The sequence below is a fragment of the Papaver somniferum genome, chromosome 2 (genome assembly GCF_003573695.1).
Source record: "Papaver somniferum cultivar HN1 chromosome 2, ASM357369v1, whole genome shotgun sequence".
Classification (NCBI taxonomy): Eukaryota; Viridiplantae; Streptophyta; class Magnoliopsida; order Ranunculales; family Papaveraceae; genus Papaver; species Papaver somniferum.
The window spans coordinates 105,065,273-105,137,361 of NC_039359.1; the positions used below are offsets into that span (position 1 = coordinate 105,065,273).

The 72,089-nt window shown below is 39.4% G+C and overlaps 1 long non-coding RNA gene and 5 other non-coding genes across 6 annotated transcripts; 1 reads left to right on the forward strand and 5 right to left on the reverse strand.

Moving 5' to 3' along the window:
• Positions 1 to 19,213: 19,213 nt before the first annotated feature.
• Positions 19,214 to 20,713, forward strand: LOC113348666. Its single transcript, XR_003359756.1, has 2 exons — positions 19,214 to 19,358; positions 20,434 to 20,713. It is a non-coding gene; the product is annotated as an uncharacterized LOC113348666 (long non-coding RNA).
• Positions 20,714 to 22,652: 1,939 nt separating this feature from the next.
• Positions 22,653 to 22,759, reverse strand: LOC113354856. The gene has a single exon (XR_003362062.1). It is a non-coding gene; the product is annotated as a small nucleolar RNA snoR97 (small nucleolar RNA).
• A 312-nt stretch (positions 22,760 to 23,071) lies between these two features.
• LOC113354860 lies at positions 23,072 to 23,181 on the reverse strand. The gene has a single exon (XR_003362064.1). It is a non-coding gene; the product is annotated as a small nucleolar RNA snoR97 (small nucleolar RNA).
• A 303-nt stretch (positions 23,182 to 23,484) lies between these two features.
• On the reverse strand, positions 23,485 to 23,571 carry LOC113354778. The gene has a single exon (XR_003361996.1). It is a non-coding gene; the product is annotated as a small nucleolar RNA Z223 (small nucleolar RNA).
• Positions 23,572 to 23,642: 71 nt separating this feature from the next.
• Positions 23,643 to 23,728, reverse strand: LOC113354887. Its single transcript, XR_003362089.1, has one exon. It is a non-coding gene; the product is annotated as a small nucleolar RNA U36a (small nucleolar RNA).
• Positions 23,729 to 23,969: 241 nt separating this feature from the next.
• LOC113354896 lies at positions 23,970 to 24,111 on the reverse strand. The gene has a single exon (XR_003362095.1). It is a non-coding gene; the product is annotated as a small nucleolar RNA snoR134 (small nucleolar RNA).
• Positions 24,112 to 72,089: the final 47,978 nt, after the last annotated feature.

Consider the following 72,089-nt stretch of genomic DNA (forward strand, 5'->3'; position numbering starts at 1 on the left):
AGACCTAGACCCTAAATGACCTGTGATTGCCTATGCTTTAATCAGATAGACAATGCTAGGGTTTATCCAAGGACTTTAGGTAGTTAACTAACCACATGACAGGGATGCAACCAAGGTGAACTAGCTAGGTGAAGGAGAATTCTCATCCATCTTCATACACCTCCATCTTCAACTGTTTTGCTTGTTTTCTGTTTTCTTTCATTTATTTTACCTTCATTGCTCACTGTTTGTTTTCCCTCATGCTCACAGTGGTGTCTTAACACCACAATCTTTACTTGTTTCACTCACTGTTTACTGCCTCCATTCAACTCCATGTTAGCTTAGGAAGCATCTAGAGAAGCTAGAAAACAACATTTGCTCCCCCTTGTCCCTGTGGACTTTCCCTTTCTTCCCATTCTAGCTACAATTGACCCTGTATACTTGCAGGTCAATTTGTAGGTTGTTTATAAAACCCACCAAGTTTTTGGCGCCGCTGCCGGGGACTCGGTTGCGGTGCATATGTTGTTTTTCTTTCCTTGCTCATTTGCTTGCTGCTGCTTTTAACTTGCAGCTGCACTTGCATCATTTGCTGTTTACAGGGCATTCTTGTTGTTTACATCTTCATCTAGTTGTTGGCTTGTTGTTCTTGCACAACATCAGAGCATCTTCTTGCCTGTTGCTTTAGTGCACTGCTGTGAACTGCTTAGCCCATTTGCACTGCCTCTGATGTTGCTGGTGAACTGGTGGAACTGAGGCTGTTACTCTCCTTGTTGCTCTGCTGCTGAACTGAACTGCTGATGTTGCTGTGCTGTGGTGCTGCTCCTGCTGGTGCCAGGCCAAAGCTGCTGCTACCCCCTGCTGGTCCTGCTGTTGTTATGATCCAAAGCCCAACTGGGCTGATTCCAAGCAGCTGAAAAAGAACAAAGCCCAACTGGGCTTTGCAACTGAAATACCCAACTGGGCCTCAGAAAAACCAAAGCTTAGGATGATCCAAAGCCCAACTGGGCTTTTGCAACCTAACTGAGCAGCTGGGCTGTGCTTAAGCAAGTAAGCCTAAACCCATTAAGAGAACCCAACCTGTGGGCTTCCATTTTTAATTTGTGGGCTTGTAATAATTTTTTCCATTTTTCTGTTGGGTTTGTAATTAATTTCTTGTGGGCTTGTTTGTTTAATTGCTTGTGGGCTTGTGGTGTTAGATTGATTTGGGCCTGTAGTTTTAAATTAGAAAAACTGAACTTTTAAAAGCCCAACTGGGCCTCAGACCAAACAAGCAACAGTTGGGCTATTTCAAAAGCTACATTGGGCTTCAGTTTGCATACACATTGTGGGCTTAGTTCACCTTCCCTTGGCAACGCAATTTCTCCCACCAATGTGGGCTTGCTCCCAACACTAAAACCAAAATTCTTGCTCCCAACACTAAAACCAAAATTCTTGCTCCCAATACTAAAACCAAAATTTTTGCTCCCAATTAAAAACCAAATTTTTCTACCTCTTTAAAACCAAATTTGCTCCCATCAAAACCAAAAGCTCCCAAATGGGCTTTGTCTTCAAAGTCTAAAACCAAAGTTTTTAAAACCCAATAAACCAAAGTGTTTTCTTTTCCCATTAGGTCCAAATTTTCTAAAACCCATTAAAAACCAAATTTCTTTTCAAACCCGACAAAACCAAATGTTACCCAAAAAACCAAATTTTTCCCAAAAATCCAAACCCATTAAAAACCAAATTTTGGGCTTTGTAACATAGTTACTTAGCTTTTGAGCCCAATCATGTCTAGATCTTGGTCTACAGTTGGGGAATACAACAAATCCCTTAGAGAACTTGCGTATGGACATACTCCACGTTATGAACCTCCCATAGACCATGATGTCAATAGTCATAGGAATTATGGACATTTTCAGAGTCCCGAGCCTCAATACATGAACCCTAATGACTATTCACACATGCCATTCATCACAACGTGAAAATGAACATTTTTAGTGCCTCACTCACACAATCATCACTGATCGATCAATTAGAAGCTCGAATCGCAGCTTTAGAAATGCAATCACATGAGGAATCTGTCACATCTAATTTTCTTAGGCAACCTGAAATCTATGCATGTCCCGCATGTGGTAGTTTAGACCACCCTGTTGAGAATTGTCATATTTTGTATAATTTTAGGCAATCTAGAGAAAATCCAAGGTATGAAATGCCCATAAATTGTGAGAATGGTAGTCATTGGGACCATAATCAATCCTTTGAGGGTTGCGATCAATCTTTTATAAACCCTAATGACCATGCACACATGTACCAATCACCACAATTTGAACATGAAGAATTTTGTACTCCCATGAATTTAGACTCCACCACAGAAGCTTTCAGACTCAGTGAGCAAAACTTCGATAGATCTACATCACGAATTCAGGCATATTTAGATCAGATTTTGCTTCACCTACAAAAGGAGGAAATTCATGAGGAAATGTATGTTGTCCCTAATGAAGTGTCTAGTCCCATTCATGTAAATGATGTTGAATATGAACCTAATTTAGAGGAACATGAATCGACTAATGACACCACCACTTTTAATGAGGACCAATATGCATGCTACCATGATGATGATTATGATGATTATGATGATGTTAGAAGAACATGAAAATATTGTGGAACCTGTTGGTTCAATAACATATGGCTTCTCGCCCTCGACCTTCATGAATGTTGTTTTTTCTAATACTCATTGTAATTCATATGATTTTGATATTGACATGGGATTCGTACATTATTCTGTGAAGATGAGCATGACATAGGAATAGTTGAATCTTCTGTAGACACTAATGTTATTATGCATGAAAATATAAGTGATGTGTCTGATTCTCTACCTAGGTCACATTGTGATATTTCTCCTGATTTGCCGATGCATGAGAATGAATTGATGATGTTGATGACTCTGATTGTGATCTTGCCAATTTGTTTGATGATTGTAGCATGATGTGATATGTGTAGATGATTTCGGAGATTTTGATTTGATTAATAATGATGTGCCTATCGTCCTACATAAGTCACAATCTGATGGCCTTCCACCCAACCTAGATTTGGTTTGTACCCATATTGTCAAACCGACTTTTCTGAGAGTCCCTAATCTAGGTTTGGAACTGTGTGCTTCCCAAGTCCTCTTGGACTATTTTGCTTCTAAGTATAATACATTTGAGGAACCACAGTTGGAATTAGCATGTTTGCCCGTCCCTAGCAAAGTTCATTTCGAGCTAGACCTTTTGCATGATGAACCCCCAAACTGCGCGATTTTGTTTTCAAAATTATCTTCTGTAAAATCCAGGTTTGGGGGTAGCTCATTTTGTTTCACAGCTTCACTTGCATGCCTATCATATTATTATTGTGTGAAGCTGTTGAAACCTCTACACTTTGTCTTTTGGGTTGATCCTCAACTCTTTAGATTGTTAGTGTATGGTGAATTTTTGTATATAATCCAGTAGATAAAATTTCTTAAAAACCTTTTGTTCCTTTTGTATATATTTTGCTAATCCAATATGATCTCGGCTGAATATGTTGGATTTTTCCTTGAATAACGGAGTTTAATTTGCTTTCGCCGAAATCGGGTATTCTCTTCCTTTTTCTCTACTCAACATGATCCCTTCATATGTTGCATTTAATTCTTTCCATATTTTGAAACATTGAGGACAATGTTTAGTTTAGGTTTGGGGGTAGAGTAGATACCATGATAATTGCCATAATTGAAAACGAACTCCTTCTTTTTGAAAAAATTGAAAAATTCCAAAAAAATTGAAAAATCAAAATAAAAAATTAAAAAATTAAAAAATCATAAAAATGGAGCTCATTTACCTTGAAATGTTGACTCTTGTGCAAATATGTATTTTTATTAGGAGTCTTAGTCTAGATATTTAGGCACCCTGATTCTAGCACAATTCACATAGTGATAAGAAATTTGCACGCGCACGATCTACCAATACATGTATGGCCTCGATCTTCAAGGTGTTTGATAGGAAGTTACGATTGCCAATCACTTTAGAATACTGAACGAAACTTGACTAGCTTGTTCTTTGGTTGGTTGGGATAGAAGGTGGAGGTTACATTAAGAAAGACAACCATCGAATTTAACTGGGTGCATCAAAAAGGGCTACCTCTTGCAAAGTGTCATGTAATCTTTTGTTTCCTTTTGTATATGTATCAAAAGTGTTTCCTTTTCAAAAAAAAAAAAAAAAATCAGAAAAATACAAAAAAATCAAGTATTTATCAATTCCATCATCTCTTGTTCCAAAAATAAAAGAGAGTAGTCAATGTAAATAAGAGTCATGTAAAGAGTCATCTTTTGTGTTTTATTGTAATAAGCAAGGAAGGGTGTATGCCATTGATGTACAACGCGTGTAATTGTGAAATACCTCCAACTCATTCACAATTCTCGTAAAGTCCGGACAGCTAGCTAGATTTCGACCTTGGTTCTTAGCCTGAGAAACTATCTCTTGGTGATTAGTAGTCATAACTTCAGATCTTTCTTTACACATGTGTAGATACACCTTACACTCTTATCACATGTCTTTATTTGTTATCAGTGCTAGGATTGTGCCTTCGATAGCTAGATTGACATCTCCATTTTGCTGTGAGCTTAACTGACTTGCACATGTCACATTTGATGGAATCTGAGCTCATATTTTGTCCTAGGTTTGTAGGTACACCTCTGGTAAACCTTCACGAGACTTCAACTCGTCCACTAGGGACACTTAGTGGTTTAAAAGGCTTAGTGCATACGCTAAATGCATTCGAGAGACCAGCGACAGTGGTATAGGTAGGATTTCCTTAGTTTTGTTTTACTTGAGGACAAGTAAAATTCAGGTTTGGGGGTATTTGATGAGTGCCAAATAATGTATATATTTATCCCTTTTTGTTGGCATTTAACTCATCTTTTGTGCATTAATTCTACATTTTATCCCATATTCTGTATTTTCATTGTTTTCAAGAATAAATATTTTTCTTACTTAATTTTGCATTTTTAGGTAATAAATAAAGTTTGGATGAATAGCAGAGCGGAAAAGAGCAGAAAAGTAGTGAAAAGCCGGGAGGAATTACACAAGGAAGCCGCGAAGAATGGAGCGCACGTCCAAAAAGCTAGGAATGGGCTCAAGAAGGAAGAATTGTTCTTAAAGAAGATATGGGCTTGGCATACCCAAGGCCCAAAACCCTTACCCAAACCCATTTTCTATATCCATACCCGCCTCCATTCTCAGCCGTTAGATCGGATCCATCTCATCATCCAATGGTCGCTTCTTCATCGTTCATCAAAATCTGAAGTCACTGCAAAACACCATAGTACCTAAATTCCAAGCCTTCAGATTAGATCACATTTAGATCCTACGGTCGATTTTTTGCCTGCGCATCAAACCTCGATACTTCCGCTTAACACTACAACACCTAACTCCATCTGGTGTCGTCAATTTTGTTGTATCTCATAATCCAACGGTCGACACATACCTCTCCATCGTAGCCGTTCGATTCAATCTATATGGGATCATCCAACGCTCTTTACTTGCTGTTCATCAAAACTCGCTACACCCGCTCAACACCCTAGCAACCGAACCCTTATACCCCAAAACAAACAACCCCTAACCCATTCTTCTCTCGAGCTCTTCTTCCCCTTCTTCCCAAAATTTGCAGAGCCTGCAAATTCCTTTCCCCGACCATGGCAGAGCTGCTCTCTCGAGCTTCACCACTTCCACCTTCACCCGACATCCCAGAAACCAAAACCCATCACTCTAAACTCTATCTCTCTCACCTCTATCTCATTCACCCTATGAGATAAATCTAAGAGAGCTAGGGTTTGAGTATCAGTCGACAGGAGCATCAGAGAGTATGGGAAAAGAAGGAGAGGACGAAAAGGAAGCATGGGTCGAGCACAGGGGAGACAAATTCAGAAATCAGTGAGTTTAATTTGGAATTTAAAAATTAGGGTTTGCAAAATTGGGGATTTTCAATTTAGGGTTTTGTTGTAAACTATAAATAGGAACTGATGTAGGATGTTAAAAGGTGTTCTTGGTTAGCCGAGATACCCCCTAATTGGGTTAATTTCAGTTTAATTCCAATGTCAATTTACTGTTAATTTAGGGTTCTTTAATCTTTAATTTGCAATTTCAATGTCCTGTTATGTTATGCTTTTTGCAATTCTATTTTGCACTGTTATGTTCATGTTCTTGTGTATGTTAATGTTCATGTAAATCACCATGTTTGTTAAGTTATAATTCACCACTAGGGTGAGAAGTCAACTGAACTTTGTTGGTTAGCCATTTGGGTTAGACCCTGTTAAGCTCAAAACATTTAGGTTAGTAACATTCCAAAGGTTCACTGGCTTGTGATTAGTGGTGCTTTAAACAGACCATTAATGCTAGGAGTTAGTCATAATCTAAGGGATTCACAAAGCCATATTAGTTAGAGACCTAGACCCTAAATGACATGTGATTGCCTATGCTTTAATCAGATAGACAATGCTAGGGGTTATCCAAGGACTTTAGGTAGTTAACTAACCACATGACAGGGATGCAACCAAGGTGAACTAGCTAGGTGAAGGAGAATTCTCATCCATCTTCATACACCTCCATCTTCAACTGTTTTGCTTGTTTTCTGTTTTCTTTCATTTATTTTACCTTCATTGCTCACTGTTTGTTTTCCCTCATGCTCACAGTGGTGTCTTAACACCACAATCTTTACTTGTTTCACTCACTGTTTACTGCCTCCATTCAGCTCCATGTTAGCTTAGGAAGCATCTAGAGAAGCTAGAAAACAACATTTGCTCCCCCTTGTCCCTGTGGACTTTCCCTTTCTTCCCATTCTAGCTACAATTGACCCTGTATACTTGCAGGTCAATTTGTAGGTTGTTTATAAAACCCACCAGGCAGTGAAATACCATTAAACACGAAGAAACATAAAGGATTTCCAACTTTTCGTTTTAATATATAAAAGAAGGACATTTACTGCACACATATAAACTTTTTGAAGTTGTAAACAATATGAATGCGCGAAATATTCCTTCATAAATTGAAACTTTACACTGCAACGAAACAATAGTTACTGCACACATACAAATCTTCAAGTGCCATATTGCAACGCAACTGCAAATACTGCACAGATATAAAAATTTTAAGTTGTAAACAATATAAATGCACGAAACATTACTTCATAAATTGAAACTTTACATTGTAACACAACTGCAGTTACTGCACACATACAAATCTTTTACCCTAACAATTACATGTATACTAGAAAATATAATAAAGAATCCTGTTATAGGGGTTGAGAAATCCATTAGAGGGGCTGATATAATAGGACACAATCGGTCATTAGATGGTAATTTAAAAGTCCCTTATCAAAAAAAAATTAGTAATGACTAATCAACCCTTCTATAGTTACGGTTGAAAAATATTTTTGACGAGTCCAACCGTAAAAGAGTTATGGTTGCTTTTTTTTCCGAAGCCAACCATAACTCACTAAAGCCAACCATAACTCACTGAAACCAGTCGCAACTCATTATATCCAACCGTAACTCATTAAATCCAACTGTAACTCATACTTTTGGTTTTTCGAAACCAACTGTAACGAGTTACGATTGACTTCTGAAAACTGAAAAGCCAACCGCAACTCATATTTTTGGTTTTTCAAAATCAACCGTAACTCACTAAATCCAACTGTAACGAGTTATGGTTGGCTTTTGAAAACCAAAAAGCCAGCCGTAACTGTTCTAAAATCGTTTTTTACGAACGTGATTGAGAAAAATAACATACTTCGATCTCATTTGCAATCGATTGATTTTGGGTCGTCGATTAGAATTAGAGAATTGGGTTTGTTTTTCTTTTTTAGGTTTGATTGATGGAAGGGTTATTGATGATGATTGATTTTGAATTGTTATTGATGATGATTAATTTTGGGTTATTGTTGAGACGTTGTTAATGATGATTGATTTTGGGTTGTTGTTGTTGATGATTAGAATTAAAGAGTTTCTTTTTGATTTAATTGATGAAAGGATAACCTAGACATTACAATACTTTTAGGAGACCCCCTAACTAGACATTAGGATCATGGTAAAGCCCCTCTAATGGATTCAACAGCCCTTATAATAGGTTTCATAATAAAAGGTCCAAGATTTATTTGTTTTTTAATAAGGATGGTTATATTAAAAGAAAAAATGTGTACCCGCCTAGGAACAATTCAACACTGAATTTCATGGGTATCATTGTATCTCACTGAAATAAAATCTGACTTACAGAAACACCAGAAAAAACATCTCTATCCAAGAAGCATAAAGAAATCGTTTGCTTAATAAGTATAATAACTTCTTCAGCCACCATAGCCATACCACCAAAAGTTCTTCTATTTCGTTCATTCCACAAACATAATGATAGGCGCACTTATGTGCCTAAATTGTCCTCAATGTTTCGTATTGTTGGTACCCGTTTTCGTCCTTATTATGGTGTTTTGTGTATTTTTAGGTATTTTTAGAAAATAAATATTGTTGGAAAAATCGGCTCGAAAAATCACTCGGAACACCCCGGAGGACACTTGCTATAAGGAGCCCAGATTTGGTTAAGGGGCGCCTCAATTACTAAGGGGCACCCCAGGTCACCCCCAAAACAGGCAGCTGCTATTCGCACCCCACATCTGGTTAGGGGGACATCACCTTCTTCGTTTGAACTTAAAAATTGGCGGGAAAAAAGAGCAGCTCTCTGGTGAATTTTTCGATCGAAATTTGAAGGATTTCTGGGTAGACTAAAGGGATGAAACTTAATGGTTAGTTGTGATATGTCCTAACAAAGCTGGTATGGTGTTTGTTTCGATCAAAATTGGCTGGAAAATCCGTGACAAGAAAACAGGGCAGCCCGTGCATGAGAAGAATAATTCACGAGTTTTTGAAGATTTATGCGTGTTCTGCTCGTGTATGATGACTCTAGCAACACTCTGGACCGTGTAGAAGGAAAATAAGGAAGGTTGGACAACTGCAGATGCTCGGATGAAGAAAAAATATCCGAAAAATATTTTCTTTAACTGCCGAGTTTAATGAAGAATTTTGAGAATTTTGGCATAATTAAATGGGCTAAGGAGTTTAAATATGTTGAGGGGATCATAGAGAATGGGGGGGAGAGATTGGGAGAAGTTTAGAGGACCACAGAGTAAAAAAATCGAATTTGCAGAGAGACCACCTGCTGCTGCTGCCATTGAAGAACACTGAAGAACACGAAGAACGGACCTGCACCAGCAGTCGTTTTTGAACAGTGACAGCGACCCATACTGTGGGTCGCAGATCAGAGACAGACTTAAAAAACGCAACAGTACAGTAACGGCTCTTTGTAACGGCTTTTGCAACAGTTTTAAGCATTGCAACCCGATTTTTATTATAATTCTCCCTTATTCATCATTTGTAACCCTTTGAGCATAAATGAAATCAACTTTTGAGCGTGTTTCCAACATGATGAGCGGCTAATTCTCTTGTAACCAAGGCAATGGATGAAGCTATTCACACATGAACAATGGGTAACTATTTCATTTTCTCTAGTATTTAATTATAATTCACTCAATCACTGCTTTTGCAGAGTTCTTAAAAGTTTACATAATTTTCTTCATTAGTTGTGATTCAATTAGATAGGTTATGCTTTGGTTAGATAATCTATGCTTAAGGGATACAATTAATTTTTGAGAATATGTTTGATTATTTGTGGATTAAGAAATAAAGGATTAAAAGGATAATTAGAGTTATGAAATATTTGACATCATTCATGTGTAATAGTGGATTATAGTGTCTTGGTTACCTCTCACCCACTTTGTTAATATTTTTGCATATAATTTTATTAAATCTTTAAATTTAATCTTCACAAGTCCGAGAGTTTGAACCTCATTACTACAACAACAATGAAAAATTATAACCACATAACTGCATAAATAACTTTCCACCAAATCTTCTTACACCTGCCAGTGAGGTTATTAAGCTTTCAAGTCTCAAAAAACTTCTTCATTGTATTAGGAGCTACCCAACAAACTCTAAACGCACTAAGAAAGTGAGACCAATCTTCAAAGGAAAATTGACAACATACAAAAATGTGATCCGCAGTTTCTACCCCTTTTTTACAAAATAAACACTTATCGTCTTGCACATCCACACCCCTGCGTTTCAACATACTCAAGGTAGGCAAAGAATTATGAAATTTCGCTCAAAGCATAAACTGATCTTTGATGAAATAGTTATCTACCAAACTTACTTATCAAAATCCTATTTCGCCTCTTCAGTTAATTGCATCTCATAAAATTTCTTAACTGAAAAACCATCAAGGATGTTTATATTATCATCTGCAACATTCAAGCTATGTATAGGCCCTACTCGTTCCACGATAAACCCTATTGAAGTTGATTGAAGTTGTTCTTCCGAGGTCAATCCCCTCCTAATATGATACTGCAATCTCCCATTCACTACCATTTCCAGCGACTGACGCTTGTTTGCTCCTGCACACCTTGAAAACAGCCGGAAATCTATCTTTTAAAGGGTCACGGCTTGGGGTGAAATCAGGGCAGTCCACTACCAAGGTGAAAGTAAAAGAAGCAAATAAATATCCACGTCAGAGTAAATTCTCAGAGATTGGATTTAGGTCTCACCTATATAAACTCTTAAACCCACTGTCTCTCTCGGTGTTTCTTGGAAGAGATAGATAGATCTTGCTGTTTTGGATATCTTCTGTAAGTTGCTTTTTCATTTCCAGTTTTTTTGTTCGATTTCATTCATGTTTTTGATATCCTTAACGATATTGCATTTAGTTTCAAAGGGTGGGATAAGAATTTTTGGGACTTGGATTTGATCAACTGTAGCCATGTCAACACAGTAAAATTCATCATCACCATTTTTGATTTTGTGATTGAAACCCTTTAGAACAAGGGCTATGGGGGTTGAGAATAGAGATGGAAAACGGGCGGGGCGGGGCTGGCTTGTTACGGGTTACACGGGTTCGGGTTAACACGGGTCAAAACCCGCGGGTTGATATTCTTCACGGGTGGTCATTTCATCAACCCGCACCCGTAACGGGTTAAACCTGCGGGTTCACGGGTTAGCTGGTTTCTGCTTAGTTTCCTCTGATTTCTGGATCATTTCCGATTCCGACCACATTCAGGCCATCAAAAACTCCTGCTCCTGCAACCTAACATTCATCTAATTCATTTGACATTTCCATTCAATTCAATTTCAATCAACAGATTACAGAATACAGATTCAACAGTCAGTGACTCGGTGTCGCACCGAAATTAAAAAACTTAATGAAAGAATCAAGAAAATTGCAAAACTTCATAATAATTTGACACTAGTTTTGCATCATGAGAGGAACACAGAGTCACAGAACACAGATACACAGTATGCTAAATACAGTATGCTAATCATTGTAGTTTAGTACTCATCAGTCAGTTCATGATATCTTCAAAAAAGAAAAAAAAAACCTTCGAAACCGTAGTAATACCATTGTTTGTAACTTTGTACTTTGTATCACCAAGTGCAACAATAAAGATATTAATAACCACTTCCTGCACAAAATGTATATTGTGGTTAATCAAAAAAAAAGTGATAACTGTCCAAAAAAACATCTCCAACATCTTTTTTATACAAAATTTGGAGACACTGCGATAACTGTCTGTCCAAAAAAATTCTCATTTTCCATGTCTATCTTTGAGTAGCTCCAACTATTCAATATGAATCTGTAATTTCAAGCAAAAATAAATCAAACAAAAGAAAATATTCAAGTAAAAAACATGGAATTTGCATAATTACCCCGCTTTATATTGAAGAAGTACGCATACTAATTAGACGCATAAGAACTTACTTCCCCATTCTCATATGTCCTATCCTCCACTGCACCAAGTTCAAATCCTAATACATCTTCTCCAATAATCCCATTGTCTTCATCCATATCTTCTTTTCCTACATGGACAAAAACAATCAAAATTATATATGAAATTTACACATTCAACTAAATGAAGTATTACTGAATTACGCGGTGCCACTTAGGCACACTTACCAACTCTATGTTTCCAATCACGAGTTGTTATCAACGCCTCAGCATTTTCAGGTAATAAAGAACTGCGAAACCGATCAATTACTCTTCCACCAATGCTGAATGCAGATTCCGAAGCGACGGTTGAAATAGGAATTGACAAAATATCCCCTGCCATTCTTGAAAGTACTGGAAATCGTTGTTCCTGGGCTTTCCAATACATTAGGATATCGAGCGGTTGATTAACAAATCCATATTTCTCGCTAAGATATTGATCCAACTCTGACAAGTCAGATTGCAGATCACCACCACTTTCCTGTGCTGCAACATATTCCTGCATGAAACAAGTAATAAGTGAGTGCAAGGAGTAAGGACCAGTTATCTTCTATAATGAGGAGGACATATAATATAACTTCATAAAGTTTGCACCAGTTTGAATACCAAAATTACCTGGATCCACTCACTTCCTTGATGGGAAGAATTTGCACCAGTTTGAATACCAAAATTCTGAGTTCCACTACCAGAAGCTCTTGACAAGGTGTAATACTCATTATAAAGTTTTTTCATATCTTCACGCATATCAGAAACTTTACTTTCTAATTGTCTTACATCAGGATACAACTTGGAATAAGCAAAGTTTAGATACTTCAGTTTCAATCTAGGATCTAACACAAGTGCCATAGCTAATATAGGACTTAAGTTCTCCCAATAACTGTTAAACTTTTCTTGCATCTCTTTCACCATGTCCCTAATGAATTCAATTTCATTTGTGCTTTCTTTTTTTAATAACACCTGAACTTGACAAACTCCTTCAAAATATAGATTGGAGGTAGGATACTTACTACCAGAAAACAAAGTTGTGAGATCATAAAACGTCTTGAGGAACTTTGTGACCACTTCAATTTGATCCCATTCTTCGTCAGTTGGGCAGTTTGTATAGTCTGAATCCACCTCCTTCAAGTGAGCGAAAACACTTCTATACACAAGACAACTGTCTAACATAAGATAAGTTGAATTCCATCTGTATAAAAAAAAGTAACAAACATTCAATGAGTATATTATAAACAATAATACCATTCTTTAACTGTATAACAAAATAAAAGTGGAAACCCACCTTGTCTTAACATCTTGACGAACACCCCTTCTTACTGCAGACATTCCTAAAGTATCAACAATGTCCAAGAATTTTTGTTTTCTTACTTGGGACTTTTTAAGCGACTTCACTGACTTTCTTAACTTAAGCACAACTGGATCAATCTTCACAAGTCCATCTTTTACAATAAGAGCTAAGATGTGAGCACAACAACGCACATGAAAGTATTTTCCCTTGTTAAACATGATCTTCTTTGCAACAAGTCTACTCTGCATAATTCTAGCACAAGCTCCGTTATTTGCAGCATTATCCAAGGTGATGTTGGATACTTTTTCTTCAATTCCCCAATCTTCTATCATTGCAAATAGCTTGGCAGAAAGGTTTTCACCTGTATGAGGTAGTGGAACACAAAAGTTAAACTCCCAGTCCCAATTAAGTACTTCAGTTCACAATTTCACATGTATGAGGTGGTGGAAGATCTCAAGAGTCAAGACTCAAGACTGAGGTAAAATATCACATGCACATAAAATAAAAGATCTGAACACTCAAGTAAGTGCTTCACCTGTATGAGGTGGTGGAAGTTCACAAAAATTCAGTAGATACTTCTTTAGTTCCCAATTTTGATTAACAAAGTGGACAGTTAAGCTTATATACCCTGTAGTCGTAACAGAGGTCCACATGTCTGATGTTAGACACATCATACCTGTAAGGATTACACATACATATCATCAAATCTTATTATAATTAATTACGATGCGATAAATTAGATTCAGATGAGTCAAAATATTCCTAGCTATATGATCCAATACAAAATGTCTACTTTTTCCTTGTGCACGAGTGATAAACACCTGATGAGTAGTTTCATCTATTCTACACAGATATTAATGAATGTAAAGAACCACACAAGTGTGGAGAAGATGTTATATGCAGCAACACGCTGGAAGCTATAACTGTAGTTGTCCACCAGATGAAAAATAAGAGATTAACGAGCTCATAAACTATTGTACACCGGACGAACAAATACTTCCAGCTGATCAAGAAAACAAACGAAGACTCGTATCGTTGTGATTGAATCATCAGGTAATATATAGAGTATATGATAATGATTTTTCATTTAGATACAGTTTCTAACGCGATGTACATTTACAAATGAAACTGAAGCAAATGAAACTGAAGCAAAAGCATTTCGAGAGAAATGGGATCAAAACTGAAGCAAAAGCATTTTGAATCGTACCTGGAGCAAGTTTCAATATGTTTCGAATAACTTCTTTTTGTGCATTATGTTTTTTGACGATATCGGCTTTCCCAGTATTCCTTGATATTGGTTTAGCATCCTCATTTAGATAAGCACATATGTCCCTAAATTCTTTCCACTCCACCAAAGCCAATGGGACATTTCTTGCAATGAGTAATTCTGAAATAAGATCCCGAAAATTCATCTGATCAATTTTGCGTAAGTGGGAAGACAACTGGACATTCTTTGAAGATAAAATCATTTGCCCTATGTCCTGAGAATGACGCTCACGGCACTTATGCCTTTTCATAGATGAGGTTCCAACTTTCTGGCTATCATATTTATATCCCACTTTACAAGCCTTGCACACTCCCTTCTTTGATCCATCTTTATATTTAATGAGATCAAAATATTCCCAAACATCAGATCTAAGTTTATGTTCCTTTTCACCTGAAACTGGTGCAGGTGCACAATCAACAGTTGTAGAGCCATCCAAAGGATCTACCATCTCAACATCATCATCCTCACCGTCACTACTCATAACATCGTTATAATGAGTTTGTTCTTGTACACTTGACATCCTGGAATCTGGATGGAGCCACAAAGAATAGGTCAAAGACACAAAAATCAGTACATTACTTACTAGTTACTATCATGGTTAAATAACAAAACACTCACAGAATTCAAACCAATAAAGGAAAATAACTTGGACAAGAAAAGAAAACAAAATCCATCAGATTGTTACTACTGTCTACTATCATGGTTCATGGACTAACATCAGCAATTGACCTGCAAAATGACTTGCTGAAAACCATAAATCGTAAGTGCCATTTAAAAATCAGAGTCAGAAAGTGCTGGTAATATAGATAAGTTCATAAAGTCTAACGAAACTCCTTGGATACTACAACATATAGATAAGTGTTTTTCAGGTGTGCTCAAATAATATGGATCACTATATCTATAAGGCTTCAATTGCACAGCACAAACAATATGGATCACTATAGTACCTCTAACTCCTGCACTAACTATGACCTCACCACAACAACATCATCACCAAATGTAGTTTAACTTATCCATTCCTGCACCACTAGATCACTCAAAATACACACAGAACAAGTAAATTCTTCATCAACATCTTCTCAGTCACTATACAACAACCCAACAGCCACACTAAAGCTATCACCATTACCATTTACTTGTCCAGTTCACTACAACAAACAAAGTTTTGTGTAATTGATGTCAATACCACTTCTAAAACTCAGTTTCTGTTTCATTCTTAATAAGTACCAACCTATGTAAATCAAAATAAACCTAAACCCCAATCAATACAGCTCCATTTTATATCGACATAATTCTTAACCTCATAAGCATTCACATAATCTTAATAATGAACTGAAGGCTATACTAATTTACTTACATAAATATTTACCTTGCAAAATGACTCAATCATCAACTTTGGTCATTGATTGAGCAGTGAAAGTTTGAAACATAACCAATCTAAAGAAATTATCAGACATTACATGAATTACATAAACATAACCAATCTAGGATTAGAACTTAGAAGATTACCTGTCCTCAACTCTGAATCTTCCACAACAAGATGAAGAATTAGCAGAGATTATTAACAAAACCCCAATTCGAAAATCTGAAAAAACTCAAACTAATCGAATCACTATTTGCAGAAGTTAAGATGGAGAAGAAGACTCGTTGTTTTGAAGATTAAAATCAATTAGAAATCACATTTAGTTGTTATGGTTGGGAACTTGGGATCCATGTTTCCCCCGCCTATTTTCTTCTACAACCAATATACAAACAACATAATTTTGGATACCATGAATCAAAATATATGAATAACAATCACATCCTAAGAAATTAAACAAAATAGAGGAGTTGACAGTAATTTCAGGTTGAAGCTAAAGGTCAAAACCAAAATCATCAGATCTATGAAGACAAACATGTAGTATCCATGTAATTTAAACATGTTTCTGTTGAATGATCTTCAATTCATACATATAAACATTGAAAGCAAAATCGTTCGAAAAATTAAAATGATGAAATTAAAAAAAATCAGAGATTCAGAATCTCTAAAATTGTTCTTCTAATGATCAGTTGATTCAGTTTACATAATAAAGATGAAGACCAAAAGATAAAGAGATGAAGAAGATACCTGTAGAGTGTAGATTCAGAGAAGAAGAAAGAAATCAAGCAGACTAGCAGAGATTCAGAGAAGATAACGCTGCTACTGCTAGGGATCTTCTCTTCTCTTTTTCTCTTATGTTTTATTTATGCTCAGGCTCAGACTCAGACACGTATAGAAACTGATAGGGACACGCGGCATAAATGGACTACGGGTATACGGGTTATATCCGCGGATTTACGGGACGGGCCGGGTTTATCCGTTCTCACACAAGCCGGCGTTTCTCCAACCCTAACCCGGCTTGTTAATACAACCAGCCAAGCCGGGTACGGGTTTTCACGGGCCGGGTCGGATTTATCCGCGGGTTTTGGCTGGTTTGCCAGCTCTAGTTGAGAACCTCTTTCAAAATGGAAGAGTTAATCAAATTTGACCAAATTAGGTCCTACTATGGGTAGAGGAAAATCCTCTTTCAACCCAAACTCAATGAGCGTCTCTTTCAATTGGACGAGTGCATGAAAGTCCTCCCTATACGGCCAATAATTTGTTGTTTGGAATAATTAGTAGAAATACGGCAGACAGTTTCCCGTGAGAAAGAAAAATGAAAAAAGAAGGCAAACTGTTTGTCGTTTATAGTGATTACTATCCAAACAGCTTTTGATTTGCCGTGAAAAAATTGATCATCATCTAAACACGAAATTGAAGTTCCAGTTGAATGAAAACTACTGCAAGTCTTGTTAGTAGTTCAAATCAGTCATACGAAATTCAGGAAGAGAAGAGTTAGGGTTTTGATTTCCTTTCTTCTTCTTTCTTTCTTCAAGGATCTCCAACAGTAGATTATGAGAGTTAGGGTTTCAGAAATAGTGTTTGAAAGAAGAGGAAGCAAAGAGTTTCATCTTAAAAGTTTGAAAAGAGAAGAGGAAATGGAAATTTCAGGAAGAATGAAGTTAAAAACTCAGACTGTCAGATCTCTAATTCTCTTATTGTACGGCACACAGTCTAGCGTTTTTTTTTCTAAAAATAAAAAACGGCTAATAGTTTGCAGTACATATTTGGTTCTTTTGAAAATACGGACAATGGTTTGCCTTGTAATCTCTTGTCACTCTATCCCACGGGCGTTTTTTCACTCGATCGGATAAAGACTCACCCATTTTAAAAGTGATAGACTCTTTTAAAGTCTATCCCGTAGCCCTTGCTACTAGTAATTATATGATTTGCTCAAGGTAGTCTTGCTCGATGCATACCTTGCCAGCTAGCTGGTACTCACTCAGTAATTTATTAAAAAGAAAAAATCACCTAGCCGGTGTTGTCTCAGTAATTTACTTAATGTAGTCTTTTGGGTCAGACTGTTTTGATGGTGTTGTAGGTCTGACTCATCTGACTAAGTCCGTCTTCAGTATCTCACAGCTCTTGGATTAGAGTTTGATTGATTTACATTTTAGCATGTCTTTTGGATACTATTTTTAATTATGGGTTGTTATGCATTGCAGTCGTGTAACCAGAGCAAACAAGGATTTGAAAATTCATGATTCCCATATCCATGTCCCTGCTGCAACTGCCAATTTTTCTATGTGCCCGCCCAAATCTAAACAATAAATTGAAGAAAAAGAAGATGATGACTTCTCTGATAGCTCTTTATCTGATTATCACCCAGAGGAGTATCCTATTGTTGCCACTGAATCTGAAGATAGTGACTCTGAATCTGAAGACATTGAAGAAGGCGTTGACAGAACAACAACCCAGACAGTCTTTTATCCAAACAAGAGGATGAAGGGTGACACAAATATCCGTTCAGTGGGTAGTACAAATGAATCATATTTTCCTTTTCAATTTCATGGAACCGTTTGTTATTATTTTCTCATTCTAACTGTGCCTGTATCACCAAATATGAGTATGTACCATGGTCGAGCAAGTCATCCGGTTGTGAGTAGAGCCGCACAAGACCCGGTCTGGAACCAGTGTACCGGTCTGGAATCGGAAAAACCGAACCGGAACCGAAGTAGACGGTACATGTACCGATTCCAAAAATTGAGAACAGGAGTAGGCCGGTACAGGTATTGGTTCGTAGGGCTGTCAATGGATAAAAATCCGTCGGATATTGGCAATACCGATAAGGTTAAGGTTAAGGGTTATCGGATATCCGGTATCCGATAATATCCGTCGGAATTCAAAAATTCAATATCGATAAGGTTAAGGATAAGCTATCGGATATCGGATATTATTCCGTTAATTTGCGTTATCTACTCATGATACAAAAAACTTTCAATAATTTCCGATAATTTCCGTTAATATTCAATAATTTCCGATAATTTCTGTTAATATTCGATAATTTCTGATATTTACTTAGGAAAGACGTAATCAAATGGCTAAAGAGTAAACCTAAAGGGTATTAGGTATCGAAAATTTCCGAAAATTTTATGATATAGTTATACACTAACGGTATCGGATATTAACCTAACGGAAACTCCCTTAACCGGTACCGTTATGTTAATAAACGAATATCCGTTACGTTAAGGTTATCGGATATCGGATAGCCGTTATGTCGGATATTAACCTAACGGAATCGGAATGTTCGAAAACGGATACCGGATATCGAATATCCATCGACAGCCCTAGTTCTGGGGAGTACCGGCGTGTCCTGGACCATATGTCCCGGTTAATTATAGCCGTGGATATCTTTGTCAATTTTTCATCCTGACCGTCCCTCCAGGGTATAGGAATTCCTATCTATCTCTAATTCTCTATCGAGAACTTTCATTTCTGTTTTCTTTTCTTTTTTTTTCTCTGAAGAGCTCAAGAGCAGCAGTCGCTCTATCACCACCATCATCATACAGCCGTTCGATTTGTTAAGGAATAAGGATTCACTTCTTCTTCTTCACCATCTCTGAACTTTGATTGAGTCCGGTAATTCTTCTTCATCTTCTTCTTCTTCTTCTTAGATTTGTAAGTTGTAACTCTCGTGGATTAAATTAGGGTTTGAATCGTCTGATACTGGGATTTGAAATTGATTTATAATTTTTACCTTTTAGGGTTTGATTGTTCTGTTACTATTAAGATTGAATTAGGGTTTGATTTGAGATTGAATTAGGGTTTTTAGTTGGGTACAGAATGAGGAATCTATCTAATGGGTTCTGTTTAATCTAGTCTGTATCTTCCTTGTGTAGAATCTCTTACTTTCCTGTTGCTCTGTATAAAATCTCTTATTTTAATTGATCTTATAAGAGATTTAATAAGAGATCTGATATGGTTTCATGTTATTGGTGTTGGGCTTGTGATCTTTGTGTTGTTGAGTTATTGTAAAAGCATTTTTGGTAATAATAGATAGAATACTGTGTTGTAAGTGCTGGAAATTGATGGGATTCTTTCTAAGGTTTTTGAGTCAGGATAGTCATTTTGTTGCGAATGCAAACTGGGTAGATTGAGTACTGTAATGTAAGTGTTGAGAATTTGTCTATATGTAGGGTTGTGCAGGAATATAGTCTTAATTCTATTTATGATGATTTACGTAGTTAGTTATCTTTTGAAATTGACTGTTCAATGAGGTTAATTTCGATAACACTGTCTGGAATCTTGTTCATCATTATGTACGTACTTAAACTAGTATACTACTGCTTGAAGTCTTGAAGAGATGAAAATCTGTAAACTGCAGATTATATTCATCATAGACGGAGACTAATGTGCAGTGCAGATGTTGTTGTGAAATGTCTTCTGCCTTTAGATTAGATTATGGAATCATGGTATTGTCAATGGCTATGTATATGTATCCCTCTAGCTCCTCTGTACTGGTTTATGTAAAACCATTTCCTTTCTCTTCTTTTTTTAAATTATCTCTTGTTGCTTGTGTAAATTTCATTTCCTTTGGGTCATAGTTTCTTTCTTCTGTTTTCTGAATGCCGTGTAGTATTTTGCTATGACCAATTGTCTTTCTTTCTATAATATAATACCTCCATTGATTTTACTTTTTTGTTGCGTGTTACAGCCTTATGGGATTCTCTCCTAAAAAAAGCTTGAAGTAAACTCCATGTCGGTGCAGCCAGTGCCATGGTTTGAGAAGTCCCCCACCCTTTGCAAGGATTGCATTTCATTTCTTGTCGCAGACTTATGAAAATGTGGTTTTTAGTACTATTTTGTAATGTTGAACTTAGAACTTAAGTGTGTGATGTTGTTTTAAACCTTTGTATTTTGAACTCAAGTTGTAACGTTGAACTTTGAATAGTCAGTTTTTATATGTTGGGTTTGTTGTTAGCGACTTAGTCTTAGCCTGTTACTGTCATACTGTATTACTGTGTGTTTCAAAATTGAGGTAATAAACCGGTACCGGAGTGGAACCGGACCGTTCTTACAGATACAGGTACCTGCAAAACCGGTCTTACTCTACCGGCTCATGTGCAGCTGTAGTTGTGAGGTTGTGAGAATGACACCCTACAAAAGGGGAGTTGGATCGATTCTTGGTCTTCGGAACCTGGGAAGGATCGAAAAGGGTATCACTATCTAAACATATACGGTTTTTTTACAACAAGAAGGAAACAGGAGTGGTGATCCATGTTGAAAGCCAGTAGTTGCCTCTGCTTTTGTGCAACAAAAAATGCAAAATCTTATTTCTATCATGTGTTGGATGGGTCCAGGAAGGCCTTGCACTTGCTTTGCAACATAAAAAATATGATCTTAAACTGCTTTGCAACTCCAGAACACTTGCTGGCTGCCTTGCCATATTTTTCAGCAAGCTGATGATGGTTTGAGTAAGACTGTACCCATCATCGACAGGCTCCTTATCAGTGTGGTGCTTGCAACACGTGTTTGAGTTGGGCCATCCCTCTCGATGACGAGATTAAAGACTTTGTTTCCCCTTCTCAAAGAGATAATAGACAGGCGCTTTAAGATAATGTCCAAATCTCGTTATTTTTTTTGTTAATTATGAGAGCACAGGTGTTAATCAAGCTGCATATCATCTGGCAAAACAGCTTTCAAAGACGAGACTGCGGGGAAACCGAGATCATAAGGCCAATCAACTTGGGGAGGAGCTAAAAACAATTCTTTTTGAGGATGCTCGTGAAGTAGACTGATCTGCTGCCTCAGGTGGGTTCATCTTTACACATTTCAAATGGGGTTCATCTTTACACATTAGGTGATTCATAATCTAAATTCATTTGAAAATTCTGAGATGTATGATTTGTCTTGTCAATTTCAATTTGATGTTTTAGGCGATTCATAATCTAAATTCTGAGTCCACTAGAATCCAAAGTTAGACATTGGCTTGAGGCTCTCTACTTTGCTGTAATGGACTGTTGTAAAATGGATGTCGTTTTACAATAAAATAACCCAGAAAGTTAGAAACAATGTTGAGTCCAACTTTCTGCACCCCCTCAAAACCGGGGTGCACATTACGGCTCTTCTTACATTCGGCGAGAACCAAAGTTTTTTTATTTCTAACAAAAAAACATTTCCCTCGATATACAAGTGTTTTCTCTCTTTAATGTCTCATATCTTTCTTTCGTTAATATCCTAATATACATATAACTGTTACCCGAAATCAGCATCAGTTTTTCACGAGAGTTTGATTTGATCAATCAAACAAAATCATCTGAAACAAAGAGAAAGATGATCGACTCATCAATCACAACTCTAAAGAGAAGATCTGTATATATAAATCAGACTTCATGTTATCGATTCTATCTTCTTCTTCCACTTAAAAAATTAACAGGGTGAGTTTTAGATTAATACCCAACACTCATCTCACTGTAAGAAAGTGATTTGTTTGAGAAAAATTTCACTTTTTTTTCTTTTTTCTAACATAGGTTGTGATTAAAATCAGTACCCATTACATATCTCATAGAAAGAAATAGTTGTTTCAGACAAAAATTCAAAAACACAGTAGAAAACCCACTTCCAACATAATCCTTAAGACCCACTTTTATTATTTCGTTTTGATGATGAATTCCATATTTAATGATGCGAATTCTTTGTCAATGGTGAAATTTCCAATTAAACTATTAGCTGATGATGTTGATGATTCGAAAATATATTATGGATGATGATGATGATGATTTGAAGAAGAAGAAGAACCATGGATGAAGAATCATTGTTTCTGTGCATATTAATTTTCATTTTAATTTTTTTGAAAAAAAGAAAAACAAGGTTAGAAGAATAATACCAAACCAAATAGCACTCAAATAAGAAGAGCGGTAATGTTGCATTAGAAAATGTAGTGCTATTATTTAACTCCCATCTCGTTGGTTACGAAAGAAGAAGCTGATAGACAACACACGCTCTACGAGTTTTTTCAGTCTTCATGTCCACCAGTTAACAGGACATAAAGAATAGTTAAAACTCAAGACATGATACATGAGTATATAGATATAATTGTCATCACTCGAATAAACAGGGATCACAAGCAACCAAAAGGGTTCAGGAACAAATTTAGATACTTGACAGCATCAAAACTCCTCTATGAGCAATTGCATCATTCTCATTCCTTGTAGTAAGTGCGCCAAGATTCTAGAAGCATACAAATAAACATACAACATATGCTGACAACAATAATACATCTAAGTGAAACAATAAAGTGAAATTAAAAATTTTAGTCAGATTTTTTACTTAGTCAGGTTTTTTTACTTAGAAAATGTAGTGCTGATATTAAAGCTCAGATCTCATCAAATACAAGAGAAGAAGCTACATCAGACAACACACACTATATGAGCTGTTACAGTCTTCATGTCCACAAGTTACCCGAACACACCAGTTAACAGGACATAAGTTGAGCCAACGCTCAAAACAGATACCACACAAACTGAACAATTACAAGTAAAAAAAAAAAAAATCCGAATCAGTATGAAAAATGACATAATGCCTTAGATCCATATGAATATAGTTTCCCCAAGGGGTTCTCCCTGTAAACAGGGTCTCAGTTCCACTACATCTCAACTGATTGGATGACATCATCACAGGCTTCACAATTAACACACTGATTCAACTCATTAATCTTTATATTAATTTAATACACACATCTAGAATCTATAAAAAGATAAATAAAACTAGGCTCAGATATTTCAGCTTCTCTATCAAGTATTTTCTGAAGCAGAACTGGCATAAAGCTGTGTAATAATCATCACTGCCGAATTTCACAATTAATTCAATCACATAACCGAATAAAATATCTAACCCCAAATCGTTTAGTCTATCAAGAAATAATGGCTCATATCAAGAAATTCAACCATTTTACCTTTTTAGCTTCATAGATTACTCTCAGAAGCGCGGGTATTTTGTAATCATAGCCAATTTTATGATCGAAGACTAAGACATAAACATTTACTCAAAATCTAAAACAAATTCATATTCAATAGATGTAGCCAGAGTTTTTAGAGGTAAAACCATCGAAATAAGTAAACCCCCACGTGTAACCAGACCGATTTTCATATTTGCCTCTATGACTGAGCAAATCTAAGTAGATTATTTGATTAGTAAGCTCAAAGGTGTGGAGAGGCAACAATAGTCAAAGAATTGCAATAAAAATATATGAGATTTAGCCACTATTTTGACACAAATAAGCTGTTTAAATCAAAGCAAACCTGCAACACTAAATGGCGCAGCTTTAGCACGAGCATTGGGGCTTTCTTCGTCATTGAAATATTTTCAGAGAAGCCCGGGGTGCGACGTGCAGATCTTAAATTCAAACATATCTAACTAAAAACAAAGAAATATTTAACAAAAATCAAAGAGATGTGATGAAGAAGATGCTGAATCAGAAACCCTAACCATGGATAAGTAAGAAAGCAATGCAGATCCAGAACATAATGGTTTGAGAGAGGAGAGGCGCCTCTTTTTATATAGGTTTAGGTTAACACTTTCCCAAACCCTAATGGGCTAATGTTTCGTTTGATGAGATCGCACGAATGAGATTCTGATATACACGGCCCAACATAATGTGTGTATTAAGCGGGGGAGCATGGTCTAATTGGTGCGGTTTTACCCCCTTCCGCATGACCGCATCCATTTCAACACATAACCGATTTTAGTTTTGGCATCCAAATCAGCATATATAGTGAATTTTAGTATTCGCATCCGCATCCAAATCAACAAATAATAAATATATGAGAATGGAAGATGTCCTCCATGGTTCTAACTTACTCCATCGCTAAGTAAATATAATTTTCCTTTTCATTTAATAATATAAATAATTTATATAATTTTAATATTAAAATCAGTCAAAAACTCATAAGGGAAAAAGATGAGTAAAAAGGAGAAAAATGGAAAATGGAAACGATAATATATCTAGGTTTTATGAGAACTTTTTTATGTGTATAAAATGAGAAGAAAATAGAGTAAAAACCAAAATAAGTAGTCGGTCAAAAACTGAAAAACAAATGTTTGTTTAACGAAAACATTGGGTGGGGTCAAGTCCACCAACTACACCCATTAGAAAGCCAATTTCTATGGAGTGGGAAAGTTCACATTCTACCAATTTCGACCCATAATAGGGTGGCAAAGTGGCAAACCATATGGGCAAGCCTATTTGCCCATCTAGGTCAAGTCTCTACTGAGCGGTACATACTAGACCGCTCGACTAATTTTTTATCGCCGTCGACTTAGACTATGCATCTCGGCCATACATCGACCATTTAATGGATACATCATCTAACTGTCAAAAATTAATCTTCAACATATATTCTATATCAAATTTTAAACTCATTGCAATTACACTTTTGTTAGAGCATTGCTCGGTTGAACCCGCCAAGCATTGGTATGTCAAGGTTGGTTGTCATATTTTAGTTTCAAAACTCAAAGTCGCTTGACTAGATTATTAGAGTCAACTTCATTAGGTTATACTAAGAAGTCTATAAATGTTAAGATATACAAGTATTATTCTCAAGGCCTGAAGAATCTGAAGACGTATCGGTATCAACAAACACATCATCTCGATTTGAGGCTAGTAATACAAGACTTGATTTGTTTTCATTTTTATATATGCTTCTTTCAAGTCATTTGTATTGAAAACATAACATGCGAAGTTATATATATGAAACTCTAGTATCAGAGACTTGATCATCTTATTATGATCAAAGTGTCAAGGAAAAATAAACAAGTTGTTTCACAGCTTATGTATATTGAATTATGAAGTATAACGCTTATCTTTTGAGCTTAGTAATTGCGACATAAGACACTGTCTTTGTAACTTGTTACTAGATTGTGTAATGAATTTAGGATTGATCTCATGCCTAGAAAACTATGTTTGATTACATGAGTTTATGAAGTATACACATGAAACTTTTTTTGTAGTTAAAAGAAATCAATTGGATTGGTGGTCTGGTTCCTATTATGGATTTATAACAGAATCGATTATACGTTGAGTTGTATTCTAAGAGGATTTCGGTATTACGGTTGGATATTGGTTGAAATTAGACAAAACCGAAAATGGGAATATATTGCAAAACTTTAGATATTTTCGGCTATACAAATTCCTTAGTAATCTGGTATATAAATAGTGAAGTTTGTTCTTCTTACAAACTTATCCTGAGGCAGGCACTTTATTTTGTAGTCACTGTTATAGCGGACTAATAGTATTACTTGTAATACTATATTGGAGATAAGAGTAACGTAATGAGAGGGTACCAAGTACACCAACAACTTTTTCGTTAGGCCACCTATATGGACAAAACCTAACACAATTGCAAGTAAACCTACATAATGATCCTTGACAATGTGTATGTAGAGTTTATATCTCTATCTCTATCTCTTCTCAATCGAAATGTATAGACTATGAAGTCCGTTAACCTGATTGTTAAGAAGAGTACTTGGACGATCTCAAAAATATATATCCAAGATCGATCTAGTCGTATCAAAATAACGCAATCGGAACTGCCAAGTATTAAACTTATTATTTATCTTTCACAAATACGAATTATACAAGAAAAAAGTCACGTAGTCGATCACAGGTATATGGACATATATACTAAAATTGAATATGTAATACTTGTGTAAATCCTATTATAAAGATAAACAATATAATACATAAAGGGAAAAACACAAGACACGAGAAGTTTTGCTAACGAGGAAACTGCAATTGCAGAAAAAACCAGGGACCTCATCCATATTTGAACACCAAACTGTATTAAGCCGCTACAGACACTAGCCTACTACCAGACTTCAGACTGAAATGCATTTGAGATCTAATATACCCTTCAAGCGATCCAGTTACACTCACACTCCTTACGTCTCTTGAACCTCATAAGGCTCTACACAATTTATTCCCTTAATTGGCGTTCTTTACAGCCTAAGAGTTGTTACAACCTAAGTGAAGATGTTTTATATCAATCTGCCTCTATTCGCAGGGACGGAGCCACTAGTGAGGTAGGTGTATCCCTGACACCACCCAAACTTTTTTATTTTTTATTTATTAATACGCAATTTGTAACAGATATATGAGTTGTTCAATTGTTTTCTCACATAAATCTTGTTACAAATGTTGTGAAAATATATATGTTACAAATATTATATAACAAACATAAGTGTTAGAAAAATTTTACTATCAAAATTGTTAATCAATTTGGGATTATATTTTGCTACCAACTAATACTAATATTGCTCCACCTAATCCAAACTTCTGGCTCTGTCACTGTTTAACAGATAAGCCTATTTGATTTCCTTTTAGATCACAGATCAAGGATTAGAAATATGTTTGCAATAGACAAATCTAGCATACCTCACAAATCTAGAACACTTACACTCACTTAGATGAGAATCCTGGATTCTTTGCCACCTCTTAAGAATAATATTTAATTTATCAATTAAGAATACTTTTTAGATATTTATCTTGAAGAATCACAAAGTCTGAGACAAAGGGAACGTTATGACTACTATCTATCTTGCGTGAAAGAGATTACGAGAACCTCGATAACGAAACAACAAGATCAGGATACACGAACTATTAAGATAAAAATAGTCGGTCCTGGATTCACGAATCCCCGAGCAAAGATTTTTAGTCGTTAACCTAAAAAGGTCTACCGAGGATGACTCTAGCTATCAACTAGGACACAAAGTGTCAAGGATTGAATTTTCCATTTGAAATAGCATTTTTATTTATAGTTTTTCAAAACTAAGGGTTGATAATTAGAATTCAAGCTCATATAACTTGAGATTCAAGAAAATAATTTCTCTGTTAATATGAAACTCTAATATGGGTTTCATGTAAGCATGTAAGAATTAGTCTAGAAATCACACAAAAGAATATACATAGTGGTCCGGTCCAGGAACCGTGTATAATGACCGTTCTTTGGAAAAATGCTTTATGAACTATAAGCAATTTGATGTTCATTTAAACACTTAAGAATTTAACCATGATACACATACACAAGTTTTTTGGTGATCAATGATGTCTTAGAGATGTTTACAAGAGTCGTAGCAATGCTAAACATAATTCAAAAATAAGTCTTTGAGTATCTGTTAAATTTTACTGGGACCGTTGGTAAAATGGTTTGTGAATCGTAAGGCAAATAGTTCACGAGACAGGTGTTAGGTTTGTGAACCGGGTTCGCCAACCCTACTCGGCTCGTGAACTCATATGGACACGGTTCGTGAACCGTGTTTGCCAACTACTAGCCTTTGTATACCAACTTGAAAATTTCGGATCACCACGGTCCATGAACCGTTCCCAACTGAACTTGAAGTTTGCAAATTGGTTCGCCAACCAGAAACTCAGATATCCATGATTTGCGAACTGGTTCGCCAACCTACCATAAGACGAAATATCAGAAGTTCTCAGTTTATCTCTTTTGATGTTTGAAACACTCCTAAATGATAAAATCATTTGCTTGAGCAATTTTCAATTGATCGACAAATTAATTCTTGAACAATAAGTTGTTTTGAACTAATATTGTTAAAGACCTTTGAACATCTAATGCTTGAATCATATTTAGATATGTTTAACAAGACAAACTTGACTTGAAACTTATTCTTTACAATAAATCTGCTACAAGTCATACGACATAGTATCATAAGATATAATGGTGAGATAATGAGTAAATAGAATGGTTCAGTCTTCACGTGTGTTGGCCATATTGGTTGTAGGTACAGGGATACTGAGAAACTTTGTAACTAGGGGTAAATTACTTAGTCACAACTATACGAAGTTGGTAGTCGTTTTTGTATATCGACTCAATTATGAGAGTAATCAAAACTGAACTCGGTCCCTAGGTTTTTCTGCATTTGCGGTTTCCTCTTTAACAACATCTTATTGTGTGCTTTTACTTTACTTCTCATATTTTAATTATTATTTAGTTATAATTAACGTAATTGCACTTGTACGTTAATCTAAACACTTGGGTTGATTGCTATACTTAGGTTCTGTTATGGATTTTTACAATATACTAAGTGTATACCTTGTGGTTGCTATCTTCTTGACAGGCTCTGTCTATATTAGATCATGCAAGGTATCAGTCATATAGGTTGATATCGAAAAGATTGTGTTGTACTTAGAACCCTCGGCATTTTAACCTTCTCTGCACCTCTCCCATATTTATTCTAATCCCAAAGAAAACTCTTCTAATTTTATGCAACATGACTTATGGTTCCCAACCTCCACAAGGTAACATCAAAATTCAGATTCCAAAACAAAGTACGCAAAAATGGATGCATAAGTATTATGTTTATTTTACCCTTTGAGATAACATATTTCAAAAATTTTACGAAGAAACAATGAACCTCGATAAACGCGATTCATGAGGGTTGCTATTTATATAGGGATCGCATTACAACTTCAGCATTGGTATCACATTGTTTGTGGGTGAAAATTGTTTCTGCTGGTTTTGGTAAATTCGTGTGTGTGGATGAGAAACGAGTCTAGACTTTAAACAATGTACTGCACGGGAGTACTTTTTGATTCGAGAGATCAATCTGTACAAATCTGGCCTAAACCAAAAAATGGTCGTTCCAGACTTGCTTCGGTCACAAAGTGAAGGAGAAGAGTTGGTTTTAGGGAGGGAAGCGAAGAAAGTGTTGAGACCAGAACAATTGATTCTGAAGGTGTGGTTATTTATGACTTGTATCTGAAAGTAGAACTGGCTAGCAGGATGGAAATCTACCAGGTGATTTCTAGATACTGTGTTTGTGAATACCAATATTATGCGGAGCACGTGTCACGATCTTAGTGGCCGCATACAAACTTAACTGTGTAGCCTTCGCTATACAGAGAAGCCTGAGTAACAAAGGATACCTTCGCAGATCTACTTTATCTGTCCCAAGGAATGATGCCTCGACGGTTGAGATAAGAAGAGTAAAATCCTAGTCTACAAGGAGACAGTTGGCGAAGGGACAGAGTTAGATGACGCATCTAATCAGCATTAAATGCGCAAATCTCTTATATACACGCATAATTAAAGAACGTGAAGAGAGAAGGCGTGGCAGAACCCGATTGGCAGAAGCCGGCGGTGAACGAAGGTACAACCTGTACTAAGGTTGGGAAGTTCTCGAATGAACGTGGGTCAGCTGAGGTGGCAGAGTGCGATTGGAAAAAGCATGCGGTGAACGAAGGTACCATTGGTACAAAAGGTATGTCAGCGAACGATGGACCCAGAGGAAGAAAATATATACCTGGAGCAGAAGGGGCTATAAATACCAAGCCTCACCAACAAACTAAAGGCATTCAATATCTAGGAGAGAAGATCTAGTCTTAATCTTATACCTCTTTAATGTTTGGAACTTAAGTATCCTTGAACTTGAGTTATCTCTATTACTTTGGAAAGCATTTAAGATATCTGTAAACACCATTAAGATCTTTGTAACCACCATACTCAATACAAAACAATCACTCATTACCCCGTGGATGTAGACGAAAGTCGAACCACGTAATCTCTCGTGTCTCGTGATAACTTAGAAGCTTTTACGTTATGTTTGTGTTCTTCGTTATTATTGCGATCGTGAATACCATTTATTACTTAGCGTCATCAGATCAACAGAGGTATCAATACTACTTAATATATGATCCTCTTAGTTGTATACATCATGTAGACTACGGGAAAACGAGTAGTCACAGTTTGGCATCCACCGTGTTTTTCTCACGAGCTTGAGTTTAGACATCGTTTTACCTTTAACTTATGTATTTTCTGAAACGAAGGGATCTGTGTTCCAAAACGATGAATCTCACTCTCTAGTGATTTGTTCATCCGTTATTTGTGTATGTTTTTGAGTTCATAGCCTATAAAGGCGTACCTTGTTACAGATCTACAAAAATTTCACAAAAGCGTACTCACAAAACGCCAAAATCTTTGTTTATACTAAAACATCCTTTTTTAACAAGAGCATATTCTAGATCTGAGAACCTTTGACTGACAGAGGACTCTTAGTGAGATTTAAGGAAGAAAGATCTTCTAAAGCATTTAATAACCTTGTTTTTTGCAAGATCTGACACCCTTTTTTATTGGTTTTCAACGTTTTAAGGTTGTCTTTTCCAAGGGTGTCATAAACATTTAATACCTGTCTTTCAAAGACATTATTTCAGTATTTTTTCTGAAAAAGCTGCTTAGCCGTCTTCTGTGTCAGAGCTTTAATCGCTACTTTTGACGAAGTCACCCAAGCACCAGATTTCTTCGACTTTCTGTGACCGCAGGATAACAAAAGTCGAAGGCATGCAGAAACCAAATGATGTACCAACAAGCTCGCGCCCATCACTTACCAGAGGGAGATCCGAAAAGCCGTCTCAAGCGAATCAAAGGAATGAAGCATAGGATGGACAAAGCGAAATATCAAGAAGAACAATTGCTAACAAATCACCTATTCCTGCTGAAGGGATGGGGCAAACATCGGGAGCTCAACCACTTTACGGCATGCCGTTACCGGAGCATCCCACCACTACAAAGCCACCTACGACCAATACAGGTTTACCCAGAACCTTAGTTCCCACGGGACGAGGGTTGGGGAATTTAACTACAATCCAGATAGATCCAAACGCACCAATTGTAGAAGAAGGAGCGGAGAACTCTGAAGATCCAGCCGACAACACTCCTAAGGGTGGTGGAATCCACAACGAAGATCAAATGGCAGCACAAGTAGCAGCTTTGCTCCTCCGCAACAAGGAAAACGAGGATGCCATGCACGAAATGGACCAAGAGAACCAGAACCTAAAAGATATGTTAGACATACAAATCAAAGGTTATCAAACTCACCCTCCGCTAAAGAGGCATGAGAATGTAGCTACCCAGGAAGACGAAGGGTGGATCCAAACCCACCAAAGGCTAACCCAGCGGGGAAAGCTAGGAGAACACGACACGATCCAGACGATATGGATTCAACATACAAACCCTCTCAATCATACTACGATGAGGCATTCTCCAAAGATACTCACAATGTGAACATGGTCATAGAGCAGATGGAGAAAATGCGGAAGGAGATACAAAGCCTAAAAACTGGCCACGCAGGCGCAAGATTGTAAAAACTGGGACGAGGGTTGGGGAATTTAACTACAATCCAGATAGATCCAAACGCACCAATTGTAGAAGAAGGAGCGGAGAACTCTGAAGATCCAGTCGACAACACTCCTAAGGGTGGTGGAATCCACAACGAAGATCAAATGGCAGCACAAGTAGCAGCTTTGCTCCTCCGCAACAAGGAAAACGAGGATGCCATGCACGAAATGGACCAAGAGAACCAGAACCTAAAAGATATGTTAGACATACAAATCAAAGGTTATCAAACTCACCCTCCGCTAAAGAGGCATGAGAATGTAGCTACCCCAGGAAGACGAAGGGTGGATCCAAACCCACCAAAGGCTAACCCAGCAGGGAAAGCTAGGAGAACACGACACGATCCAGACGATATGGATTCAACATACAAACCCTCTCAATCATACTACGATGAGGCATTCTCCAAAGATACTCACAATGTGAACATGGTCATAGAGCAGATGGAGAAAATGCGGAAGGAGATACAAAGCCTGAAAACTGGCCACGCAGGCGCAAGATTAGAAGAAGTACTTCAAGAGTCAACCACGTCCCCATTATCTTTTCGCATTTTAAGGAGCCTATCCCCACGAAATTCTCGGTACCTACGTTCCAAGCATACAACGGTACCTCAGATCCCGCAGCCCACTTACGGTATTACACTCGTGTCCTTGCCCATTGGGAAAGAGATGAGGTAGTACTTTGTAGTTACTTCCCTGCAAGCTTGACAGGATCAACACTAGCCTGGTATGACAACTTGCCAGCAAACTCAATTGACTCCTTCGAGCAATTGTCTACGGTGTTTTTGGAGACATACATGTACAAAAAATCAACAAAGGCAGGGATAGATAGGCTATTTTCTTTAGCTATCGGACCTCGGGAAACATTGATGCAATACACAGACAGGTGACAAAAGACGTGCCAGGCAATCGGAAAAGTTAATCCAGAAATTAACATTAACTGCTATAAGTATGGGCTTGATAGAACCTCAGCCATCTTCGTGGAGCTTCACAACAGAGCCCTCGATTCCGAAGGCGAGCTCAGGGTTGTCCAAGAGCGCTACATCAGACTCGAAGAAATCCAGAAGGATAAACCCCAGGGAATAAGCAAAGACGACAACAGCTCCGCAGCGAACCAACTCTCTGGAGCCAATTCCGGAGATACCTAAGTGATAAAACGAAGCCGGGGGCAGAACTAACTCTTGAGACAAACGATCCAAATACGAAGATGGCAAAAGAGACAAAGGAATAGAAGAATTCATGGATAAAATCTACACCAAGCTAAATACAATTTTATCTCACATCCTAAGCAAGGAGGGAGCAAAGCTAGGATTTCCTTACCCTAATACTAGGGGAAAGCATCCAGACAAAATGAAGGAGGCCAAGGAGTACTGTGCGTACCACCAATACTACAGGCATACAACTGATGCGTGCTACCACTTACGAAACGTGATCCAAAGATTCATCGACGAAAGAAAATTGATGGAATACGTACAGCCATAGCCAACGGAAACTAAGGAGGCCCCAAAGAAAAGGGTAGAATTACCTCAGGATGGCAAATACACCAACATGATCACCTTCTCCAACGGAGGTCAAGAAGAAACGCTCAAAGACATCCTCGAGTTAGATCGAAACAGAAAGAAGTTAGATCCCATGAGGTGTTCAAGCTAAGTGGCCACCTACTAGCACTTGGGAAGAATGGATGGCCACACCATTAACTTTCTCAACAAAGGACGTGAATCAGGAGGTTGAAATGCATAACAATCCACTAGTGATCACTCTTCCAATATATGGATAGAATGTTACGAAAGTCCTCGTGGATGAGGGCAGTTCGTTAAATGTGTTATTTTACGAGCCCTACCTGCGCATGGGTTTGACAGCAGAGCAAATGGATTCTTCCACTTGCACAATATATGGTTTAATGGAGCAATCTCTAGACAAAAATGAGAAATTGTCTTGCAGGTACATGCAGGACCCTTAGTAACCAATACACGGTTCTGTGTGGTGGAAGCACCTTCGCTCTACAATGTAATCATGGGCAGGCTATGGGTTCATAGATTGCGAGGAACAACTTCGACATATCACCAATACCTACGCTTTCCTACGCCTATGGGGAAATGGAAATCAAAGGCGATCAACAAGATGCAAGGCTATGCAATATAGCGGAAGTCAGACTCAACGAAGAAAGAAATGCTTCCCAACAACACGAAAGAAAAAGACGTAAGGCAAACATTGGGTAAGTGCAGGACGGAGCCTCCTTAGTACCCGAAGCCATCTCAGCTCCGGAGACAAGCACCTCTGCCATCCCAGGGGAAGACGTCTCTGCCAAATGACAATTACAGAAAAGCACTCCTCAACGACCTCAGCAACAAACCTGTTCAACGGTGGAACCAACAAAGAAAATCAACATCGTGACGGAGACGGAACCAAAAATGCTCAACATCGGAACATTACTTGAAGAGGAAGAGGAGATGCAACTACAAAGGTTACTAAGGGAATACATATGTCTTTGCATGGTCAATGGAAGACATGCCAGGAATTGACCTGAATTTGGTCTCACACCACCTTCGGCTCAAACCGGAGATACCACGGTTTAAGCAACGCATTCGTAAAGTGGAAGATATCTACCACGAAGGGGTAAAAAAAGAGTTGCAAAAGCTACTCGCAGCTGGATTCATACAAAAAGTCAAATATCCCACGTGGATATCCAACATGGTCATCGTACCTAAGAAGAACGGAGGCGTGCGCATTTGCGTTGATTTTAGCAACCTCAATAAAGCGTTCCCCAGAGTTGTTTTACCCACTGCCAAATATCGACCAGCTGGTCAACACAACCAAAGGCCAACAAAGACTATCCTTCATGGATGGATACTCAGGCTACAACCAAATAGCCCTTGCAGCAGAAGATCAGGAGCATACTGCGTTCTTTACCCCACGAGTGTTGTATTGCTATACAAGGATGCCTTTTGGTTTAAAGAATGCGGGGGCAACATACCAACGATTAGTAGACAAAATCTTTAATCCATGGATAAGCAAAATACTATAGGTCTACGTAGACGATATGCTCGTCAAAATCAAAGAAGCAAAAAACCATCTCTCGGACCTAAGGGAGATATTCGAAGCCATGAGAAACTTCCACATGAAGGTGAACCTGGAGAAATGCATGTTCGGAGTTACCTCGGGAAAATTCTTGGGATACTTGGTGACTAAGAGATGAATAGAAGTAGACCCCTAAAGGGTCAGAGCAATAATGGAGATGCCATCTCCACAAACTCTAAAAGGAGTACAAAAGCTAAATGGAATTTTAGCTTCCATGGGAAGATTCATAGCAAGGTCGTCGGATAAATGCAAAGCATTTTTCGATACGGTAAGAAAAGGAAACAGGTTTACATGGACCGCAGAATGCGAACAAGCCTTTCACAAAATCAAAGAGTACTTAGCATCAATACTCATCCTACAGAAACCAGAGCCAGGTGAGATACTCACCCTATACCTAGCAGCAACAAGCTACGCCGTGAGCGCAATATTGGTACGAGACCAAAGGAAAATAGAAAAGCCTGTATACTACATCAGCAAGACACTCAGTTCAGCGGAGCGCAATTATACCAAGGTGGAACAACTCATATATGCCTTAGTAGTGGCGACACATAAACTAAGGATATATTTCTATGCACACACCATCCAAGTTTTCACAATGGCTCAGATAAGTCAAATCCTCGACATCACGGAGAAAATTGGAAGACTGGAAAAATGTAACGCCATGATCGAACAGTTTCACATAATCTTCGAAATAAGGAAAGCTGAGAAATCACAAATCCTAACAGACTTCCTAGCGGACCTACCTCTCAACGACGAAGCAGAGATAGATGACATCCCAGGAATGGAGGAAGACAAGCCGGAACCAGAAGACCTCTTGGAACCGCAAAATTCACGAAGGTGGGAGATATTCGTAGATGGCTCCTCCAACGCAGAAGGTGGAGGTATAAGGATTGTAATAACAACCCCTACTGGAGTCCTACTCATTTATGAATTCAGGTTAGAATTCAAATAATACACTAACAACATCATGGAGTATGAGGCGGTCATACATGGCCTACGCTTGGCACAGGATCTAGGCTTATCACATGTTCGTTTCACTAGCGACTCACAATTGGTCATTAGACAAATCGAGCTCAAATATCAAACTATGGATCCAATACTGTCTTCGTACCTAAAGTTAATACTGGAGCATGCATCAAAGATCAGCAAGGTCACGTTCATACATGTAAGTCGGAAAGACAACAGACATGCAGATGCCTTAGCATTCATATCGTCAATGCTTAGGGACAGAAACGCCACCTCCGTCCAAATCGGAAGAATATATGAACCTTTGATAGAAGGGCTAACCTCAGGAGTTGAGGAAACCTTGGTCGTCCAAACTAGGGCCATTAAAAAGAAAAAGAAAACGAAGGCATAGAAGAACCAGATAACGAAATCGACGAGTCCGACAAAGATTAGTCCATGTCAGACGGAAGCAACGCAGACGAAGCGGAATATGATTGGAGAATCCCAATTCAACAGTACCTTGACAAAGGTACCTTACCCGCAGATGTCAAAGAAGCTCGAAAACTCGAATCAAAGGCAACAATGTACAGCCTACGAGATAGAGTACTGTATAAAAGGTCATTTCTTGGACCTCTGATGCGGTGCCTCTCACAAGCCGAAGGTAGAAGAATACTGCATGATATACACAGCGGAGAAGCTGGCAATCATAGCGGAAGAAGGTCCTTGGCGATCAAAGCCAAGATGCAAGGATACTATTAGCTAAGCATGGACGAAGATGCAAAGAACGTGGCAAGGCGTTGCGAAATATGTCAACGCTTTGCCAGGAAAATTAAAGCACCAACAACGGAGCTGAACTCAGTCATCAGCCCATGGCCATTCGTCAAATGGGGGGTTGATATTGTTGGACCCTTGATAGAGGGAACATCGAAAAGAAAATACCTTATCTTGGCTACAGATTACTTCACCAAGTGAGTGGAAGCAAGGGCTTTGGAAAGAATTAGGGACACAAATGTCTTTGAATTCTTGTTTGAGCAAATCATTTGCAGGTTCGGAATACCACCATAGTCTCTGACAATGGCAAACAGTTGGAAGGAAAGATGTTATTCAACACGTTCAAAATTCAGAAAAACAAGTCTACTCCAATATATACTATGAGCAATGGACAAGCGGAGGCCACTAACAAGAAGATAGAAATGAACTTAAAAAAGTAGTTGGGGGCATACAAGAAAAGATGGTGTGAGCAGCTACACAACGTCCTATGAGCCTACCAAACTACGAGAAGGGAGGCCACGGGAGAAACTCTGTTCTTTCCAACCTACGGAGCCGAAGCAGTCATCCCGATGGAGATAATACTGCCAACGACAAAAATAGAGGCATGGGAAAAGAACCTGACAACGGATCTTATGATAGAAAAGCTTGATGATCTTGAAGAAATGCGAGAAGTGGCTTTGCAAAGGACGGTGAACTACCAACGAGGGCTAGATCGCGAATACAACAAATGGGTAATCCCTAGAAACTTTGTGGTTATAGAATACGTACTACGTCAAATACCACCATATCAAAAGAAGAATAAATGGGGAAAACTAGCTCCGACATGGGACGGACCCTACATACACGATATTGCTGGGAAAGGATCATACTACCTAAGAAATATTAAAGGTGAAGTATTGCAACATCCTTGGAACGCAATGTACCTAAAGAAGTACTACCCGTAAGCGAATGGTTATTACTCAGGAGAAGAAGGGAAGGGGCGATAGCCCACCATGTTCTATCCCTGATCAAATATATTATAAACCTAACTAATCAATGAAAGAAACTTTTTGCTAAGAAAAAGTATATTTTGATTAAATACAAACTGGGTTAAAATAAACACCCTCCGTCAGAACTGGCGATGAGACAAGGCAAGGCACAACTGCGCATGTGTCAATACTTGGATCCTCGGGGTGATAATTCATTCATGAGGCAGTAAGAAAAAGTAAGATATCCCCTATAGAGATACCTTGTCGAAGTAAAGCAACCACGCTGAACGCGTAGGTTTACAGGAAAATTATTGTCCGCGTAGGAGCCCTCGCCACCACGGTACCTTCTGGCCAAAGGATACTTGGGTAGGATGATGAATATTCCACCAAAGGTTAAACATACCTTAGCACCTTGTGATAACTCGAATGTGCAAATAATTAGACACAACACGTGTACATATATTCATGCAATAATAAAGGTACCATAATAGTGTTACCAAAATATGACTAACGCGTCTTAAAAGTTGCATATGACAAAGTATCAGAACATGACAAAGAGTTGTTTCAAGGAAAGGAGACAGCAAAGACACCTCAGCTGGGGGAATGATACAACAAAGAAGTTCAGTTGGAAACAAAGTGAACATAACATGATCATGGGTAAGGAAGACGAGGGAAGACAACTCCTTCAGCCTGGAGCTCAGCCTCCGCAAAGGCCTCGTTGATGCAAACAATGGAAGAACGCTCGAATTGCACCTTCATCTGAGAAGATTTAGCCTCCAAATCCGAAGCCGATTTCTGAGGAAGCTTCGTCATCTGAGCACTAAGCTGGTCATTAGCCTGCTGAAGCGCCTCAGCCTTAAACTTAGCAGCGGCATCAAACTGGTGAGATATCTCCAACGAAGATATTTGACCCTCAAGATGGCTAATCTTGGCGTTTGCACCCACCAGCTGCTCCTGGAGACCTGCGGATACAAAGAGTATCAACAACAAGAAAAAACAGTTAAAGACACAAAGGATGCTACGGAAAAATAAGTATCCTAAGCTACCTATGGCATGGCTAAGGGATTCTTCTAAACTATGTTGAGCCTCTGCAAGATCCACCTCAGATGCGTCAAGATCTTCCATGAGGATATCCATTTCCGTCCGGAGATCATCAACATCAATCCGGAGCGAAGCATTCTCGGAGGATAAAACTTGGTAAACACTCTTTAACTCTTCTAACCTTCTTACTAAAGATGCTTGAGACATGGAAGAAGGCACGAAGCCGACATCTACAAGTTTGTTCTTAAGGGAACAGACCTCAGAAGTTAAGACATTTCGTTCTGCAGTAACCTCAGCTAAGGAAGCGCAGGCATCTTCAAAATCTGCATGATACTTCTTGCGGATAATTTTTTAGGCTGAGAGACATTTCTCGACTAAGGCAATATCCTCCTTTTGCTTTGAAATAAGACTCTCCTTCCAGTTAAGGGCTTCGTCACATTCCTTACGAAGCAAAGCCATCTGCTTCACTAAGTCCGCGTTATAAGCAGACTCAAGGTAAAGTTGGGCCTCATTATGGACGTTTACGTTCATCAGCCTATCAGATTTCTTTTGATAATACCAGACATCGGAGGTTAACTTGGATACTTGATCCCGGAGACATCTAAGTTCACTAGAGCTACCGGCTGGCAGACGAAGGTTGTCTTAGGACTATGCAGCCAAACAAGAACGAAGAAAAATCTAAGGTAAAGAAGGAAAAAACCTATGACTTTAGAAGACTCAGCGGCCAAGACAAAATCAGCAGTTTTGCACCCATCTTCAGCAACCTTGGTAGCATCATTCGCTCTCTCAAGAGTCAACAATCAAGCTTCTAGGGATCTCTGAGTTTTCCTCAGATCACCCTCCAATGAAGATATCTTAGCAACAGATGCAACATCACTCGACGAAGGCTGTTGTGCAATGGCAAGCGCATGTTCTTGACGAGCCGGTTCCAACAGAGCACTCAAATAAGTACACTTAGCTCTATAGACCTTGAATAAGGTATGGCCAACATCGATCTGCTTACAAAGCTGCTCACAAAGAAGTATAAGAGCAGAGTAAAGGACTACGAGAAGAAACAAAACGATAAAGCAACAATTAATTACTGAGAATGATGAGAGACGAGGAAGAAAATCGGCGAAGGTATCCATGAAAGCCTCCATCTCCTGGATACTACCCCTAGGATCTCACCAAAGCTCTGACTTGAGCGAAGACAGTCCGGGTCGAAGAACAGATCCTTAGCCGCACGATATTGAGCGGATAGTACATCTAACTGAGAAGCTATCTCAAGGGAACTGTCCATACAATGATGATCAACCCCAACTGAAAAAGGACCCTTAGAGTCCCACAAAACGGCTTCGAGGATAGCGTCGTCAGAACTACCGAGACCCAGGTTCCCAGGCAGCTTACCGTGACTAGGCTCAGCAGCAATTCCCTTCATCACTTGATAACGAACGCGGGGTACCAATGTTGAACCCTCACCACGACGAAGAGACGGCATGGTGGATGAGCTAGGAACTGAACGAAAAGCTTGAATACCACCTAGGTCCATGTCACCGGCAGAAGGAAGATTATCCAATCTGGTCCAATCCGGTGACGAATGCGGAGGACCAACAGCTTTGCTAACAGGGGCGATAGACACAGACTGAACGCTCCCTAACGAGGTTGGCGTAGCATTGAAGGAGAAGCTAGGAAGCGAAATCACAACCCTCTTCTTCGACGAAGAGTCTAAACTGCTAACCCTCACCACTGGGGTAAAAACCTTAGCAAATGAACCACTTGATTGAAGCGAGGTGGCAGGAGACGAAGGAAGACTCTTAGAAGCTAGGATAACAGCCTCAGTAACAGCAGAAACGACAGGTAATGCTCCGCCAGGAGCAGAAAGCGAAGATACCTTTGGAGACAAAGAAAGAGCCGGGGCTTGGAAACTAATAGGCTCGACCAACTGAGCACCAGTACCAACAAGAATATTCTCACCCTCGACTGAGGAAGCTCGGACGGGACTAGGGATGTCTTTGGAAAAATTCTCCTCAATATCATCCAAATGAGGACTGAGGCCAGTATCCTCGATATCCTCCATATCTTCATCATCCGGTACCTCTCCAACAACCTTAGGAGTTAGGATCCTCATCCAAAGCCTCAAGATCAATAACAATCTTCGGTTTACCCTTCCTCTTGGAGTACTACAAAGGAATACATGCGTCAGCTAAGAATCAGGGGCAAGGTACTAAGGAACTTACAAACACAAAGGTATGATAATGATCCTTACCTACGCATGTGTTGGTGTTTCAACCGAAGCTTTCCTCTTCCTGGTCCTGGTAGCCACGGAATTACCAGCAGAGCCCGGACCAGCTCCAGCAGACGAAGCAGGGGAAGTCTACAAAAGAAATCCATCAGAGTACCAAACAAAGACGTTAAAGCAAAGATAATTAAAGCAAAGAACCTTCAAGGAAAAACGAATGTTACCTCATGAGAAGCTGCGGGGCTGAAAACCCAAGGATGGTATCCATCATACTTCTCAGGTAAAGAAAAAGTTGTGCGAGGAACATGAAGATCAGCGGTGGTAAAGTCATCGGCCCAAGGACCTACCACACGAAGAGGAGTACGAGCCCAACGATCATCATGGTCAAGGCGGATGCGATCATACTTTGGCAAAGGTAGCCTAGCAAAATAAGGAATAACATTCAAACCAGTCTTATCGATCTCCTCCAACAGACGAAGGCTATTGCCCTCCCTGATTTTCTTGGCAGTAACATGGATACGACGAGGACCAAAACTCCAAGGAAGAAGGTTACTCTTCTGAATAGCATCAGCATACATGGCATTGAAGTTGGCGGGGGTATAATCCTCTCGCTTAGATCTCCCCTCAGCAAAGGTATTATAAGACTCCAGAGTTATTTTACCCTTGATACGGTACCATCTCTCACGAAGGGCACGCCAGAAATTACCAGTATACTGCATAACTCCTATGTTTGCCAGGTCGTCCCTCGTAGACAAAACGTCATAGTAGAAGGGATCCTTTCTACTAAAAAAATGGAGGAGCATACATGCAGACAACTGGCCAACGTTAATCAGGAGGTTATTCTCATCATAAGGAAAATCCCGGATGAGAGACTCGGTGAGAACATCAGGGCCATTGATGAAGGAAATATCGAACTTATGAAGATGAAAAGACTTGGTAATCTCAGCAATGGATAGATGAGCAAAGCTATCCTTGTCACGCAGTTGAAGCCTCTGAAGCTCATAGTGAGGAGGAGGAGGTGGAAGATCTTCAACATCAACTTCTTCAACCTCAGGGTCCGCAACCTCCTCAGGGACCGTGGCCACCTTAGTCCCTGCGGGAACCTCCGGGTCCTCAGGGGAAGGGGATGGCGTAGCATCATGATGATCCATTCGCGGAGGAGGGTCAGTCGACGAGGATATCCTAGGGTCCTTACGCGTAGTCTTCTTCGGAAGTCTCATAATTCCTAACACCAACAGGAGAAACATCCCAATCAACAATGGCGGACGAAAAATCACAGTCCATTATAAAAAACAGATCAGGGGCAAAAATCAACATACTCTGGGAATGGGTTTTATTAAACCAACCAAAAAGAATAGTTTAAACTCATCACAGGGAAAAACAAGGGTCATTCATCACATGATCGGAGTTGCAGACGAATAACAACCATGGCAAGATCATCATCAAAATGCAAAATAGGATGAAACCTAAGCCCCCATACAACGAGAATGGGAAAAAAAGAATTATAATTCTTACATGCAAGCACCACAACAATATCCAACAATCTAAAGAGGAGATGCAGAACTAATCATAAAGAAGTATGAAAGCAACAACAACGAGTAAGAACCACTTACTTGCACAATCAGACGCTGGTCAGAACTTCGAAGGAGTAAAAGGAAAATAGAGCAGTTAGCAACAGGAGAAAAAATCTATGAGAAAGGGATGGAGAGCGACAGTTCGAGGAAGGGAAAAGGAGTTAATGAAAAATCCTTCTCTTTATTCCCATCTTATAGGCGGCTGGAGAATCCAAAAAAATTGGATGTCCCGATATTCAAGGGGAAGTTATTGCGTGAAAGTACATGTAGGGACCACTCAATCGGTACGTGCAAAAATGGCGGCATAACGGAAGTTTTCTTCCAATTATACCAAACGGTAGAATATGAAAGAAAAAGGGCAAACTGTGAATACCAATATTCTGCGGAGCACGTGTCACGATCTTAATGGCCGCATATAAACTTAACTGTGTATCCTTCACTATACAGAGAAGCCTGAGTAACAAAGGATACCTTCGCAGATCTACTTTATCTCGTCCCAATGAAGGATGCCTCGACGGTTGAGATAAAAAGAGTAAAAGCCTATTCTACCAGGAGGCAGCTGGCGAAGGGACAGAGTTAGATGATGCATCTAATCAGCATTAAATGCACAAATCTCTTATCTACACGCATAATCAAAGCACGTGAAGAGAGAAGGCATGGAAGAACCCGATTGACAGAATCTGGCAGTGAACGAAGGTACAACCTGTACTAAGGTTGGGAAGTTCCCGAATGAACGTGGGTCATCTGAGGTAGCAGAGTATGATTGGAGAAAGCATGCGGTGAACGAAGGTACCATTAGTACGAAAGGTGTATCAGCGAACGATGGACCCAGAGGCAGCAAAGATATACCTGGTGCAGAAGGGGCTATAAATACCAAGCCTCACCAACAAACTAAATGCATTCAATATCTAGGAGAGAAGATCTAGTCTTAAGCTTATACCTCTTTAATGTTTGGAACTTAAGTATCCTTGAACTTGAGTTCTCTCTATTACTTTGGGAAGCATTTAAGATCTCTGTAAACACCATTAAGATCTTTGTAACCACCATACTCAATACAAAACAATCACTCATTATCCCGTGGACGTAGACGAAAGTCGAACCACGTAATCTCTCGTGTCTCATGATAACTTAGAATCTTTTACATTATATTTGTGTTCTTTGTTATTATTGCGATCGTGAATACCATTTAGCATCATCAGTTCAACAGAAGCATCAATACTACTTAGTATATGATCCTCTGAGCTGTATACATTACGTAGACTAAGGGAAAACGAGTAGTCACAGTTTGTTGCCGACCAAAAACTTGTTCTTGGTGAAAATAGGTGAAGCCTATTTATACAAGCCATATTGAAACGTACCCTGGTCTCGTAGGAAGTGGAAACGATTGAGTGGTGAAGAATAGGGTAACGTATAACTGTCAGACGTTATGCTTCCATGACGAAGGAAGTAAATTGTTTACACCATTACTTTTACCATCACTAATTGTCCCACTTCATGACACTTTCTTGTAACGAGTGCATTGAACGCCACACACTGTAAAACACCAGACCAATGCCATGATGAGCATCCCCCAGTTTGTGACATGTTTGATGTCTCGAGTGTTTTCGTGGAAAACATGCAGCACTTTGCTACGTGTGGTAAGTCAAAGTCAAAGGACTTACCGCAGGGTAATAACATGTAAGGCTATTAGGCTCGTTTTGGCTAGTCGCCTAAAACTTGCCACAAGCTTGTCAGTTCGGTGGCTGAGATCGCATCTCATGAAGGAGGGTAGCTGTTGATTATGGCTACCTTGTATTGGCGCCTGATAATCTCGCAATGGAAATGTGGCGTGGCTGGCATGGCTCGTGCATGCCAGTGGCACGCGGCACATGTGGTGCCTGGCGTAGCCATGAAAACTAGATTTAGGCAGTTGGTCGCCTGAAATTTACCACAAGTCTATCAGTTCGGTGGCGAACTTGAATGGTTGATATTACATCTCATGAGGAAGGATGGCCATTGATTATGGCCTCATATTGTTGTATAATGGAGTGGCGCTATTGGCATCGTAGCGCCTGGTGGGGCCATGGCGTAGCCGGGGCATAACGGCATGCCAATGGCGTTGTAACATGACCAAAGCTAAATTTGGCTCCGTGGTAAGAATTAGGGCTTGGCGGCATGGCCAAGGCTAGGTTTTGGCATCGTGGTAAGAATTAGGGAGGGCCAAGGCTAAAGTGGTTCGTGGCACGTTACTGCGACATAGTGGCATGCTGGCACATTACTGCGGCAGAGTGGCATGTTGGCACGTTACTGCGGCATAGTGACATGTTGGCATGCTGATTAATATGTTGTTTGTGGCAGGGCATGTTTGGCTTGCCGGTTAGTATGGTGACGCGGCAGGGTGTGTTTGGCCTTTAATGCATGGTAGAAAGTTTTGAGCGATTTGATTGGCCAAGAAAAGAGGTCGGCCAAACATAAGGCGCGACTACACTTCTGGCGAGAATGTGGCGGCTTTTGAGCGACCTGATTGGTCGATGGGAAGTGGGGTCGGCAAGTATGGGACCATCCATAACTTATGTGCACGTGGCTAATTCGAGGCGACATGATTGGTCGAGTGAATAGGGCCGGTTTAGGAAGGGGCGTGTCCAATGGAAAGTGGCGCCAAGTTGGCCTAAGGCATGGCCACGCCTCCCTTTGCTGTTGCGGATCCCTGTTTTCTGATTCTGGGCAAAGGTTTTGCACCTCCTAGTCCATGGAGGATTAATTTCATAGTTTTCCTAGGTTTACTTTCGACAAGTAAGATCTGGTATATTGCGCAAGGCGCAAAAGTAATTGATTGAATTCTATGTATTGACACAGAGTTCTTTAAGTTCATTTCCAGATAGCATCATGCTTTCTGATTGAATGCATTATGCAAAGACCTTAACTTTGATATTTGGAAATTCGTGCTACTCTGCTGCGAGTGAAAATAAATTGTCATGCCATACCAACATTAAGGGTTCAGCCGGGGAAAATAGCATAGAAAGCATTCAAAGGAACTTATATTAAGTGAATATAGGTGAGGCGCCGAAATTTACAGAGCATCTGGTATGGTTGTTACGTTCGCTAGTATGGATAAATTTCACATAAGTATATTGAACGGCTCGATGAATATGCCAGCGGAGAGGTTAACACTTATGGATCCGTTTCCTTGCAGAGTGACGTCACATCAGATGCAAGGTTTTACGATTTTAACCCTAAGCTAAAAAACCACCATCAACATTAAGTCACCTGCTTAGCACGCAACAGTGGCATTACTGCGGGGTAAGCATGAAATGGTGACAGACAAGAGTAGAATCGAAAGGGCAAGATGTGAATATATTTCCAGGGAAACTCAACTAACCTTTAGCGGAAGGCATGAGGAATTCGTGATCCTTGTGTTGGCGGCTCTGCGTAAATCTGACTTGGCCATAGGGTGTTGACGTCAGCGCTAAAACTTTGGCTACTGATTGGCGGAGACGACACCGCAATTTGGTCCGCGAATAGGTGAATGGCGCTAGCTGTCTAGGTCACGGAACGTATGGAAACGACGCTGCTTTGAACGACCAAGATGGCGCTTCCTTGGCTGGTGGAGAAGGCGCTGCTTCGAACGACTAAGATGGTGCTTCCTTGGCTGGTGGAGATGGCGCTGCTTCAAACGGCTAAGATGGCGCTTCCTTGGCTGGTGGGGATGGCGCTGCTTCGAACGGCTAAGATGGCGCTTCCTTGGCTGGTAGAGATGGTGCTGCTTCGAACGGCTAAGATGGCGCTTCCTTGGCTGGTGGAGATGGCGCTGCTTCGAACGGCTAAGATGACGCTTCCTTGGCTGGTGGAAATGGCGTTGCTAGCTTGGAACGGTTGATGGCGAGGCTAGCTTGGAACGGTGGATGGCGTTGCTGGCTTGGACGCAGACTTTTGGAGTCGGAAGATGGCGCTGGCTTGGGACGCGGACTGTTGGCGCTAGCTTGGCTGCGGCCTGTTGGCACCATGGAGCTTTGCCAGCGCGGGTTCGATTGCTTCTCTCCGTGTATAACCCAAATAGGAAATCTTCCTCCGTTCGAACTCCCAAAAGTGTTGTGCCTATAAAAAGCTGCTACCCATCCTCTTTATCCCGTATCATTGGTTTTGTTCCCACGTCTTGGAGTTAGCGGCAACGCAGTGGCAACACAGCAGGCGAGCGTATTCCAAGTATGTATTCCAGCGTTCTTTCTTTAGCTCGTTCTTCTGTTTTGGTGTAAACCCTAGCCATAGGTATGACTTCCACAAGATACTTTCGATATGAATAACTCTGTTCACTAGCAATATTATATTAGGGTTATCCTTAACGTGAATAACAACGAAACTAATTAACATGCTAGGTAATTGTTTGAGCTCGGACAACTACATTCGCTCCTTCCATAGAACCTAGTTTTTAGGGTTTCCTTTGTCCATGAGTGCAACTCCCGCAACAAGGCGTGATTTATCCGAGAGCATGACTCCCGTGGTATTGAATGGTTTCGGCCAAGAGCATGTTTTTCGCGGCAGCACACATATCCCATCGAGCAAGCATCAGTCCCCGTTCTTTGGCCGTGAGTACCATGACATGCGGTTAACAGAAAAACTTCTTCATGAAAAATTCATTGTTGTTCCTTGATTATTGCATCCAGTTTTGATAAAATCTTCATGCATACTTTTCTCCAAAGTAGTAATTCTCCTTTATTTTGCTATGTCGTAGCTACTTCGAAGGTGAAAGCAGTATAAGGGAATTTTGTTAGGATGTCACCTGAAAACAGTTTTGACGTCGTGCCGAGAAATGTTAACAACTCCAAGGACAAGCCGAATACGGATGATGAATTCTTCACAGAACCTTGCACAGCTGTAAGGACGCATCTCAGTCATGTGGTAACTTTTCTGACTGGCTCAGAGAACGAAGGAGGGTTCAGTCGATTTCACCATTGTGTGTGATACGGTTTTGTCTCCAGAGGAAAGAGTATCCAGCTTCTTCCATCGACTTTAAAATCTTCCAAATCCCATTGCGCTCTTACGAATGGTGGATGAGATTCTTGATAATTCGTGACCACGTCAAGGATAATCTGGTTAAGGCGAAAATCATGAATGCTATCATGGCGTCCGCGACACTTCAGATTAGGAAAGACATTGCAGGTCTGATCAATTTCATCTCTAAGTGGTGTACGGAGACTCATACTGCCATATGTAGGTGGGGCGAGATGACTATTACTTTGGAGAGCGTATCCGTCCTACTGAATCTTCCAATAATTGGGAATTTTGATGTTGTCTTGTCCGAGGAGGAAGAGGAAATGCACGCTACTCCGGTTAGGAAGTCGGAAGAATATGTTCGAAAGGACAATGGGGAAAAGTGCTTTTATACTTGGTGGGTGTCTGAATGGTTCCCCAAGGAGCCCGAGCCGGCTTTGGTGCTGGACGATACGCTCCATGTCGCTGCGTTTTTAGTCTTGTGGTTATCCAGAGATATTTTTGATGATGGCTCTGGCAGGAAATAAATAAGCCAGAATCTCATCAACTTTGCTATCAAATTGGCGAAAGACGTGGATCTTCCCATAGGCAGCTTGTTCTTTGGCTCCTTGTACACCCATCTGGATTGCTCAGCAACAGACATGTATGCTTATAATGGGTACATGAAGGTGTACTCGTATGTCCATGTCGCCTTTCTCCAAGCATGGTTGTGGGAGCATTTTAAGCATTACGCTCCTAATCCAATAACTTCACTTCCTGACACATAGAGCGGTTCTAGGATACTTCGTTGGTCGAAGAAGCGTCCAAGACATAGCTCAAAACTCGTCGATTTTCTCGACAACGTGAATGCAATAAACTTCCGTCCCTGGGCTCCGGTCTACGTGTCCATAGTTCATCCAAACACTTTTGCTCTTGCCTCGGACATAACATTGCATTCTGATGGAGTGGATATAACCGTTGGAGAAGTCATATTCATGTGAAGCTGCATACCTGGATACGTACCATCCTTTTTCAAGGAATTTTTGGAAGCGGTCCCATATAATATTGACAGGGCCACTCGTCATATGGGCTTTGATCAGGGGGTTCCATTCTGCCGTCCATCAACTCCTCCAGAAAAACTGTTGCCAGTTGTTTTTGATAGCAGTGCCCCGACAGAGCATAAGAGCCTTCCTTTTCCACTTTCAGGGAGAAAATCGGTTGAAAATCCTAGATATAATGATTTCTGGCGGGGAGAGTTCCTTTCTATCCATCAATTCGTGCAGAATGTTGTGACAGATCTACGCGGCAATCCCTCCTCTAAAGTTTTGGCGAAGCACGGGTTGTTGAGATTTCCTTCTCCTTGTAAGCGGAAATCTTCTAAATCAAGTGAAGACAGTACCCAGAAAAAGGAGCGAAGGTCGAAAAGTCGTGCAGGCGGTTTTCAACCGTCTTCGACAGCTCCGGTGACCTTCAGTTCTTCCAACATGCAAGTACGTATGATTCTCTTCCTGAATTGCGTGAACATTCTGGATTGTTGCCACTGAAAATATTTTCTTCTTATTACTCAGGGTCTCGACAGTTCAAACACCTTCGCCAAGCATACACGTGGTCAGGAAATGGCTTCTGAAGAAAAGTCTGGTAAAACTGAGCCTTCGGCAAAGGAGGAGAAAAGTGAGGAACAGGATTCAGAATCCATTGATGACGGGGAAAACACTTCAGAGCGCAGCAACGAGTCTTCTTCTAGTTTCAGCAGGCCCATAGATGAGCCGGTGAGTTTTCACACGTTTTTTATTTTGGAGTTATTTATTTATATGAAGCAAATATTCAATTAGTGATATCACAGGAATAAGCCGCTTATGAAAATAACCCTGAGATGGGGAATCATGACAATGAAGATATAATTGTTTCTCCAATCATGGAAACCATACCCGCTGGTAACCTAGAGATGGAGGCCGATCGTCATGAAGGGGCTGATGTGTCTCCAATGGCGAAAAATGTTATCGTGGCGACAGGCGTGATTGCTCCCAAAGAATCACCACAGGTGTCGTTTTCGATCCTCCATTCAAAGCGCCTTTTGAGGATCACGCGTTGATTGGAGGGTTCAGTGTGCCAGTAAAATACGCGGAGCTATATACCAAAATATGGGAAATGTATGGACATATCGCAACAACCAAAAAGATCACCAGCCGATTTGCGTTGGTTAAGTGGGTGGAAGAAGCCTTATCTTCAATTCATGACATGTGCAACGTGACTGGCCACACTGTTTCTGAAGATGTAATCTCGAGCTGGAAGTTTCACCGAGATGTGTGTAAACTTTAAGTTCAATGTCTCTTGGTTCTGTGAAGGTTTTTCCGAGATCCAAAAGTTGCAGGCTGAAGCGATCGAAGGTCCCTTTGCGGATGTGATCAACCAACATGAAGCAGAAGTCGAAAGGTTTTCTCAGGAGTTGAAGCTGAAACAGGCGGCTTTTCAAAGCGCGAATGATGCTTTCTCCAAGAACGAACCGTTGTTGAATGATTTCCCTTGAATATCTTCTGCCTTCTGGACTTCCTTTTCGTAAGTTTTTTTTGAAAGGCAAAAGAAACGCCTAGTTTATGGTTTGATTTTCTGGTTTTTGGATTGATAGATGATTGTTTCTTACAAGAGTTTTTGGATTATTTTTGGAATAATGGCCCTCTGATCAATAGATATGTCAAAGTTCGCTTTGCGAATGCAAGTAGCAAAATGATTCGGGGAAAATTGCAAAACCGTGAGTGTTGCATGAGAAAGGGAAAAATATGAAATCTTGGGATGATTGGGTTATCGACTTCCATTGTAAATGTGAAAACCCAAACAATAGATCGTGTAAACATTGTCTGACAAAATTTACTCGCTTTAGGGTCTTTCACCAAAACTGAATCTTCAGGGAGTAAATCTGAGTCTTTATGTAATGCCCTCGTTGCCGCGAGAAGTCCCCAGTCGTTCCCTTATTGTCTGTGGAACATTTTTATGTCGATCCATGGTAAGGCGGAGAATCTCTAGTCCCTAACATTTTTATCTCTAGTCTTGGACGATGTGTTTCATTGAATTTGCAACCGAGAGATCAATCTTCCACTGTGGTCGCCAATTGTTTGTGGGTGAAAACTGCTTCTGCCGGTTTTGGTAAATTTGTGTGTGTGGATAAGAAACGAGTCTAGACCCTAAAAAATGTACTACACGGGAGTACTTTTTGATTCGAGAGATCAATCTGTACAAATCTGGCTCAAACCAAGAAATGGTCGTTCCAGACTTGCTTCGGTCACAAAGTGAAGGAGAAGGGTTGGTCTTAGGGAGGAAAGTGAAGAAAGTGTTGAGACCAGAACAATTGATTCTGAAGGTATGGTTGTTTATGACTTGTATCTGAAAGTAGAACTGGCTAGCAAGATGGAAAGCTACCAGGTGATTTCTAGATACTGTGTTGTTGTCGACCAAAAACTTGTTCTTGGTGAAAATAGGTGAAGCCTATTTATACAAGCCATATTGAAACGTACCCTGGTCTCGTAAGAAGTGGAAACGATTGAGTGGTGAAGAATATCAGACATTATGCTTCCATGATGAAGGAAGTGAATTTTTTACACTGTTACTTTTACCACCACTAATTGTCCCACTTTATGACACTTTATTGTAATGGGCGCATTGCACGCCGCACGCTGTAAACCGCCAGACCAATACCCTGATGAGCATCCCCCAGTTTGTGACATGTTTGATGTCTCGAGTGTTTTCATGGAAAACATGCAGCACTTTGCTACGTGTGGCAAGTCAAAGTCAAGGGATTTACCACAGGGAAATAACATGTAAGGCTATTAGGATCGTTTTGGCTAGTCGCCTAAAACTTGCCACAAGCTTGTCAGTTCGGTGGCGAACTTCGGTGGTTGAGATCGCATCTCATGAAGGAGGGTAGCCGTTGATTATGGCTACCTTGTATTAGCGCCTGATAATGGCGCAGTGGCAATGTGGCGTGGTTGGCATGGCTCGTGCATGCCAGTGGCACGGTGACGCAAGTGGCGCCTGGCGTAGCCATGGCCACTAGATTTAGGCAGCTGGTCCCCTGAAATTTGCCACAAGCCTGTCAGTTCGGTGGCGAACTTGAATGATTGAGATTTCATCTCATGAGGAAGGATGCCATTGATTATGGCCGCATCTTATTGTACAGCGGAGTGGTGTCATTGGCATAGTGGCGCATGGTGGGGTCACGGCATAGCGGCATGCCGGTGGCGTAGCCGTGGCATAACGGCATGCCGATGGCGTAGCCGGGGCATAGCGGCATGCCAATGGCGTTGTAGCATGGCCAAAGCTAAATTTGGCGCCGTGGTAAGAATTAGGGCTTGGCGGCGTGGCCAAGGCTAGGTTTTGGCGTCGTGGTAAGAATTAGGGCTTGGCAGCGTGGCCAAGGCTAAAGTGGCTCGTGGCACGTTACTGCGGCAGAGTGGCATGTTGGCATGCCGATTAATATGTTGTTTATGGAAGGGCGCGTTTGGCTTGCCAGTTAGTATGGTAACGCGGCTAGGTGCGTTTGGCCTTTAATGTATGGTGGCAAGTTTAGAGCGATTTGATTGGTCAAGAAAAGGGGTCGGCCAAACATAAGGCGCGGCTAGACTTTTGGCGAGAGTGTGGCGGCTTTTGAGAGACATGATTGGTTGATGGGAAGTAGGGCCGGCAAGTATGGGCCCAGCCACAACTTATGTGCGCGTGGATAATTTGAGGCGACACGATTGGTCGAGAGAATGTGGCCGGTATAGGAAGGGGCTTGGCCAATGGAAAGTGGTGCCAAGTTGGCCTAAGGAATGGCCACGCCTCCCTTTGCTGCTGCGGCTCCCTGTTTTCTGATTCCGGGCAAAGGTTTTGCACCTCCTAGTCCATGGATGATTAATTTCCTAGTTTGCCTAGGTTTACTTTCGACAAGCAAGGTCTGGTATATCAAAGACCTTATCTTTGATATTTGGAAATTCGTGCTACTCTGCTTAACGAGTGAACATAAATTGTCATGCCACATCAACATTAAGGGTTCAGCCGGGGAATATAGCATAGAAAGCATTCAAATGAACTTATATTAAGTGAATATAGGCGAGGCGCCGAAATTTACAGAGCATCTGGGATGGTTGCTACATTCTCCAGTCTGGATAAATTTCATGTAAGTATATTGAACGGCTCAATGAATATGCCAGCGGAGAGGTTAACACCCATGGCTCTGTTTCCTTGCAGAGTGACGTCACATCAGATGCAAGGTTTTATGATTTTAACCCTAAGCTAAAAAACCACCATCAACACACATTAAGTTGATATCGATTAAAAACCCGAACTAAAGCTAAAAATTCTTCAACTTGTTTTCTTATGGTTATAAATCGACAAAACAATATTGCATGATCCCAATTATGAGGAATTGAGGATTACCTGGTTTAATACAAAAGGTTACATGAATTTTAACCCAATAACTCTGACTAAATAATATACCCTATTTGGATAGTATATTATATTGTTGGGATATTTTTACGTAAAGGTGGTTTCAGAATTCTCCGGAGCGTAAGTTGCGGTGTTTCCTGAGTTATGTGGTTTCCAAGTTTAGGGTTTCCTAATAAAGGTATGAGATTATTCTTAGAAGTTCTCTAAGACTCGGGGATCAAGGATAAAAAAATTAGATAAGAGGGCTTATATGGTGAAGAGAATTATTTTCTTGAGAATTCTCTCGATAACAAGAGTGATCGAGACAACTATTGCGTCCTATAATGGTCAGTGATGAGGAAAAAAACTATGTGAGAGAAGAGACTTATAGAAAGAGTGAGTATGGAAGAAATCTAAAGTTTTACGGTTCATATATTTTAAGATAAAATTCATGATGTTCTTCATGTTCTTGTCTAAAGTAGAAGCATCCGATGAAGGTTTAATAAAGAAGAAGAACAAATGAAAAGGTAAGTTATTCGTAATATGTCTTGTTGTTTCTAAGTCGATTATCGCTACCTGATTATATAACTAGTTGATTAAAGATTCTAGGGTGGTTTTGGCTTTGGATGTAGCCTACAAAAGGTAGGTGAACCATGTAACGTTTGTGTCATGTGTGATTGTGTATTGTCGTATTGATTACATATTCATACTAGTATTACCAATCATGCTAATCTAAAGATGTGATTTGATAAGAACGTAAGTGCGACACTTTTATACCCACATTTATACTAGATAGACCTCGATATTTCGCTATTACTATATTTTAAAGATTTTACAGAAATTACAAGTGAAATCCTATTACCCTGAGAACAACTAGCTTAGAACCTAAATTGGCGCTTGCAACTTGTGTGCCTAAGGAGCCGGAGCTGGCAAGCCAACAATTCATGGGAGCGCCACTTAAGTCATCCGATAACCAAGAGGTTGAGCAAAGAAATCATTTATTTTCCAAGCACGTGAGCTGCACAAAAGAGTAAACAGATGACGTGGCTAGTTCTATACCACATTTCATTGTAGTCATCGAAACAACATCAATTGTTCCATGATTTATAAAGGGGGATACCAGTCCTACTAAGTCGCTGATACCATTTCATCGATCCAACAGCTAGGATCGGTGGGATCTTTTTTTCCTATATGAAACGGTATCAACACTTAGTAGAACTGGTATCCCCCTTTATAAATCATGAATTGTTCTGTGTGAAAATGAAATTTCATTTCTAGTTTTTCCTAGATGTTGTTACAATCATTTTAAATTGCGAGAGATCGAGTCAACAAAGATGTATAGGTTCGATTTACTGAAGTCTAGAGATTGGATTCATTCAAGAATCGACGAGAAGAGCAGGAGAAGTGTTAGGATATTCACGGACCGCCAGACCCTACTTCTTGGCCCGACCACATAGCACCGATACTTTCCCACTTAACCACCTGTTGCAGCAGGTGTGGGATTTTAATCTAAAAGGCCTAGGTGTTATGTAAGGAGATGCCCAAACTTATTAGGCAACACATGTACTTCCTCTTATTCAATATGGGACTATCCTAGCTATACATATGTTGTTTACATCGCGCCACATACTCCAACAATCTCCACCTTGGCGAGATTAAACCACCTCACCAATCCAATCATACTCCACCATATGATCACCGTCTGTATATGCTACCCATCGAACATGATTATTGTCACTACGCACCCTGGAACCCTACTCCACCTTGAGTTAATGGGAAGGCTAGCACTAACTCCACCTTGAGCACAACGTTGCCCACCATAGAACCCTGCTCCACCTGAGTTAATGGGGTGCGACATTAACTCCACCTTGAGCGTCAGCTCTACCTTTGGCCTTGCCTGCTCCACCTTGAGTCTGACTCCACCTGAGCCGTACCGGGTGACATCCACAACCACTTATTCGTTCAGACAGTAGCCCCAACCATAGGCTCTGATACCAGTTGTTGGGATATTCACGGACCACCAGACCCTACTTCTTGGACCGACCACATAGCACCGATACTGTCCCCACTTAACCACTTGTTGCAGCAGGTGTGGGATTTTAATCTAAAAGGCCTCGGTGCTATGTAAAGATATGCCCAAGCTTATTAGGCACCACATGTACTTCCTCTTTTTTCATGTGGTACTATCCTATCGATTGTTGGTGTTTGGGGGTTTTAGTGTGTTGGTCACGGTGATTATATGCAAATCCACATATGTAAATGGAGATGGAATATAGGGATTACGGATGTGAACAATAAAGGAAGGTGTTTTTTCCATGGTCATGATCATGAACAAGGAGGTAAATATAGTGGTGCTATTGATGGGGTTGTGTAAGAGAGATTATGAAGGGATTTCGAAGAAGATTCTTGCAAGTTAATGGTGGTGATTTGTAAGATGGAGATGCTGACGTTAGTTGCATCGGTTTAGTGGGTCTGAAATGGTCATGGCAGGTGGTGCTGAGATGCTGGTGTTATGGGTTCGATGTACAGTTTGTACCTGACTGTTTGAGCGGCGAATGTTTGATTAACATCAATGGAATTCTGGCTGGTGTTTACAGTGAATGAATGTCGAGAAGATGAAGAGAGGTACTATTGGTTAAGCAAGGGAATAACATGAGTGTGCTGCAAAACTTAGGTGTTGTAGTAATGGGTTGTACCAATTGTTAGTAGTTGGTGAAATTAGCCGAGGTGAAGAATGTAAGAAGTGCTGTGGCCGGTGTTTAAATGGACAGGGAGCAGAGCTGGTGGGAATAGTAGTTGGCCAGGCTATGCAGTTGGTGGATAGGAGTTCAGAAGATAGACAATTTGGTAGTGGTCAGAAGCACGATTGGGCTTTGGGTATTTTCCGAAGTCCATCACAATGGGAGCACAAGGAGGACTATTTAAGCCTTTGCAGTAAGGAGAAGAGGGATACGCCATATACATGGAAGGAACTAGGTTTAGCGATTTGGCTTTCTTTTAATCATATGCTTAGTTTAGTATTCTCTTTATCATTTTCAATGGCTATGAACATAACCATGTCTAGCGAAGCTACTCATTAGGGTGAAAGATGAACTTGTAGGTTTGAATTACTTATGTTCTGAAACAAGGGTTTTCACAACTAAAGCTTAATTTCAATAATTTGAGTTTCTCTTGGTGTTTTATTTTCTATTCAGCTTCTCATGTTTATGCCATGTATAGTTCTTTGTTAGGTTGATGGAAATACTCATTGAACCTTATTATTGATTGATTAATGAACATTCCAAGACTATATGTGCCAAGTATGCTTAGTACTATGGATTTCTACCTTAGGTTGAGAACAAACAATCTTTTATGATAACTCTTGTATGTAAATACTTAACGAAATATCTTCCGTGTGTGAGTAGTTAGGTTTGTCTCTTCACATGAGTAAACTTGAGACCTTTGTGATAGAACATATGTAAAGCATAGCATACAACGGATTCTGTAGCCCTAATACTTCCATATCCTTGATTTACAATATTTATACATTTGCTTATTTTCTTAGTACAACAATCTCTTAAATATTGAATTTTTCTTAGTTAGGTCTTGATATTAATTAATAGTAGTTATCGCACTCCTTGAGGGAACGAACCCTTCTTGCTATTGTGTGCATTTTTGACACTGTGCACTTTCCGTAAAACAAAGTCGCTCTACCGACCCGTCAAGTTTTTGCCGCCGCTGCCGGGGAGTAATTGCAAAACCCTCTCTAATTGATATTTTGACTTTCTAGTCAGTAGTCTAGGTTTTAGTTTTCTGTAGTTATTGCTTTGTTTTTAGTTTTTCTTTTTGATTTTTGTTAGTTTCTTTTTGCTGATTTTGTTTGACTCTTATAGGTACCTTTCATCGTTAGTTTGTATTGCAACATTGGAATTGGTAACGAGCAAAAAGAGAGTAAGTGCTTGATTTACTAGCAAAGCTTTTGCAAGGTAAGTACGAATCAATTTTTTGCTTGTGTTTAGTGTATGCAAGATATTCCGGTTGGTTGGGATAGAAATCATATTGCTCGTCTTGTTAGAGTTAATCCAATATTTATGGATGAAACCGATGATGAGGGTGAAAAACTCTCCAGTTATGAGCTTGAGACACTATATGTATCCAACTAGAGTCTCTCAACCTTCGTGCATTGTTTTTCCTGCTAACACAGCAACCTATGAGATTAGGACCAATACCATTCGGGCTCTTCCCAATTTTGATGGTAAGGAGAATGAAAATTCTTATTATCACATTAGATACTTTGAAAAATTGTGTGTTACGGCTAAAGTTAAGAACTTGTCTGATGAATACCTTAAACTTAGGTTGTTTCCTTTTTCATTAAAGGATAAGGCAAAATCTTGGTTAGATGCATTGGTGATCGGTTGTCAATCGACAAATATAATTTCACTTCCTTACTCAACTACAATAATGTAGAAAGTGGTAGGAAAGAGTTTGTATCCACAGGGAGGCCTTTGTTGTTATGCAATTTTTGGTTTCTAACATAACCAAGAGTGATTTTTTTTTTTTTTTTGGTAAAAATAAAGTAAAGCAAAGTAAATAATTGGAATAATCAATAAAGAGAAGACATTGGTCATGGGATAGTATTATTCACAAGCATGTATTTTTCATCATTGAATAGAATTGATAATTTAATCTCTTATTTATTAAAAGTCCTAGAATACCTTGATCTCAAGAGTATTCCGCTAATTCCCTAATTTCATCACAACCACATTAAAAGATGCATATGTGAATTCTTCCTAGAAAGCAACCAAAGTGTAAAAGCACAATTAAGTTTAACTCCCTAAAAGCTTTAAAATTTATGGAATAAGACTAATCAAAGCAAACAAATGTGCAAGACCACTAATTTGTTTTAACCAAGGTTATGATTCATATGTGACTAATAGGATATATCACTACAAGCACTAACCACAATTATGCTACTTTAAATCAGGGACAAACAACTTTTACGAATTGAAAACCCTAATATAGCTCTAGAGATGAAAGCAAATCGGATTGATTCCGGAATCAACCAATCAAACAATCAAATCCTAAAACACTATAAACCATGAATCATAAACAATAAAGTTGAGACAAAACTAATCCATAGAATCAAATAACATGCATTGAGAAATCAACTTTTATCCCATAACCAACAAGTGTATTTACTTACTCATAATAATGGAGTTCATCATCATCATGATCAATAAAATAATAAAAAAGATGAAAACAAAGCAAACCCTAAAAGTAGTTTTCTCCAAAGCTCCAAGAAGAATAATAAAAACGTCATCTCAAAAGTTGTAGGAGTCTTTCATTTATATCCCTTTGCTTTCCAAAATTAGGTCTAATCTTCAAAATCCATTAGGTGAAAATCCGCGTGGCCCAAAAATGATAAAAACCCATATAGAAACTCTGTCAATTTATCACCGAAAAATGACCGGAAGTTGGACGGAGAGTCATCGGAAATCGGCCGCATAGGTGGCCGGAAATAGTACTCAGGTGACCGGCAAAGTCCACCCGGTCACCGGTCAGACGAGTCAATTCGAGTCAATGAGTCAGCATCTTACTCAGCTGGATGGGCTGAGTGGCCAAGCCAAAGCCAAAGCCATTGCAACTTGCACATTCCAGAGCTGTGTTGCACAATGGTACTTTACCAGTTCACTCCAGCCATGTTGGTTGTGCATTCTTCTTGCAGCTCTTGTTCGTATCCATGGCACCACCAGTTTCAGCCTCTGCCGCTTCATTTTGTTCTCCCCTGCAACTGTAGCTCAGTCATAGCTTTGGCAACCAACAATACCAGTTCATTGCCTCATTTTCACACGACAACTTCGACTCTATCTACTTCATTACAGATCAACATGAGCAAATCCACCAGAAAAACATCATAACCTGTAACAACATCTGAGCCACATTCCACCTGCAACTCCATCATACATTATCCCATCTCAGGCCACCAATAACTCGAATTACATAACACCTTTCTGCAGATTGTATCCCTGGCATCACCACCAGTACTCATTAGCTCCATCAGTCACATCACCAACTGCATCAATCCATCTTGAGCACAAACCACTTACTTACACTATTGCCACCATCTGTTGCAGCTACTTCTTGAGTTTCAACTCCTTGTAAACCTAACATACATCTAAATCATATGTAGCGGTCCCATTCTTCACAGCTCATCACCATAATCTTTTCAACTCAATTATGCAAAATACTATTGCCTAAATCCATCAACACCAGCAAATCCATCCCATAAGATCTCCAAATTCATCTCAATTGTTCATCTTCACCCTTGGTACTCAACTGCAACCAACTTCTATTAAGCTCACTTCCATTGCAGCACCACTTGCGACTTAAGCAACCCATCTGACCTGCAATTGCCTCAAGCCATCATCACTGCATTCTGCAATTCCCATGAACCAGTTTCATCAACCACCATTGCAGAGCATCCATTCCCATGACAATCAACATTGTTCTCATTTCAGCACAAACCCCACTCCATCTCACATAATTATCACCAACTGCAACAACTAACATTTCTTCCATTTTTTCACTACCTCATATTCATGACCACCAACAACAACCAATTACACCCCTACAGTTCATTATCAACAGCTGCAGTTCATGCCTGCAACTCCACTGAAACCAGCACCACCACCAGTTTCTCTTATTCAAGATACTCAAACACCACCAGATTCTACTTCATTGTAACCTTGTTCTTCATCTCTTTCTTTCCCTTACCTAACTCACCACCAGGACCAAAAATATCAACCATCTGAATCATTTCAAACCCTAATTCGTAAATCAACAGAAAACCCTTCTCTGAGATCTTAAATTTCACACCTAGACATTTACAAATTCGAGATCTGTTTTAAAGTTTCAAACGCACCTTTCTTCCAGTGATTAAACCCTAACTCCGTGTTTCTCCATGTTCTTCTCTTCTGACGAAATCACTTAGCAGAAAACCACCACGATAGCTCTCAATCGATCATATCTTCGATCTGATTCTCTCGGCAGTAATAGCTTCTTCTCAATCTCCCTGAGTTTATTATCACCACCAACAACAGCGGATCTCTCGGTTTCAAACTGAATAATGAGAAGAATTAAAACTTCTCTGAATTATAAATTTGTGTAGGAGGTGGAATTGATATTGACACCCGATACATTATGATAAGGGACACCCAGTTCATCTATGGCCTGTCAGTTTCGCAGAACTGACTGCCTACACTCTTCCTTGCTTAGCTGTCAGTTGCGGGGAACTGACAGTTCATTCTTCGCCTACTTTGCGCAACCTTAGTCCGCTCCAAGTATAACTCGCCAGTGAATTGACTTTGTTTCCTTTACGCTCCAAATGGACGTTTTCTCCTTCTTTTGCTCCAAACGACTCCAAACTACCTAATAACTCAAATTCAAAATAAGATACATAATTTACAAGAAAAATAGCAAAGAAAGCATAAATACTAGATATAGAAAATTAGGTGTTTTAGAAACCTATCAAATTCCCCCACACTTAGACTTTGCTAGTCCTCGAGCAAACCAAACAAAATAATTTTAAAATACATACTACTCTGTGTCGTCGAGGCTACGGTCACTTTTAGCATAAATAACAAGCCTTTTGAACCCCTAGGTGTCCCTAGTGGACGAGTTATAGTCTCGTGAAGGTTTACAAGAGGTATGCCTACAAAACCTACTTTTCCAACTTACTAGTTCTTCGAAATGATAGCATCCAACACGCTAAGAAGACATGGAGATTCTGCACACTAGCAATAAGAAGTTAGACACATAAATGAACACAATCTCATCCTTAAAAGTTGAGAGAGAAATAACCATCCCTTCTCGAAAGAAAATCGGGTTCGGAGTGGTCAAAAGTCTCGACTCTGCCTCACAAGAAAGGGTTTTATGATATTGCTCTCAATAATAAATAGCTCTTTATGGGTCACACATGTGTCCAGGTAGGAATAAAGAGAAAATCCTGCGACACCTTGATTGGTAGGAAGGTAAAAACCCTCCGAAGTATTTTGAAAACCCACATCTTTTAGCATTTTGAAAACCATTTTTTTCTGACGATCTCTTAGAAAGGAAATCAACCACTTAAAGAAGGTGGGAATATGCTTACTTACCTCGTTATCTGTTCGGCGTGCAGTTAGCACCACTCTCACAACATCCATAGAAACGTCTTCGGTCTTCAATCCTTTTCTTCATCTTCGTCTTCGGTCTTCAACACTTGATGATAACTCTTAAACTTCGTAGAATCTTGACAATGTGATTCTTTCCTCTAATTCCTTGTTGCTTGAAACTTCATTATGGACATTTCTTCTTCCATTGGCTTTATCGAATGAATACAAAACCAAAAATGAACTAAACAAACCAAAATATAATACAATGGATTTTTTTTATTTTTATTTTTTTCTTTTTAAGAAAATAAAATACAAACTAACAAATGAAAATGCAAAGGCCATGGTATGAGTAATTAACCACTCAATTATTCATAACTTGTATGTCTTGATATCATACTTATTGAATTCTCATCTTGATAATCTTCACTCTTGTACAATAGTCTTCGATTTGTAAAATTTTTGCTCCTTGTCTTGTTGCTTTACTTGAATCTGAAATCTGCTCATTTATGTACTGTTGCTCATAAACCTTGAACGTCTTCAACTTTCCTTCGAATTTGTGATGCTCTTCTTGTTGTTGATGATGGTGTTTCTATGGACCCGTTGGTGTAGAGAGAGATAAAGTGGAAGGTGCTAACTGCGAACAAGATTACAAGTGGTATGTAAGTTAGCAATTCGATGTCACCATTCATGATTGATAAAAATAGCACTCAAGAGATCAAAATAGTGCTTCTATGGTGGGAGGTTGGGTAGCTCACCATTCTACCCGGAGTTTACGTACGGTGACACACACTCTAAAAGCACATATTTTAGACAGGTACAAAGAATTGAAGGTCAGTGCCTCTCATAATGTAATATGGCTAGTCTCCACTATAGGGGATCACAAATCTAATACCGAATTCAATCTGCACCTCATTTGTCACTAGGATGGTTAAATCCAACCTTAACTCTTATACAAGAAAGAAACCCGATCATGTTCTCTGTCATCTCTAAGTTCAGTCACTATTATGAGATTTTCGATGTAATCTTAGCGACATGTCATCTCTAAACTAACTACAAGTTGGAGTTTCTTATTCACTAATTTACAAAAAAGTTGAAAAAAATGCATGAAAAAGGTACAAAGCAAAAGCTTAACCACTCCCCCACACTTAAACTTTACATTTTCCTCAATGTAAATTGAATCATCCAAAGTAAGTCAAGGTGGGAAATTCAAGACAATAAAAAGCTAAAAACAAGACAAGAATACTTAAAAACAAATAAAAAGATAAAGGTAAAGATACAAAACTGGTGGGTTGCCTCCCACTTAGCGCTTGGTTTAAAGTCGTCAGCCCGACTATCTCCTTGCTTTCTATGACTCCTCCATAGGGAGTGCATCCATAAAATTAACTCCTTCCACCACTTCGGAAGAGAAGTTCTCATAGTATGGTTTCAACCGGTGCCCATTAACTTTAAACTCCTTTCCTGTAGCAATACTACGAATTTCGACTGCACCATGAGAAAACACATTAGTAACAACAAAAGGTCCAATCCATCATGACCTTAATTTACCCGGAAATAATTACAAGCGAGAATTAAACAAAAGCACTTTCTGCCCAACACAAAATTGTTTTCTAGAAATCATATTATCATGAAATGCCTTAGTTTTCTCCTTGTAAATGCGTGAGCTTTCAAATGCATCATTGCGAAGCTCCTCTAGCTCTTGGAGTTGTAACTTCCTTTGCTTTCCAGCCCCATCCATCTCCATATTGCATTGCTTGATAGCCCAAAACGCTTTATGCTCAATCTCCACGGGTAAGTGACAAGGTTTACCATACACAAGCCTAAAAGGAGACATCCCAATAGGTGTCTTGTATGCGGTTCTATAAGCCCACAAAGCATCATTAAGTCGCATGCTCAAATCCTTCCTTGTTGGATTCACCGTCTTTTCAAGTATGGACTTCACTTCTCGGTTGGAAACTTCGGCTTGTCCATTCGTTTGTGGATGATAAGGTGTTGCAATCTTATGCGACACATTGTACTTCCTTAACAAGCTTTGCAAGAACCTGTTTTTGAAGTGAGAACCTCCATCGCTAATTATGGCCCTTGGAATTCCAAACCTTGCAAAAATATTTGCTTGCACAAAATCTGAAACCACTTTAGAATCATTAGCTGGGGTGGCCTTAGCTTCCACCCATTTCGACACATAATCAACAGCAAGTAAGATGTAAAAATTCCCATGAGAGTTGACAAAATGACCCATAAAATTAATACCCCATACATCAAAAGCTTCAATAAATTGAATAAAAGTTTGTGGCATTTGATTTCGAGCACCTAGATTGCCTGTTCTTTGGCACCTATCACAAGTTGTGCAAAATTTATGTGCATCCTCAAACAAGGTTGGCCAATAGGAACCGCTTTCAAGCACCTTGTGAGCGGTTCTCTTACTCCCAAAATGTCCTCCGCAAGCATAAGAGTGACAAAAAGACAATATAGAGTTAAATTCAGATTCAGGAATGCACCTATGTAATACTTGGTCACTACCTTGTTTCCACAAATAAGGATCATCCCATATGTATTGGTTACCTAACCTTTTAAGTTTGTCCCTCTCAGCACGAGACAAGTCCTTTGGGATTTGTTTAGAAACTAAGTAATTAACAATATCCGCATACCATGGTTCTCCAAGGGCAATTGAGAATAGTTGCTCATCCGGGAAGCTTTCTCGCAATGGGATAACTTCCTTGTCCACAGAAAGTCGGCTCAAATAATCCGCAACGGTGTTCTCAATTCCTTTCTTGTCTTTGATTTCAAGATCAAACTCTTGCAAGAGCAAAATCCATCGTATGAGCCTCGGTTTCGCCTCTTTCTTTGTAAGCAAGTATCTAAGTGTTGCATGATCAGAAAAGACAGCAACTTTTGAACCAATTAGATAAGAGCGAAACTTTTCTAAAGCAAAAACAATGGCTAATAACTCTTTTTCAGTGGTTGTGTAGTTTTGTTGGGCCTCATTTAACGTTGTAGAAGCATAATAAATGGCATGAGGAAACTTCCCCACACGCTGCCCAAGCACCGCATCAATCACATAGTCACTTGCATCACACATGAGCTCAAAAGGCTTGCCCCAATCCGGTGGTTTAATGATAGGGGCTGAAATCAAAAGCTCTTTCAAGCGATTGAATGTCTCCATACACTTTTCATCAAAGTTAAAAACCACATACTTTTGCAATAAGTTACAAAGTGGTGATGCTATCTTGGAAAAATCCTTGATGAACCTACGATAAAAACCTGTGTGTCCAAGAAAAGAACGTATCTCCCTCACCGTAGTGGGAGGGGTTAGATCACGAATAAGGTCAATATTAGATTTATCAACTTCCAAGCCTTTAGAAGATATTATATGGCCTAAAACTATGCCATGAGTTACCATAAAATGGCACTTCTCCCAATTTATCACAAGGTTTGTTTCAACACATCGTTCAAGGATTAAAGAAAACTTGTCCAAGCAAAGGTCAAATGAATCACCAAAGACACTAAAATCGTCCATGAACACTTCGATTATGTTTTCAACATATTCTGAAAAGATACTTACCATACACCTTTGGAACAGATGGAGCATTGCACAAGCCAAAAGGCATCCTTCTATAAGTAAAAGTACCGAAATGAAAAGTGAAAGTGGTTTTCTCTTGGTCCTCCGGTGCTATCACAATTAGATTATAACCTGAATAGCCATCAAGGAAGCAATAGTAAGAGTGTCCAGCTAAACATTCAAGCATTTGATCAATAAAAGGTAAAGGAAAGTGATCCTTTTTAGTAGTGGCATTCAATTTCCTATAATCAATACAAACCCTCCAACCGGTTTGCACACGAGTTGGGACAAGTTCATTCTTATCATTCTCCACCACCGTCACACCTGATTTCTTTGGTACTACTTGTACCGGGCTTACCCATTTGCTGTCGGATATGGGGTATATAACACCCACTTCCAAAAGCTTGAGTATCTCTTTTTTCACAACTTCCATCATGGGAGGGTTCAAACGACGTTGCACTTCCCTTGTAGGCTTTGCATCATCCTCCAAACGAATCTTATGCATACAAACGGCAGGGCTTATACCCTTGATATCAGCGATTGTCCATCCAATGGTCGTCTTGTACTTCCTTAGCACCCTTAGAAGTTGATGCTCCTGTAATTCACTAATCTCGTTAGAAATAATCACATGTAACTCTTCTTTGTCACCCAAGTACAAGTACTTTAAGTGACTTGGAAGAGGTTTCAATTCTAATTTTGGAGATTTAACAATATATGGTAAAAGTTTTTCATCACTGCATGGTAAAGAAATAAAAGAGATATGAGTTTCCGGGCATCCTTGTAGTGAACTAAGATCACCAAGGGCTTCCTTGACTTCATTACCACACTCTACACCATTATCCATGAATGTAGTTAAAACGGTTTCCAAAGCATCGCCACCATTCAATTCAAACACTTGTTGTGCTAATGTATCCATAACATCAATAGAGAAATAAGAGTGGACGTCACTAGGATATCTCATCGTCTCAAAAATGTTGAAACGTATTATTTCTCCATCAAACTCCATAGTTAGCGTTCCCTTATCCACATCAATAATGGTTTTCGCCGTTTTCATGAAGGGACGCCCAAGTAGCAATGGAAGAGATGAGTCCGGTGAACCTTCATTCATCTCTAACACACAAAATTCAGCTGGAAATACAAGTTGATTAACTTGCACAATAACATCCTCAAAAATACCCATTGGGTAAACATTAGAGCAATCGACTAATTGTAAAACAATTCCAGACTTTTTAAGAGGACCAAGATCAAGTGAATTATATATGGACGCATGCATAACATTAACGGATGCACCTAAATCTAACATTGCTTTGTTAAATGTAGTGTTATCAATAGTGACAGGAATGTCAAAGCTACCCGGATCCTTGCATTTCAGTGGGAGTTTATGTTGTAAGATTGTTGAAGCATTCTCTCCCACACTTAGCAAAATCTACTTTTATAGTTCCTCCATTTTGGAATTTGCAAATCTGCGAGGGAAAGGTAAAGGAGGAACATAAGTAGGAATAGGAGTTTTAAAGTTAGGAACCGGTACCTTGGTTGTTTGGGGAATTTCATCCCTCTTTTCCTCCAGCACCGGCTCTTTGGGTGTTTCCACCTTGCCCGAATCAGTAACTTCGGGTTGCACAAGTTGTGTACCGCTTCTCAACGTAATTGCATTGACACCCTCTGTTGGGTTAATATGTTGAGAAGGGAGTTTCCCACTATTTTGTGTTTTCAATTTGTTTATTTCAATCGCCATGGATCCCATTTGTGTCTGCAACTCCTTAATAGCGCTCTTAGTCTCTTGTTGGCTCTCTTGAAACATGGTACCAATGCCTTGCATCATCTTTTGAAGTTTTGCATCAATATCCGAACCTTGACCTTGCATTGATTGTTGTGGATGCTGAAATTGTTGTTGTTGTGGTTGAAATCCACTTGGACGGTTGAAAGTAGGTTGTTGAACCGCTCTTGCTTGTTGGCATAGATAAAATTGGGGTGGTCTCTCCATCCCGGATTGTAAGTGTTGGAGTAGGGATCATATCGTCTTTGCTGATTTGGGAAGATCACATTAGCTTGTTCATTGAAGTCTTCATACCCTTGAGAAGAACTTGGTATCATCGCGGTTGCAACTTGTTGCAACATTGCTGTCACGTTACCCATTTGTTGACGAAGTTCCTCTACCTCGCTCACTTCATTAACTCTCCTTAAGATCACGTCCGAACCACGACTCAAGAATTGTTGGGAGTTTGCTGCCATGTTCTCAATCAACTCTCTAGCTTGTGCCACCGTTTTTTTCACTAGTGCACCACCACCCGCAGTGTCAAGAAGATTCCTATCACTTGAATTGAGTCCTTCATAGAAGTATTGGATGATCATTGCATCGCTGAATTAATGGTGAGGACAGCTTGCCACCAATCTCTTGTATCGTTCCCAACATTCATATAAGGATTCTCCCACATTTTGCTTCATCCCGCAAATCTCCTTGCGAATTTGAGTAGCCTTGGATGCTGAAAAATACCTCTCTAGAAAGAGTTTCTTCAACCCATTCCATGTTGTGATACTTCCGGAGGTAAATAACACAACCAGTCCTTAGCATTATCCATCAAAGAGAATCGAAAAACTTTCAACATTGCACCATCCGCTTCAACATCCGCTGGAAGCATGGCCGTGACAATGGTGTGGAAGTCCATAAGATGCTTATTTGGATCTTCATTCACCATGCCATGGAACTTTGGTAATTCTCTAAGCAACCCCGGCTTGATCTCAAAAGTAGAATTTGATTGAATACACCCTTGTTGTGTATCCAACTTGTGAGAAGCCAAGTCCTTGAGTGTACGATTTGCATCACCCATCGCTTCTTCTTCTTCTTCTTCAAAAGGTGGTTCTTGTTCAACCGGTACCTCTTATTGTAACTCGTCTTCCAATGCTAGCTCTTGTTCTTCCGTTGTACCTTGACTTGGTTGGAGTATTGTGCCTCTTCGAGTGGCTATTCCGCACCTTGGATAGTTCCAATCTTTAGAATCCAGGGATTAGGTACCTTAAAACAATTCTCACAAACAAGTAAGAAACAAGACAAGAAACAAAAAGCAAATATGGAAGCAAAAATACTGAAAAGAAACTAAAAACTTAATAACAAGAGGCATCGGCGCCAAAATTTGATCGGTTGTCAATCGACAAATATAATTTCACTTCTTTACTCAACTACAATAATGTAGAAAGTGGTAGGAAAGAGTTCGTATCCACAGGGAAGCCTTTGTTGTTATGCAATTTTTGGTTTCTAAGATAACTAAGAGTGATTGTTTTTTTTTAGTAAAAATAAAGTAAAGCAATTAAATAATTGGAATAATCAATAAATAGAAGACATTGGTCATGGGATAGTATTATTCACAAGCATGTATTTTTCATCATTGAATAGAATTTATAATTTAATCTCTTATTTATTAAAAGTCCTAAAATACCTTGATCGCAAGAGTATTCTGCTAATTCCCTAATTTCATCACAACTACATTAAAAGATGCATATGTGAATTCTTCCTAGAAAGCAACCCAAAGTGTAAAAGCACAATTAAGTTTAACTCCCTAAAAGCTCTAAGATTTATGGAATAAGACTAATCAAAGCAAACAAACGTGTAAGAGAACTAATTTGTTTTAACCAAGGTTATGATTCATATGTGACTAATAGGATATATCACTACAAGCACTACCACAATTATGCTACTATAAATCAGGGACACACAACTTTTACGTATTGAAAACCCCAATATAGCTCTAGAGATGAAAGAAAATCGGATTGATTCCGGACTCAACCAATCAAAAAATCAAATCCTAAAACAATATAAACCATGAATCATAAACAATAAAGTTGAGAAAAAACTAATCCATAGAATCAAATAACATGCATTGAGAAATCAACTTGTATCCCATAACCAACAAGTGTATTTAGTTACTCATAATAATGGAGTTCATCATCATCATGATCAATAAAATAATAAAAAAGATGAAAGCAAAGCAAACCCTAGAAGTATTTTTCTCCAAAGCTCCAAGAAGAAGAATAAAAACGTCATCTCAAAAGTTGTAGGAGTCTTTCATTTATATCCCTTTGCTTTCCAAAATTAGGTCTAATCTTCAAAATCCATTAGGTGAAAATCCGCGTGGCCTAAAAGTGATAAAAACCCATATAGAAACTCTGCAAATTTGTCGCCGAAAAATGCCCGGAAGTTGGAAGGAGAGTCGCCGGAAATCGGCCGGATAGGTGGCCGGAAATAGTACTCAGGTGACCGGCAAAGTCTACCCGGTCACCGGTCAGACGAGTCAACTCGAGTCAATGAGTCAGCATCTTACTCAGCTGGATGGGCTGAGTGGCCAAGCCAAAGCCAAAGCCATTGCAACTTGCACAGGCCAGAGCTGTGTTGCACAATAGTACTTCACCAGTTCACTCCATCCATGTTGGTTGTGCATTCTTCTTGCAGCTCTTGTTCGTATCCATGGCACCACCAGTTTCAGCCTCTGCCGCTTCATTTTGTTCTCTCCTGCAACTGCAGCTCAGTCATAGCTTTGGCAACCAACAATACCAATTCATTGCCTCATTTACACACGGCAACTTCGACTCCATCTACTTCATTACAGCTCAACATGACTAAATCCACCAGCAAAACATCATAACCTGTAACAACATCCGAGCCACATTCCACCTGCAACTCCATCATACATTCTCCCATATCAGGCCACCAATAACTCGAATTACATCGCACCTTTCCGCAGATTTCATCCCTGGCATCACCACCAGTACCCATTACCTCCATTAGTCACATCACCAACTGCATCAATCCATCTTAAGCACAAACCACTTATTTACACTATTGCCACCATCTGTTGCAGCTACTTCTTGAGTTTCAACTCCCTGTAAACCTAACATACATCTAAATCATATGTAGCGGTCCCATTCTTCACAGCTCATCATCATAATCTTCTCAACTCAATTATGAAAAATACTATTGCCTCAATCCATTAGCACCAGCTAATCCATCCCATAAGATCTCCAAATTCATCTCAATTGTTAATCTTCACCCTTGGTACTCAACTGCAACCAACTTCTATTAAGCTCACTTCCATTTCAGCACCACTTGCTACTTAAGCAACCCATCTGACCTGTAATTGCCTCAAGCCATCATCACTGCATTCTGCAATTCCCATGAACCAGTTTCATCAACCACCATTGCAGAGCATCCATTCCCATGACAATCAACATTGTTCTCATTTCAGCACAAACCCCACTCCATCTCACATAATTATCACCAACTGCAACAACTAACATTTCTTCCATTTTTTCACTACCTCATATTCATGACCACCAACAACAACCAATTACACCCCTACAGTTCATTATCAACAGCTGCAGTTCATGCCTGCAACTCCACTGAAACCAGCACCACCACCAGTTTTTCTTATTCAAGCTACTCAAACACCACCAGATTCTACTTCATTGTAGCCTTGTTCTTCATCTCTTTCTTCCCCTGACCTAACTCACCACCAGGACCAAAAATATCAACCATCTGAATCATTTCAAACCCTAATTCGTAAATCAACAGAAAACCCCTCTATGAGATCTTAAATTTCACACCTAGACATTCACAAATTCGAGATTTTTTTTCAAAGTTTCAAACCCATCTTTCTTCCAGTGATTAAACCCTAACTCTGTGTTTCTCCATGTTTTTCTCTTCCGACGAAATCACTTAGAAGAAAACCACCACGATAGCTCTCAATCGATCATATCTTCGATCTGATTCTCTCAGCAGTAACAACTTCTTCTCAATCTCCCTGAGTTTATTATCACCACCAACAACAGCGTATCTCTCAGTTTCAGACTGAATAATCAGAAGAATTACAACTTCTCTGAATTCTAAATTTGTGTAGGAGGTGAAATTTATATTGACACCCGGTACATTAAGATAAGGGACACCCAGTTCATCTATGGCATGTCAGTTTCGCAGATCTGACTGCCTACACTCTTCCTTGCTCAGCTGTCAGTTGCGGGGAACTGACCATTCATTCTTCGCCTACTTTGCGCAACCTTAGTCCGCTCCAAGTATAACTCTCCAGTGAATTGACTTTGTTTCCTTTACGCTCCAAATGGACGTTTTCTCCTTCTTTTGCTCCAAACGACTCCAGAGTACTTAATAACTCAAATTCAAAATAAGATACATAATTTACAAGAAAAATAGCAAATAAAGCATAAATACTAGATATAAAATTAGGTGTTTTAGACACCTATCAATTGGCTCCTTCGTCAATTAGTACTTGGGACGACATGACAAAACTATTTTTGCATAAATTTTTCCCTAGGCATAAGACTTCTGCCATCCGTCAAAAATTGAATAGTTTTGTGCAACAAAAGGGAGAATCTCTCTATGACTATTTAGAGAGATTCCATGATATTTTGTTGTAGTGTACACACCACGGATTTGATACTCCTAGGATTGCATTGATTCTTTATGAAGGATTAGATCACTTTGTGGTGGTACTTTTCAGGATTAAATTGCTGATGAGGAATACAAATTCTTGCAAGAGGTAGCTGAAAAACCCAAGAATGGGATGCTAAGGAACCAATGAGGTCAATTGCAAGTAGCATGGGAGTGCACAGAGTTGAGTTTCGATTTGACTCTGACGCTAAAATAACTTCTTTGACTAGAAGGCTTGAGTCGCTAGAACATAGTTCTAAAGATAAGACTTTTGTTGAGTCTCAAGACCAAGCCTTTTACGACGATGGTACTGAACAAGTCAGTATTCTCTATCAAGACAATCATCTTAAATTTGACCCTTATTCCAATACATACAACCAGGGTGGGCAAGACAGCCTAACTTTCCATGGTCCAGAGGTCAGTATGAAGGTCGGTCTAATAATGCTAGTGGATACACACAAAAACCTTCCATTCCTAATGATTATTCTAACCAAAGAATACCTAGTATGGAGGAAAGTCTAAGTTTGTTTATGCAGGATACTCAAAATTCAATAACAAACTACTGCAAGGTCCATAGCAAATATAGAATGACAAGTATGTCAGCCTTCTAGTCAAAGGAATGATAGAGACAAGGGACAGTTCCCAAGTCAAAAAATGCCTCGCCCTAAGGGTTTTTTTGAGGTCAGCACATCTGGTGCTATACTCTCCGACCAAGCCTAGTCCGTTACTTCTTTAAGAGGCGGACGGATTATTGACAACCATGTTGGTAATCCTAAGGAAAATGAGCATGCTAGGAACACGCCCATTGTGACGCAGGTTACACCGTCGAAACAAAAGGAAAACAACGAATCTAAAATAGATGAATCTGAAAATACTTATATTCCTCGCGCTCCATTTCCTCAACGATTACTACCACGTAAGAAAGGAGCTAGTTCTAGTGATATCTTAAAGTCTGACGAGATTTTCTACTGGAGTTTGTAAACTCTGACCGGTTTCTTAAGTTCGTGAACCTAGTGTGCGAACTTAAGAAGGTTATATATCTGAAGATGATTTCTGAACTTAAACGTATAAATACTAAGGAATGCAGTATGCAAACCGTGGCTATAAAAGTTCATGAACCGATTCAAGTGAAT